The following is a 72,089-nucleotide window of genomic DNA, read 5'->3' as shown; positions in this document are numbered from 1 at the left end:
AGAAATAATTATGGAAAGATAATAAAATGTTTGTTTTACTTTATACACATTTGCATACTAATAAATGTAACTGTTGGGTACCAAAGGGGGAAAATATGTAAGTGCAACTGAGGAACACTTGGAGGCCTTAGTGCAGTTGTCCTTAATCTTGGCTGCCAAAAAGCACTTAGGCATATATAAAAAAATACAATAAAACACAACACAAACAAATAAATTCCTGGGTCCCATTCTGAAAGATTCTAATTCAATTGCAGGTCATGACCATAATCTTGGAAATGGCACTAGCCAAGGTCCTTGGGAAGCTCACAATCTAAAGTAAGCAAAAACATACTTGAAAAATCAGGTTGCACCAAGTATCCTTGCACCAAGGATTTAATGTTAACTTTAAAAATTGAGATTTTTCTGCATCTATTGAGATAATCATGTGGTTTTTGTCATTGGTTCTGTTTATGTGATGGATTACGTTTATTGATTTGTATATGTCGAACCAGCTTTGCATCCCAGGGATGAAGCCAACTTGATCATGGTGGGTAAGCTTTTTGATGTGCTACTGGATTTGGTTTGTCAGTATTTTAAAGAGGATTTTCACATAGATATTCATCAGGGATATTGGCCTGAAATTTTCTTTTTTTATTGTGTCTCTGCCAGGTTTTGGTATCAGGATGATGCTGGCCTCATAAAATGAGTTAGGGAGGAGTCCCTCTTTTTCCATTGCTTGGAATCATTTCAAAAGGAATGGTATCAGCTCCTGTTTGCACCTCTGGTAGAAGTCGGCTGTGAATCTGTCTGGTGCTGGGTTTTCTCTTGTTGGTAGGGTATTGATTACTGCCTCAATTTCAGAACTTGTTATTGGTCTATTCAAGGATTCAACTTCTTCCTGGTTCAGTCTTGTGAGGGCGTATGTGTCCAAGAATTTGTCCATTTCTTCTAGTTCTAGTTTATTTGCATAAAGGTGTTTATAGTATTCTCTGATGGTAGTTTGTATTTCTGTGGGATCAGTAGTGATATTCCCTTTATCATTTTTTATTGTGTCTATTTGATTCTTCTCTCTTTTCTTCTTTATTAGTCTGGCTAGTGGTCTATCTATTTTGTTAATCTTTCCAAAAAAACCAGCTCCTGGATTCATTGATATTTTGAAGGGGTTTTCACATCTCTATCTCTTTCAGTTCTGGTCTGATCTTAGTTATTTCTTGTCTTCTGCTAGCTTTTGAATTTGTTTGCTCTTGCATCTCTAGTTCTTTTAATTTTGATGTTAGAGTGTTGATTTTAGATCTTCCCACTTTCTCCTGTGAGCATTTAGTGCTATAAATTTCCCTCTAAACACTGCTTTAGCTGTGTCCCAGAGATTCTGGTATATTGTGTCTTTGTTCTCATTGGTTTCAAAGAACTTATTTATTTCTACCTTAATTTCATTATTTATCCAGTGGTCACTCAGGAGCAGGTTGTTCAGTTTCCACTTAGTTGTGTGATTTGAGTGAGTTTCTTAATCCTGAGTTCTAATTTGATTGCACTGTGGTCTGAGAGACTGTTTGTTATGATTTCCTTTTTTTTTTTTTTTTTGCATTTGCTAATGAGTGTTTTACTTCCTATTATGTGGTCAGTTTTAGAATAAGTGTGATGTGGTGCTGAGAAGAATGTATATTCTGTTGCTTTAGGGTGGAGAGTCCTGTAGATGTATATTAGGTCTGCTTGGTCCAAAGCTGAATTCAAGTGCTGAATATCCTTGTTAATTCTCTGTCTCATTGATCTGTCTAATATTGGCAGTGGGGTGTTAAAGTATCCCACTATTATTGTGTGGGAGTCTAAGTCTCTTTCTAGGTCTCTAACAACTTGCTTTATGAATCTGGGTGTTCCTGTATTGGGTGCATATATATTTAGGATAGTTAGCTCTTCTTGTTGCATTGATCACTTTACCATTATATAAGGCCCTTCTTTATCTTTTTTCATCTTCGTTGGTTTAAAGTCTGTTTTATCAGAGACTAGGATTGCAACACCTGCCTTTTTGCTTTCCATTTGCTTGGTAAATATTCTTCCATCCCTTTATTTTTTGTGTGTCTTTGCACATGAGATGGGTCTTCTAAATACAGGGCACCGATGGGTCTTGACTCTATCAAATTTGCCAGCATGTGGCTTTTAATTGGGGCATTTAGCCCATTTACATTTAAGGTTAATATTATTATGTATGAATTTGATCCTGTCATTATGATGCTAGCTGTTTATTTTGCCCGTTAGTTGATGCAGTTTCTTCATAGTGTCGATGGTCTTTACAATTCAATAAAATTCAACACCCCTTCATGCTAAAAACTCTTAACAAACTAGATATTGATGAAACGAATGTTAAAATAATAAGAGCTATTCATGACAAACCTACAGTCAATATCATACTGAATGGGCAGAGCTGGAAGCATTACCTTTGAAAACTGGCACAAGACAAGGATGCCCTCCTCACCACTCCTATTCAACGTAGTATTGGAAGTTCTGGCCAGGGCAATCAGGCAAGAGAAAGAAATAAAGGGCATTCAAATAGGAAGAGAGGAAGTCAAATTGTCTCTATTTGCAGATGACATGATTGTATGTTTAGAAAATCCCATAATCTCAACCCCAAATCTCCTTAAGCTGATAAGCAACTTCAGCAGAATCTCAGGATACATAATCAACGTGCAAAAATCACAAACATTCCTATACACCAATAATAGACAAAAGAGAGAGCCAAATCATGAGTGAACTCCCATTCACAATTGCTACACAGAGAATAAAATACCTAGGAATACAACTTACAAGGGATGTGAAGGACCTTTTCAAAGAGAACTATATACCACTGTTCAAGGAAATAAGAGAGGGCACAAACAAATGAAAAAACATTCCATGCTCATGGATAGAAAGAATTAATATCGTGAAAATGGCCACATTGCCCAAAGTAATTTATAGATTCAATGCTATCCCCATCAAGCTACCATTGACTTTCTTCACAGAATAAGAAGAAACTACTTTACATTTCATATGGAACCAAAAAAGAGCCTGTAGAGCCAAGACAATCCTAAGCAAAAAGAACAAACCTGGAGGTATCACACTACCTGACTTCAAACTGTATTACAAGGCTACAGAAACCAAAACAGCAAGGTACTGGTACCAAAACAGACATATAGACCAATAGAGCAGAACAGAGGCCTCAGAAATAACATCACACATCTACAACCATCTAATCTTTGACAACCCTGACAAAAACAGCAATGGGGAAAGGATTCCCTATTTAATAAATGGTGCTGGGAAAACTGGCTAGCCATATGTAGAAATCTTATGCCTTATACAAAAATTTACTCAAGATGGATTAAAGAATTAAATGTAAGACCTAAAACCATAAAAACTCTAAAAGAAAACCTAGCCAATAGCGTTCAGGATATAGGCATGGGCAAAGGCTTCATGACTAAAACACCAAATGCAATGGCAACAAAAGCCATAATTGACAAATGGGATAAAATTAAACTAAAGAGCTTCTGCACAGCAAAAGAAACTGTCATCAGAGTAAACAGGCAACCAACGGAATGGGAGAAAATTTTTGCAATCTATCTATCTGACAAAGGGCTAATATCCAGAATCTACAACTTAAACAAATTTACAAGAAAAAACAAACAACCCCATCAGAAAGGGGGTGAAGGATATGAACAGACACTTCTCAAAAGAAGACTCTGTGGCCAACAAACATATGAACAAAAGCTCATCATCACCGGTCATTAGAGAAATGCAAATCAAAACCAGAATGAGATACTATCTCATGCCAGTTAGAATGGTGATCATTAAAAAGTCAGGAAACAACAGATGCTGGAGAACATGTGGAGAAATAGGAATGATTTTACACTGTTGGTGGGAGTGTAAATTAGTTCAACCATTTGTAAGACAGTGTGGTGATTCCTCAAGGATCTAGAACCAGAAATACCATATGACCCAGCAATCCTATTACTGGGTATATACCCAAAGGATTATAAATCATTCTACCATAAAGACACATACATATGTATGTTTATTGCAACACTATTCACAATAGCAAAGACTTGGAACCAATCCAAACGCCCATCAATGATAGACTGGATTAAGAAAATGTGGCACATATACACCATGGAATACTATGCAGCCATAAAAAAGGATGAGTTCATGTTCTTTGCAAGGACATGGATGAAGCTGGAAACTATTATTCTTAGCAAACTAAAACAGGAAAGAGGAACAGAAAACCAAGCACTGCATGTTCTCACTTAAGTGGGAGCTGAACAATGAGAACACATGGACACAGGAAGGGGAACATCACATGCTGGGGTCTGTCAGGGGGTGGGGGCTAGGGAAGGAATAGCATTAGGAGAAATCCGTAATGTAGACGACGGGTTGATGGGTGCAGCAAACCACGATGGCATGTGTATACCTATGTAACAAACCTGCATGTTCTGCACATGTATCCCAGAACTTAAAGTATATTAAAAAAAATTGAGGTTTAATATAGGTAAAGTACAAAGTCACAAGTGATGAATAATCAGAAAGGAGCATACCCATGTAATATACACTTATGTCAAGAAATAGAATAATAACAAAAATCAGAGCCCCCCCACACCCCGCCCCAACCATAACCCTTTCAAAGCATTAAACACTGCCTTTTCAAGGGCAACCATTTCCTTGAATGTTAGCACTAAAGATCATTTTACCTATTTTGAATTTCATACTGATGAAGTAATAGAGTTTTAAAAATCTAAATTATTTCACTCAATATTGTATTTGCCAGATTAATTCATGCTGTTGTATGTAGCAAAGGTTTGCTTCTTGTTATTCTCTATATTTTCTCAACTGTTTAAATACATTACAATTATTTATCTGTTGATGCACATTTGGGTTATTTCCCAGTTTGGAGCAATTATAAATGATGCTGCTGTAAATGTTCCTGAATTGTAACTGTCTTTTGGTGCACGTGTGTACACATTTCTAGAATGGTGATTGCTGAGTCATAAAGCATGTATATGTTCATTTTAATAGTTACTTTCATATAGCTTTCTGAGGGTGATTATACTAAGTTTTACTTGTACAAGCAGTATGTGATAGCTCTTATTGTTCTATGTGTTTATCAACATTATGGTCAATCTTCTACAATTTTTTTAGCTATTATGGTGGCTATGTAATGATGGCTCATTGCAGTTTTATTTTTCATTTCATTCCATTTCCCTATTGATGACAATTTGGGTATCCTCTCTACTCAAGTGCCCGTTCAAGCCTTTTGCTCACTTTTCCACTGGGGTCTGAAAATTTCCTATTGATTTATGGAAATTCTTTATATAACCTGGCCTCGCGTCCTACTGGATACATCATATTTTGCAAATGTCATGTGTTAGTCTGTAGGTTGTTTTGCTCATGTTTTGTTTTGCTCATGTTTAAAGGTTTCTTTTGTTTAAAAGAAGCTTTAATTTTAATGTAGTTAAAAATGTTCTTCTGGATAGTTATTACCTCTGTGTCATGGTCTATAAGCTTTACTGTTTTGCCTTTCACTTTTAGTTTTATTAAATAACTGGAATTTTCTGTGTGTAGAGTACAAAGTAAAAATGAAGCCGTTGTTTTTCTGTAAAGATAATCCAATTAAACCAGTAGCACTGGTTGAAAAGATTAGGTAAACATTTCCAGAGATAATTTGAAGTTTTAGATAATGATACGTTACAGTAGTGGGGTCATGAATTTTCTCCTGTCAGATACCTAGGGGAAGAGCATGCTACCTTCATAAAAACAGGGATTGAGAAAATGTTAATCTTGAAAGGACTGGTATATTTCAGGTTGACTTTTATTCCTAGGGCGTAAACTTTGGACGCCCCAATTTGAGACCCCTCACTCTTGATGGTCTTTGATCTCCAATTTTATTCCCCTAGGCTCTGAAGCTGCCAAAAGTTCTTGTTTCCCTTTCTTAGCCTATCAACTTCCACTTTCAAATCAGCAAATGCTTTAAGGGAATGAGCTGTCCCAAGTATCAGGTTCATATTTCTGTGTTTCTTTCATTTTTTGGATCTTGGGCTGATAAACCTTATTTCCTTGATAGCTTGCAAACAATGCTTACACACAGACCTTACTTTATTATTTTGTCTGCAATTTTCCAGTTGTTCTAAGCAGGAGAGTTCTTTAAAAATAAACTAGTTTACGTTGTCTGAAACAAAACTTACAGAATGTAATTTAAGACCTCTAATGACTACTTAACTTCTTAAAAGAGATAGGAATCCAGGATATTCCTGTGTTTCTGACTCTTCCTACCATATAATAAAACATCTATTTAATTTAACTCATCAAAACTACTTAGTTGATTCCTAAAAGCTTTTTTAAGAGAAGTTATATGAAATCAGCTGGTGACAGGTCAGTGGAAGAAATACATTTTTGGCCAGAGAAGGGAGTCCGTTATGCACCTTTCAAATAATGACCCAGAGGGAAACTATGACTCTGTCTCTGTAAATAGCTTTCCTGGTAATACGGGTGGTAGAGGTCATCTGTGCTTGTAATACTGGTGTCTGGAAACTAATCATAACACCTGTTTCAAGAGTATAAATTGCACAAAGACAATAGTGGCTCAGAGCCTGGTTTTGATAGGATAGAAATACTGTGATATTCCTTTAGGTATTGATTTTTCCCCATTTATTACTTTGTCCCAGGACTTTGGTATTGATTAAAAAGACACTGCTAGTTAATTTTGAGGCCGTAGCTATGTGGCTAAGGAGAAGACACAGGTTAGTGGTATTGCCTATCTTACTCAAGTCAAAACAAAGATACGTTTAGTTTATGTCACTCTCTGTTCTTTAACACAGTCTTTCTATTCATATTCAAGCCTTAAGTTTGTTTAGACCCATGATATAATAGGGTATTAGAATCTGTCTTTACTTATTGGCATGCTAATGTTTTCATCGCTTGCTTCACTCTTGATAAGAATACTTATGCTGAAAACAGTGGGGAAGAAAGTAATATTCTGAATCTACATATTTCTCTTGGGGAGTTTTCTATTTGATATTTTCAAACATTAGAGAAAATAACTTAGTACATTTGCTTCTTTTATAGCCATTAGTAGTACTAAATAACTCATGTACACAATATACAAAAATTCCAAAGTTTCTCAAAGTATGGTCAGCAGGTAACCTGCATGATCATCTACAGAATGCATGATAAATATTTAAATTTGTCGGTCTCACCCCAGATCTAAGTCCAAATCTCTGGTGGAGGGCCCAGGAATTGACATTTAAATGTTTCCTGTGCAAACATGATTCATATACACATTATTTAATATGCACAGTGGAAAGTTCTGTCACATGTATTACCTCACAGAGCCTTCTGGAGTAGGTATAATTATCTCCAATTTCCCAGTGAGGAAACTGAGACACAGAGATGGAAACCATTGGAACAAATTCATATGTAAACTGATCTGGGATGCCAGTTCTCCTGATGCCAGGTTCAATGCTTATCTCATTACATCACTCTTACTCTCTGCAAAGAATCTCTGTCTTAGAAAAGAGATTTTGTCCACATATAGCTTTCTAAGCAGCATAGCCCAAATGCCTATCCTTTGCTCTGTGGAACCAATTATTGAGATCGTGTATTATGACAACTTTCAGCACACACACTGGGCTTTTCATTTTCAGAGTGCCAGATTTTGATAAAGCCCTTTGGAGCTTGCTTGGAGGTTCTGTATATAAAAGCCACGCCATGGATAAAGCAGGTTTAACACCTGTGAGTGATGGCACACTATGAGGGTCACCAGGAGCAGAGACACTGCCACTGTTAGAGCAGGCAGAGAAGACTTATAGCAGACTTTGATGAATGACTCAGCCTCAAGTCCACAGATGTAAAACTCATTAAATCCGATTCAGAATTACCTTTTATAACAAATGAGAAAATGACATTTTTTCCTATCTGAGATCTTTAGCATTGTGTGGGCCAGCAAATAAGTTACTGATAGACTGGTCTTCTAATTTACTTAGCTGGGAAGAATTTCAAGTATTCCCTCCAGCAAACACATGAAAATAACAACCATGACCACTAGTAACAGCTACTGATATTGAATGCTCTCTATATTCCACAAACTCAGCCTATAGCTTATCGCACTATCTTACTTTACAGATTTGGATCATGATCCCCAAACACACCATCTCCACTGACAATCCTGAATGTTGAAATTGCAAAAGATGAAAACCTTTATTTATACAATGTATTGTATGTTTCAAAATAGTTGTAAGATAGGACATGTTCCCATTTCCTGGACGATATATACTGGAGGTGGTGGATACCCTAAATACACTGACTGTATCATTACACTTTCTATGCATGTAACAAAATATCACATGTACTCCATAAATATGCAGACATATTATATAACAGTAAAAATAAAGGTAAAAAGGCATCATTTGCCTGCAATGGAATTCCTTCCAGCTGATAACATTCAAGGAGGTTTTAATAAATTAAAGTTGCATTTGCCTTAAGAAGCCAGTGATAGGGAGGGCCCTAAGATGGTTGACTAGAAGCAGCTAGTGTGTGCTGCTTTCACAAAAGAAAAAGTGTCAAGTAAATACTAGCTCTTCAACTGCAACATCCAGGTGGACACAGTGGGATTCATCAAGGAAACAACTCGACCCATGAAGAATGGAGAGGAGTGAGACAGGATGACCACCCACCCAGGCATGGCATGGAGCCAGGAGAGACCTCACACTGCAGGCCTGGATCCCATGGCTGCCAAGGCTGGGCCAGATGCAGAGCAGTGAGGGGTGGGTGAGCATGGGGTCCAGACACTGCACACAGTCAGGTGTGCTGGCTGCAGAGGGGTGAGCAGCAGCACACTCCAGCACAGGTGCTGGCTCCATGCAAGGCTGTGGCTGGATCAGGTGTACTGCAAGTGACTTCCACTGCAGGCACTGGGGAATGTTTTGGTACCTAGAAGCTTGGAGATACCAGGAACCATAGAACCCCAAAGAAGGTGTCACAGACCTGGTTCAGGGAGCCCCTAGGTTTGGGATCCCCAAAGGGCCACAGTTCTCTCCTTCTTATTGCCTGAAACATGGCAAGTGGGGACATGTTTCAGCCCCGTTTGTGTTACAGCTCTTTCAGTCCCACCATTCAGCAGCTCTCGAGTTCTTGTCCTGTGTTTGGGAACAATGAGGAATGCAGACAACTGGATAGTGAGCAAGGAAGAGAGGAGATTCACTGAGCGAGGGAGCAGCTCTCAAGAGACCCAAAATGGGTAGCTCCTTTCCACAGGCAGGTCATTCTACTATCTGCCTGAGTCTGGCTGAGTTCAGGGTTTTTATGGGCTTCAGAGGGGAGGGAGTGTGTGCTGATTGGTCCATGAGCAGCCATGGGCGGGGCCAGAGACAGCACCATAGGTGCTCACTCCAGTCCACGGAACTTGCAGCCCAGGCCCAGGCTTCAGGCCATCCCTGACTTGAAGGTAGAGTTTCACAGGAGACCTTCCCCTTTCTACCCAGGCTCCTGCCACTGTTCATGGCACCCAGGCTGTTGCCTCCTACCACTGTTCATGGCACTCAGGCTGTTCATGCTGAGAGGTACCTGCAGGCCTATGCTGAGCCACCCTCAGCCCCTTCTTGGCCTCCCTCTTGTGGCTGTCAGTGCGCAAGATCCAGAGGGGGCTGGGGTGGCAGGCGGCTGACATATCAGTACTGCCCTGAGCACTCACACACCCAGCTGGGTCATGACAGTGCCCAGGCTTGGCTGCAACTTTGCTCTGAAATTGAAGTGGGAGCTGGGAGCAGTGAGAGGCTAGGCAGCAGGAGCAGGTTCTTCTGAGCCTGAGGGGGCAGGGGGGCTTCCCAGGCCCATGAGAGCACAGGGATGCCCAGGTCCACAGCCATGTCAGAGCAGCTGAAGCTGCGACCCGGAGTGCAGAGCTCCTGCCCCGCCAACTCGGAAAAGGGCAGTGCTCTTTCCCATTCCTAGTTCCCACCATTTCCACGGGGCACACAGCCTTAGCCATGCCTCCCCCACTGCAGCTGGTGTCTTTGCAGCAGCCACTCCGGACAGGACACTGCTGCCATCAGTGGTGGCTCTGTGTTTCCCTGAGGAGGGGCTCCCAGAGGCAACCAACAGCCCCTCTGCCACTGCCATGGTAGTGGTTCTGCCTCTGCTGCCCTTAGTCTGGAGAAGAAACAAAATGCCTAAGGGTTTCACTCACACTTCCCAGCATGCCACAATCACCATAAAGAAAGGAGCCCAGTCTCTCTTCCTTGTGAGCCCTCAAGCCCCTGTTCTTCACCCAGCAGAGCCCTCAGCTTGAGCCAGCAGTATAGCCACCCCATCCCCTGGCTGAACATTCCCAGTAGCAGTGGCTCTGCATTTTGCTGGGATGGAGCTCCCAAAGGCAACTGCAAGTCCCCGTGCCACTGCAGCTGTGGTGGTATGGCTCTTGCTGCCCTCGGACTGAGGAGGAGCAAAGACCCTGCGTGTTTTTACCACACCTCCAGCAAGATGCAGTTGCCCTAAGGAGAAGAGGCCAGCCTGTCTCTCTGAGACTACCCCAAACCCCTGGTTGTCACCAGGCAGAACTCCCTGGCTTTGGTCCACAGTGCAGCCACCAACCCTGGATTGATCACATTGATTGATAGCAGCTCTACATCTCTCTGGGGTGAAGCCCCAAGAGACAGCTGAAGGCCCTTTGCTGTAGCCACTGCCAAGGTCCCTTTCCCATCTGTCTTCAAGCTGGTGAGAACATAAAGCCTCAGCTCACCCCAGAGCTGTGGCGTACAGCCCAGGACTGCCAATTCAAGATCTACAGCAAACAATTAAGTGGATGGGAAGGTCCTGCTTTCAGAACACTGAGTGGGAGGACAGCTGCAATAGTGAAGAAACACAGAGGAGCCATGTGGCTGAGCAAGAGCCTACCTACTGGCCATTACTCTTAAGCGCCGTCTACTGGATCATAGCCCAAACTTCAACACCAAAAATACTTGCTGCTATATCCCTCTGTGAAACCAAGGACAATAATTCAGCTATAAATAAAGATCATGCACAAACCCCTGATCCTCTGAAAACATCCAGAAAAAAAAGTCTACTGACTGTACTCAAATAACACTGCAGTTAAAGGAATATCAGTTCACAGAGATAAGGAAGAACCAGTGTAAGAACTCTGGCAACTTAAAAAGCTTTTTAAGATTAGGGGCCTATCTTTTTTCCTCCAAAGGATCACACTAGTTCCCCAGCAAGGGTTCTTAACCAGGATAAAATGGCTGAAATGACAGAAAGAGAATTCAAAATAGGAATAGGAATGGAGATCAGCAAAATTTAGCAGAGACCCAAAACCCAATCAAAGGCATCTAAGTATTACTGTAAAATGATACAGCAGTTGATAGACAAAATGACCATTATAAGAAAGAACCAGACTGATAGAGCTAAACATACACTACAAGAATTTCATTATGCAATCACAAGTATTAACAGCAGAATAGAAGAATCTCAGAGCTTGAAGACCAGTTCCCCAGACTAACTCAGTCAGACAAAAATAAATAAAAATGAATAAATAAGAACAAACGAAACCTCTGAGAAATATACCTCTGAGAAATATGGGACAATGTAAGGGGACCAAGTCTATGACTCATTGACATAACTGAAAGACAGAGAGAGAAAGCACGCAACATGTAAAACAGATTTCAGGATATTGTCTGTGAAAACTTCTCCATCCTCACTAGAGAGACTAACATTCAAATTCAGGAAATGTAGATAACCCCTGTCAGGTACTACACAAGAAGACCATCCCCAAGATACGTAATCATTAGGTTTCCAAGGTCAAAATGAAAGAAAACATGTTAAAGGTAACTGGAGAGAAGGGGCAAGTCACCTAAAAAGGGAAGCCCATCACACTAACAGCATACTTTTCAGTAGAAACCCTACAAGCCAGAAGAGATTGGGGGCCTATATTCAGCATTTTTAAAGAAAAGAATTTTCTTTTCTCTTTTTTTTTTTGAGACGGAGTCTCACTCTGTCACCCAGGCTGGAGTTTTCAATCAGGAATTTTAAATCCAGGCAAACTAAGTTTCATAACTGAAGGAGAAATAAGACCTTTTTCAGAAAACCAAATGCTAAGGGAATTCAGTACTACCAGGTCTACCTTACCAGAGGTTCTGAAAGGAGTACTAAATATGGAAAGGAAAGACCACTACCGGCTACTACAAAAAGGCATTTAAGTAAACAGACCATTGATACCTAAAGCAACCACAAAAACAAGTTTGCATAATAACCACCTAACAACATGATGACAGGATCAAATCCACACATAGCAATGCTAACCTTGAATGTACACAGGCTAAATGCCCCAATTAAAAGGCACAGAGTGGCAAGCTGGATAAAGAAGCAACACCCAATGGTATGCTGTCTTTAAGAGACCATCTCACATGCAATGACACACATAGGCTCAAACTAAAAGGATGGAAAAAAATATCTACCAAGCAAATGGAAAACAGAAAAAAGCAGGGATTGCTATCCTAATTTCAGACAAAACAGACTTTAAACCAACAAAGTTTTTTTTTTTTTTTTAAAAAAGGCAAAGAATGGCATTACATAATGGTAAAGGGTTAAATTTCATGAGAAGATCTAACTTTCTTAAATGTATATACATCCAACATAGGAGCACCCAGATTCATAAAGTAAGTTCATAGGGACCTACAAAGAGACTTAGATTTTTACACAATAATAGTGAGTGGCTTCAACACCTCACTGACAATGTTAGACTAATAATTGAAGCAGAAAATTAACAAAGATATTCAGGACCAGAACTTAACCCTTGACCAAATGGACCTGATAGACATCTACAGAACTCTCCACCCCAAAACAACAGAATATACTTTCCTTCCATCACATCATGGCACATACTCTAAAATTGACCACACAATCAGACATAAAAGAATTCTTAGTAAATTCAAAAAAACTGAAATAGTATTAACCATACTCTCAGATCATAATGCAATAAAAATAGAAATCGATAGTAAGAAGATTGCTTAAAACCACATAATTACATGGAACCTAAACAACCTGCTCCTGAATTACTTTAGGGCAAATAATGAAATTAAGTCAGAAATCAAGAAATTATTTGAAATGAATGAGAATAAAGACACAATGTACCAGAATCTCTGGGACACACCAAAGGCAGTGTTGAGGGAAGTTTATAGCACTAAATGCTCACATCAAAAAGTTAGAAAGGGCCAAGCATGGTGGCTCACGCCTGTAATCCCAGCACTTTGGGAGGCTGAGGTGGGCAGATCACAAGATGAACAGTTCGAGATAAGCCTGGCCAATATGGCAAAATCCCATCTCTACTAAAAAAATAAAAAAATTAGCCAGGTGTGGTGGCAGGTGTCTGTAATCTCAGCTACATGGGAGGCTGAGGCAGGAGAATTGCTTGAACCCAGGAGGCAAAGTTGCAGTGAGCTGAGATCATGCCACTGCACTCCAACCTGGGTGACAAGAGCCAGACTCCATCTCAAAAAAATGAAATGAAATAAAATAAAATAAAATAAAAAAGTTAGAGAGATCTCAAATTAACAACCTAACATCATAACTAGAGGAACTAGAGAAACAAGAGCAAACCAAACCCAAAGCTAGCTGAAGACAAGGAATGACCAAAATCAGAGCCGAAGTAAAGGAAATTGAGATGCAAAAAAACTATACAGAAGGTCAACAAATCCAGGAGATAGTTCTTTTTAAAAAGTAATAGATAAACTACTAGCTAGAGTAAAGAAAAAAGACAGAAGCTCTAAATAAACACAATTAGAAATAACAAAGCAGACATTACCACTAACTTCACAAAAAAACCCTCCAAGACTGCTACAAATACTTCCATGTACATAAAATAGAATACCTAGAGGAAATGAATAAATTCCTAGACGTGTACAAACTCCCAAGACTGAAACGGAAAAAATGGAATCCCTGAACAAACCAATAATGATTTCCAAAATTGAATCAGTAATAAATAGCCTACCAATCAAAAAAAACCCAGAACCAGACAGATTTACAGCTGAATTCTACCAGAAGTATAAAGGAGAGCTTATACCATTGCTACTAAAATTATCCAAAATAATTGAGGAGAAGGGAGTCCTTGCCTACTCATTCTATGAGACCAGCATCATCTTAATACCAAAACCTGGTAGAGAAATACACACACAAAAAGACTTCAGGCCAATATCCTCAATGAACATTGAGACAACAATCCTCAGGAAAATACTAGCAAACTGAATCCAGCAGCAAATCAAAGAGCTAATCAAGCAGGCTTTATATGTGGGATGCAAGGCTGGTTCATTGTATACAAATCAACATACATGATTCATGACATAAACAGAACTAAAAACAAAAACCACATGATTTCCTTTATAGATACAGAAAAGGCTTTTGATAAAATTCAACATCACTTCATATTAAAAGCCTTCAATGAAACAGGCACTGAAGGAAAGTATTTCAAAATAATAAGAGCCATCTATGACAAACCCACAGGCAACATTATACAGAATAAGAAAAAGCTTGAAGCATTCACTTTCAAAACTGTAACAAGACAAGGAGGCCCTCTGTCACCACTCCTGTTCAACATAGTACTGAAAATCCTGGCCAGAGTAATCAGAGAAGAGAAAGAAATAAAAAGCATCCAAATAGGCAGACAGGAAGACAAACTATCTCTGTTTATAGATGATATAATTCTATGCTAGAAAACCCCATAGTCTCTGCCCAAAAGCTGCTTGACCTGATATACAACTTCAGAAAAGTTTTAGGATACAAAATTAATGTACAAAAATCAGTAACATTCTTATTTTATTTTTTGAGATGGAGTCTCTGTCGCACTGGCTGGAGTGCAGTGGCGTGATCTTGGCTCACTGCAAGCTCCGCCTCCCAGGTTCAAGCGATTCTCCTGCCTCAGCCTCCTGAGTAGCTGGGATTACAGGCATGTATCACTATGCCTGGCTAATTTTTGTATGTTTTGTGGAGATGGGGTTTAACCATGCTGGTCAAGCTGGTCTCAAACTGCTGACTTCATGATCTGCCCGCCTTGGCCTCCCAAAGTGCTGGGATTACAGGTGTGAGCCACCACACCCAGCCAAAAATCAGTAACATTCTTATACATCAACAACATCCAAGCTGAGAGCCAAATCAAGAATGGAATCTCATTCACAATTGCCACACCGACAAAAATAAAACACGTAGGCATATAGCTAACCAGGGAAGAGAAAGATCTCTACAAGACTTATGAAATACTGACCAAATAAATCAGAGATGACACAAACAATTGAAAAACATTTCATGCCCATGGATAGGAAGAATCAATATTGCTAAAATGGCCATAGTGCCCAAAACAACTTACAAATTCATTGCTATTCCTGTCAAACTACCAATGACGTTCTTCACAGAACTAGAAAAAAGTATTTTAAAATTCATATGGAACTACAAAAGAGCCTGAATAGCCAAATAATCCTAAGCAAGAAGTACAAAGTTGGGGGCATCATGTTACCTGACTTCAAATTATACCACACAACTGCAGTAACCAAAACAGCATAGTACTGGTACAAACACAGACATATAAACCAATGGAACACAATAGAGAGCCCAGAAATAACACCTCACACTTACAACCATTTGACATTCAACAAAGTCAACAAAAACAAGTAATGAGGAATGGATTTCCTATACAATAAACGTTGCTGGGATAACTGGCTAGCCATATGTGGAAGACTGAAACTGAACTTTCTCCTTACACTATATACAAAAGTCAACTCAGGATGGATTAAAGACGTTAATGTAAAACCTAAAACTATAAAAACTATAAAAAGCAAGATAACCTATGAAATATCATTCTGGACATAGAACCTGGCAAAGATTTCATGACAAAGATGCCAAAAACAATCGCAGCAAAAACAAAAATTGACAAATGGGACTTAATTAAACTAAAGAGCTGGTGCACAGCAAAAGAAACAATCAACACAGTAAACAATCTACAGTGGGAGAAGATATTCGCAAGCTATGCATCCAACAAAGTTCTAATGTCCAGAAACTGTAAGTAACTTAAACAAATTTACATGCGAAAAAACAAAAGCAAACAATTCTGTTAAAAAGTGCGCAAAGGCGGATCACGAGGTCAGGAGATCGAGACCATCCTGGCTAACCCAGTGAAACCCCGTCTCTACTAAAAATACAAAAAAAAATTAGCTGGGCGTGGTGGCAGGCGCCTGTAGTCCCAGCTACTCGGGAGGCTGAGGCAGGAGAATGGCGGGAACCCGGGAGGCGGAGCTTGCAGTGAGCCGAGATCGCGCCACTGCACTCCAGCCTGGGTGACAAAGCGAGACTCCGTCTCAAAAAAAAAAAAAAAAAAAAAGTGCGCAAAGAACATGAACAGACACTTTTCAAAAAAAGACATACACATAGCCAACAAACATTTTAAAGATGTCCGTCATCCCTAGTCACTAGATAAATGCAGTCAAAACCATGAGATACTATCTTACGTCAGTAAGAATGGTTATTATTAAAAACTCAAAAAATAACAGATGCTGGTGAAGTTGTGGAGAAAAGAGAATGCTTATACACTGCTAGTGGGAAGGTAAATTAGTTCAGTCATTGTGGAGAGCAGTGTGGTGATTCCTTAAAGAATTTAAAACAGAATTACCATTTGACCCAGCAATCCCATTGTTAGGTATATACCCAAAGGAATATAAATTGTATACCATAAAGACACATGTGCACATATCTTTATTGCAGCACTATTCATAATAGCAAAGACATGAAATCTACCTAAATGCATATCAATAGTAGGACTGGATAAAGAAAATGTGGTTCATATACACCATGGAATACTATGCAGCCATAAGAAAGAGATCATGTCCTTTGCAGGAATATGGGTGGAATTGGAGGCCATAATACTAAGAAAACTAATGCAGAAACAGAAAACCAAACACTGTATGTTATCACTTATAAGTGTGAGCTAAACAATGAGAACACATGAACACAAAGAAGGTAACAGCAGGTATGGGAACTGACTTGAGGGTGAAGTGTGGGGAGAGGGAGAGAACAAAATAAACTACCTATTGAGCACTATGCTTATTACCTGGGTGATGAAATGATCTCTACACCAAAACTCAATAACACACAGTTTGCTTATATAACAAACCTGCACATGTACCCTTGAACCTAAAATAGATTTTTTTTTTAAAAAAAGCCCATGAAATTACTGACTGCTTTGAAAATAATTACATGCACTGTAGGATAAGATGATTTGCAATGGTGTTGCAGTTCACTCACCACTCCACCAAATTTGTGGTCCGTATATGAGTGTATGTGAAATTGACTTATGGTGCTGAAAACTACATAGAAGCATGGCACAGAAGATGGAAAAATTTAATAGTGCATGCTCATGTCCATGTGTATTGAATGACAAAAGAATTTCAAAAAGAGCAACACCACTTAGAAAACGAATGCGAGGCCAGGCGCCATTGCTTATGCCTGTAATTTCAGCACTTTGGGAGGCTGAGCTGTGAGGACTGCTTGAGCCCAGGATTTTGAGATCAGCCTGAGCAACAGAGTGAGATCTTGCCTCTATTAAAAAAAATTAATATGAGTGTATTCTTCAAGGAAAGCCATGCAAGAAATTCTCCAAGGAAAAAGCAGCTATTCACTGCAATGCAAGATTTTGAAATATAGTTAATGGAAAGTTGGCCAGCCCTTATGGACTATGTCTGTGCAATTGCCCCTAATCTACCCCTGTAAGATGCTTTCTCATACACCAAATTTCCTTTTTACGTTTTCTTTGTTGTTTTTTGGATTTCGCTCTCACTATTTTGAGTTGTCAGCATTATTTTGGTAAATTTGCTAGCTGTGTATTTCATCTTTGCATTATTTACAATACCAGAGTATAAATCGCGTAGACATTTATGAAGTTGTAATTTGTTTTATGTATTTTTTGCAAACTTGACTCCACAAAGGTGCGTTATCACAATATTGAATTTGTATTTAAGCATTGTGTTTGTACATAAAAACATTGAAACTTCCTCAATAAATGTAGAGATGTCTTTTTTGTACATCTGCATTTGTGAAAGATAAAATTTACTCAGATCTTGGCTTTTTGGATGACTGTACATGTACTGGTGACCTATCATGGTTTTTTATTGATCTTGTCAAAACACATAGGTTGTCAACCATGGTATTTCAAATGACTATAGTTATATGAGCTATTTATTCATGAATCCAGTTTGCCTGCTCATAACTAAAATACCCGTGTGACTCTTGTTAGTATACCTGAGTGCTTATGCTTTCAAAAATATTTATGTTATTATTGCCTACTATGTAAAGTGGTCTGTGAAGTTTTCTGTTGTATTTTTATGTTTCTCAAATAAATCCTCTTTTAAACATGTAAGTAAATATCTTTTAAATAATTTTATTATTTTTCCAGAATTATATTTCAGAATTTTGACCTTTTTGGATTTCAACATTCAAAATTATGGTGTTCAGGATTATGGCATTTGGGATTGTGATTGGCTCCCATGCTAACGACTGACTACTATCCAAACAGAAAAGATAACCCAAAGTCCCATGGCTGAGGCAAAAGTTATTTCATTCACTATGATTCCACCTTCTTATTGCTGTGTACTCTCCATTCCCATAGTTCCTCACCTGAAGGTAAAAGATTTATTGCAAGACTCATGTTGTTTGTGGGGGCTGGCTCAGCAAATCCAAAATCACTAAGGCAGGCCATCAGGAATGGCAGACTAGAGCTCTGGGACATGAAGTAGAGGTGACGTCCATGGATGGAATTTCTTCAGGGAAACTTCGGCTCTATTTGTAAGACCTTCTAATTGATTGAATCACAGGTACCCAGATTATCTGGGATAATCTCCCTTACTTCAGATCAACTGATAATGTGATTATGAACTTTAATCACATCTACAAAACACCTTCAAAGCAACAGCTAAATTGATGTTCCATTGAATAAGGTAACTATGGTCTAGCCAAGTTGACACATCCAAAGAGCAGCACAGCACTTTTCAATATTTGCTTTACCATAGCAAATTTGAAATGTCTTAGGTCTTATCCACCTGATGTCTCACCACTGTTTTTTTCCTGAAAACATTGTGTTGTTTCCTACAAGTTCTAGCCTGGCTACCTGACTCTGGCTCATGATATCTACCTAATCTTACATTTCTATAACATTTCTTTACAGATCTAGGGGAAAGCTGACAACAAATGTGATTACAATTGTGTAACTGATTCTCTACATAAAATAGACTCTGTTTAAATACTTGACATACTTGTTGTTTTCCCAACAGGACTCTGGTTAAGGGAGTAAGTAAAGCATGGTATAACACCTAATTCCTTATAGGAACTCAATAAATACTAGTTATTTAAAATATATATAAATAGCTGGGTTTAGGTGTAGCATTGGTGACATTTGTATGTTTTAATTTTTCTTCCATCTATAACTACCTTTCTATCCACTCATCCGCTCATGTTGTCATTGCTATATTCTTCCCACAGAGTAGACCTGATCTACCAAAGCCATCACCATCTCTGTTAATGGCTACTCCAGTTTTCTAGTTACATAGGTCAAAACACTGAAATTAATCTTGACTCCTCTCACATACCATATCCAATATGTCAGCAAATTCCATTGGCTCTCCCTTCAAAACATTTGTACTTCTCAACAACATCTGCTCTATTACTACCTTGGTCTAAGTCACCTTCATTTTAATTCTTGACTGGATATAGCTAATAATGTACATGATAATCTTTCATACATGTGAACAAAATAATACAAAGTTTACTTGAAAATATTGGTTTTGTCTGTGCCTCTGGCATATTCTTTTCCCTCTGCCTAGAATATTCTCTCCTGGAATCCATGTTTTGTTCTTACAATTCCTTGAGCTCATTACTCAATAGTCAACTTCTCAGTTCAGCCTTTCTTGACCACCACTTCTTATATTTCAACCTCTATCCACTCCTTGCTTTATTTTTTTTCCTTTATCCTTTATCTTGTTTATTATCTCTATTCCCCTTATTTAGTAGGTCAGCTTTATGAGGATATTTTTCTTGTCCATTTGTTAAACAGGTTTTCTTGAGAAAATATTGACCTTTCTTAGTCTGTTTCCTTACTTATAAATAGAGATATTTTGGCTATTTATTGCTGTGTAACAAATTACTGTAAAACTCAGTGTCTTAAAACAATAACCATTAACTGTTTTATTATAGCTCATGATTTCATGAGTCATTACTTTGGGCAGGGCTTAGCTGGACAATTTCTTTGCTCCATGAGGCATTGACTAAGAATCATTCAACGGTATTCATCTGAGAGAGAGTTTAGTCTAGAGCATCCTAGATGACTTCACTCCCTCCCTGAACTGGCACCTGTGTGGGGAGAATGTTTGGGCTCTACTGGGACTAGTCAGCTTTATACATGGCCTCTCTAGCAGGGTGCTTTCAGAGTAATTGGACTTCATTGTCTTCCAGACCCCTGGGGAGAGTTTTCCAAGAGAAAGGAAATGGAGGCTGTCAGTCTTTTTAGGTGTCAGCCTGGAACCTGGTACAGTATCACTTCTGCTATGTTCTTTTTATGATAGCAATCACAGAGATGACCTATATTCAAGATGAAGACACAGACTTCAGCTCTTGATGGGAAGAATGACAAAGAGTTTATAGCCATCCTTTATTTGCCTCAGATATTATTTCCTACCTCATTAGAGTTATGAGAATTAAATAAATTTAATATATAGTCATGCATTGCTTAATGACTGGGATACATTCTCAGAAATAGATCAACTGGTAATTTTATTGTTGTATAAACAACATAGTGTACTTATACAAACCTAAATGGTATCATTTACTAAAAACCTAAGCTATAAGATATAGCTTATTGCTCCTAGGCTACAAACCTGTACAATATATTATTGTACTGTAGGCATGTAACACAATTTTAGCTATTTGTATACCTAAACATATCTAAACATACAAAAAGCACAGCAAAAATACAATATTATAATCTTATGGGACCACTGTCATATATATGATCTGTTGTTGACCAAAATCTCATTATACAGTGCATGACTGTATATAAGTCAACTTTATTGAAATACTTGAAAAAGTTAGGAAGCAAGAAATTTTTATTCCCTCCTACCAACTGATCCTGCCAATTGTCATCTTTTTAGGGCTCATTTATCTCTAATCCTGCATAAAATCTCTGGCAGATATCAGAGAACATTTAGTCATTCTCAGGTACTCCAAGAATACTTTCCTTTCCCAGGTTTTAATGACAGCAGATCAGTCTGTAGACATTGAAACACAGGTTTCTCATTCAATTAAAAACTTTTATTTTCCCTTATCCTCTAGTGTGAATGGGATTCTACTATGATTTCATATGACACCTCCATCACCAGATAGTTGTTTTTTAACACAATGGGAGATAGGAAAGTTATGAGACAAAGGAGATCTTACTTGTAATCTTGCAGTGATGCTTTCTAGATGTGGTGGATATCTGAAACAATTTACATATTCCCTGCATCAATTCTATGAATCTTTGACTTTAGTTCCTTGGTGCAGGTGATAATTTCAAGCTGGTAACATTCAACCCCCTTTAGTTCTTCCTTCTAATCCTAGCTTCTTTATGCCAAGGTCTTCTTAATCTTTGAAGAAAAGAGATTGGCGTAATCTATCTTCTCTCTCTCTCTCTTTTTTTATTTATTTTTATTTTTATTTTTGAGACATGGTCTCATTCTGTCACCTAGACTGGAGTTCAGTGGCCTGATCGTGGTTTACTTGCAGCTTTGACACCCTGGGCTCAAGCTATCCTTCCACCTCAGCCTCCTGACTAGCTGGGACTACAAACATGCACCACCACACCCAGCTAATTTTTATATTTTTGGAGAGACGGGGTGTCATCCTGTTGCCCAGGCTGATCTCAAATGCCTAAGCTCAAGCAATTCACTCACCTCAGCTTCCCAAAGTGCTGGGATTACAGGCATAAGCCACTGTGCCCAGCTGAGTCATTTTCAAGACAATTCACAGTGATCTCTTTTCTGACACGTGGAAATCACACAGGTGTCCTTAGCCAGACAGACTCTGAAAAGGTGGCTTGCTTCAGTGAAGACTATTTTATTCTGCTGCTGTAGACTATTTCAGCTAGTCAAAACTGCTAATGTTAGACATTTTAGGCATGAGTCAGATACCAGTCACTGCATCCCTCAAATTTCAGGAGATGCATATCATATCAGGCTCCCCAAACTCTGAAAGTGTCTATTCCTCTCGGGCGAGAGCAAAGTTATCTCCTCTCATTATGTTTTTCATAGCGGTTGACATGGAGCAGTGGAATACAGGAAATACTGACACTTTCTCCAAAGCGGTTCTCATGTCTGCTTTCTCTAATCCTTAGCATCTTTTTTTAATCTTTGAAGTAGATGGCGAGTTAAGAATTTCAGTACCATTTTTACAATATTTTTTCTAGACAGGGTCTTTCTTTGTTGCCTGAGCTGGAGTAGAGTGGCGTAGTCATAGTTCACTACAGTCATCCTTCCACCTCAGCCTCCCAAGTAGTTGGGATTATAGGTGTGAGCCACTGCTCCTGGCTGCAATACCATTTTTATAATTTTTAAACCATTATAAGTGTTATGATCTACATTTTTGTACCCTTTCCCCACCAAAGTGATATGGTGAAATCCTTACCTCCAATGTGATGGTATTAGGAGACAAGGCCTTTGGGCAGTAATTAGATTGGGAGGTAAGTCGATTGGGAGGTAATGCCAATCTCATAGTGGGAATAGTGTCCATATAAAAGAAACCCCATACAGCTCTTTCTGCTTTCTACCACGTAAAGTGCAACAAGAACTTGGCATTCTATAACTTGGAAGTGTCCTCACTAGACTCTGAATCTATGGGCATCTTGATCTCGAACTTCTCAGGCTCTTGAACTGTGAGAAATAAATGTTCGTCGTTTAAGTTACCCAGTCTATGGTATTCTCTTATAGCAGCCTAAACTGACAATGCCACTTTGCCTTTGTGGTCTGATACTTTGGCTTTTTGAAAACATGGCACCAAAATTTTGGTGTCCATTAATAGGAAGATCTATGTTATTGTGAATATGGGTGGGGTTTGATCAATACAATATATTAAAAGTAACACCATGTGACTTTTGATGCTGGGTCATGAAAAGTGATGAGGCTTCTGCTTTGTTTGCTGAAACACTTGCACCGGATTCCCTGAGCTTCATGTAAGTGGCCAGGTACCCTGACGTGGCCATACTATGAGGAAGCCAAGACACCTGGAGAAGGCACAGGCAGGAACTCCAGCTGTCAATTCCAGTCCTTGAATCCTCCAGCCCAAGTGTCAGGAGTGTGCATGAATGAGCCTTCAGGTGAGTTTGGTCCCTAGGTTTTGAATAATCCCCTTCCTTGGAATCAGCTGAGGCCTCAGATACTGTATTGAAATTCCTGACCCACAGAATTTGTCAGCACAATCAAAGGGCTGTCTTCAGCTTCTAAATGTTGGTTTCATTTGTCACTCAGTAATAACCAGAAGAGGTACCTGTTGTGCCCCCTGTCATCCCAGCTTTAAATCGCTACCAAAGCCAAGTAAGAAAGATTCCCATATGAGTGTACTATTATTACTCAAAGTACCTGCAATATGACATGTACCTAATAAAAGATTGTTGTTATTCTTCTTACTTGTGACAGCACAAGAAACAAAAATGTTCTTTTCTTCTCAATATCACAGGATCCAGGGCTTCTTAAAACTATTTTTCAAAACGGTGTCAGTAGGAATAAGAAAGGTCCACTCAGCCTGTTTGTTCTATTCCATGCTTTTTCAAGGGATTTGATTATTGGTGTGTAGCATACTGCACCATTCATATGTCATATTATCTGCCCCATGACCAAGGATCAGCACTTCTGCTGTACACAGTCTGTCAAGTGCAGATAATAGTGCCCAGGAGAAAATTGCAGGACTACATCCAAAATAAATGTAGGAAAATGTTATCAGATCAGAAACTAAAATGCCAAAAGTGATGGAAATGCTTGGATAGCATCTGCTCCCACCCACCACTTCTAGCTCACATGGAGTCTGAAGGATCAAATAATCATAACGAGCTCTGTGGAGGCCAGTGTGGTATTTGATGAGAATGGCTCACATCTGCAGACCTGATGTCAGAAATTCATATGCACCAAGGGGATTCAACCACACAAAAATTCACTTTGTTTTAGCAGTGAATTTGCTCCTAATAAGTTGCAAGCAAATGAAAATTTAGCAAATGTTAAATATAAAAGAAAAGCACACTAGTTCAAATAATTTTTATTTTAATAAAGCAAAAAAGGCCAGGTGTAGTGGCTCGCACCTGTAATCCTAGCACTTTGGGAGGCCAAGGCAGGCGGATTACAAGGTCAGGAGTTTGAGACCAGCCTGGCCAACATGGTGAAACACTGTCTCTAGTAAAAAAAAAAAAAAAAAAAAATTAGCCAGGTATGGTGACATGCACCTGTAATCCCAGCTACTCAAGAGGCTGAGGTGGAAGAATTGCTTGAACCTGGGAGGCAGAGGTTGCAGTGAGCCAAGATCACCCCACTGCACTCCAGCCTGGGTGACAGAACAAGACTCCGTCTCAAAAAGCAAAAAATTTCAGCAGTTTGATGAACTCGTTTTTAATCATTCTAGTCCAAATTTCTCAATCCCATTTATTATATTGTAGTAAATACCTGCAGAGGTGTTTGTTTAGCTCCTTGTCTAATTCTAAATAGCTCCTCATATGAGCCTCATGGTGATATGTTGGTCCCGTATAAACCAAGCTTAAAGTATCTCCATTAAAGGGACTAGCCAGGGGAAATATTCTTATTATATCTTCCTGGGCCTAATGCCCATTTCTGTATCAATCAGTTAGGTACAAAATTGCCACTGGAATCCACAAGGATGGCTTAGGTAGTATAAGGAGGTCTTTCAGTATAAGACAAGGCACTAAACAAATAATTTCCTGGGTATCCACTATAAGAAATAAGGAGGATGAAAGTCTCTATACTGAGTAGAGAGAGTCTGTCAGCAGTGAGCATGGAGAATGGGGCCAACCCAGACAGTGGAGCAGAGAGGAATGATGCTGAAGCAATCTCGATACCATTTAAGTGCTCAATTCCTTTCTTTATTGAAGCCAAAGAGATTCCTGACAGTTGAATTTACAAGATATCTATCACATTAGCCTTGTAATATATTCTTCCTTTACTTAAGCTGGGAATTATCTGGTTTCGTGTCTTGCTCCAAAAGAATTCTAATACACTTAACTGCCGTATCTTTCAACATTCCCTCTTTATCCTCTGAACTTTAGAGGAGCAAATGTTTCCTAGATCGCTGAATTGGGTATTCTCTTTTCTCTTGCTGGATATTTGCACATGTTGCCCTCTCTACCTTCTCACTTCTTACCTCTCCTGGCCTTCCTGGCATGTTTGTGCCCATACTGCATATCTCATCTCAGAAATCCCTAATTTTGTAAGCCATCCTTAACCTTTCATATCAGACATAAATTCCTCTCAATGCTCCGATATTTGTGGTATATCTCCTATCATAGAGCATATTTCACTAAATGTGCCCATGTCTTCCAGTATACTGTAAGCTCTTTAAGATGTAGAAATCTGGGTTCTTACTGACTATCACATCTCCAATTCCCACAATATTCTGGCAAATGTAGGTGTTCAATAGCACTCCCTTACATAAACGTGTAGGTTACTTAAAATAGGACACACACACGCATACACAAACACACATTGTACTAAAGATATATCATTGGTTACAAGGATAACATACAATATAAAGTGCAAAGCAACATATTTTGTTGTTGTTGTTGTTGTTTTGAGACAGAGTTTTGCTTTTTTTGTCCAGGCTAGAGTGCAATGGCGTGATCTCGGCTCACTGCAACCTTCGCCTCCCAGGTTCAAGTGATTCTCCTGCCTCAGCCTCCTGAGTAGCTGGGATTACAAGTATGCGCCACTACGCCCGGCTAATTTTGTATTTTTAGTAGAGATGGGGTTTCTCCATGTTGGAATGGTTTGTGCTTCTCTGTATTTTCTGAGCTTGATTTCCTTTTTTTCATCCAACTGCAGTAGTAGTAGTAGTTGTTGTTGTTTTCTGGATCTGTCTTTTTAAAAAGTCTTCTCATCCTCAAGATGTTTTTAGTTTCCCTGTGTTCCTGCAAGACTGAACAATTTTGTATCCTATCTCCTCAGATCATTCTTAGGACAGGACACTAATTGACACATTAGCACATTAGTCATTGCCAGAATTCCAATGAGACTTCCTTTTCCAGTAAATTTATATGCACAGTATAAGTGACTTTCTAAAGGAAATAACTTAAACAAAAAATATGGGTTTCATCAAAAGAAATGTATTCAAAGCCAGCCCAGTGGGAAGGTAATATTCTTAACCCATTTATGGGTTAAATACACTGCAGTGTAGCCTTGGTGACAGAGGAAGACCTTGTCCTTTTTTTAAAAAAAACCTTTTTTTTAATTAAAAGGAAAAACATAAAATGCAAATTTGAAAAAAACAAATAAATACACTTTGGTGTTAAAAACTTTTAGGAATGTTTTCAGTCACAAGTAGCAAATTCACTACCAAATCAAAATTTAATATGTTTAACCCCTTTTGCAGGTAAGAGCCTGTATTTCTCAAATCAAATAAAGAGCTGCCCATCCTCATCTTTCCTAAGGTCACTCCTACCTATGCATCATTATTAAACATGTCTCATATATGTATGAAGGTAATTCATTAATTTATCCTTGGTTTTTAAGCTCATAAGAATTAGCACCTTGTAGATGATCAAGCACAAGAATATGCAACATAAATATTTGTGATGGTAATAAATAATTGGACCCAAATCATTCTCCCATTTGATTCTATTCTATTTAGTGAATTGCCCTTTCTCCCTAGAACCCTTTAGTAAATATGACACTCAATGAAATATGAGGAAGGGGGGAAGAGACAGCCAATAAAACTTGCTACAGTTAGCTAAAAAGATGCGAATAGTTGTTAAAATTCTCACTTTCAGAACAGATCATATCCTTCAATCTCTTTACTAAGATATTTGAGAATTTTGTTTGGTGAATTTTAAGTCTACCTCTGCTGTGCTTTATTCATACCCTTTTATAGCACTTTATCATTCTGTCTTATAATTTCTTTTTTGGTTGATGTCCTCTATAGCATTGTAATGCATTCTAGGATATGGTCTTTGTTGTACTGATTTTGTATAACAAATGCCTGGTACTCCTTACGCACTCAATAAAACTCTGTGGTAAAATAAAGAAAATGCACTCTCCACATCATTGTTTATATGAATGCTTTAATGACATTTAAAGAAAGTCTAGAGGTCAAATGATCTTTATTATTTCATCCTACATTGAAGATGACATGAGATATTAATCAGGTTCTGTTATATATTATCCATGGAAGAATGAATACACAAGCCTCATTTATTTATGTTAAAAAGCAAAGGCCAATATTGTGACTTTCACTCTTATCTGCTCATCTGTGAAAATGCTTACTTGTGCAATTTTGGTTCATTCTTTTTGGGGTTCCTGGAAATCACTATTAGCAATTGTATATACAGTTGGTCTCTACTGGCCCTTTGTATCCATGAGTTCCACATATGTGGATTCAGCCAACTCTGATAGAAAATATTCAGGGAAAAAAATTCTACAAAGTTTCAAAAAGCAAAATATGAATTTGCTGTGCCCTGAGTGCTACATTAATTCCACATGAATGAAGTGATGTGTAGACATTGTGTTAAGTATTACATACAATCTAGAGATAATTTAGGTATATGGGGAAGATGTATTTAGGTTATATGCAAATACTGCATCATTTTATTAATATATGAGGGTCTTGAACATCAATCAAATGTTGATATCCACAGAAGGGTCCTAGAACCAATTCTCCATGGATACCGAGGGAAGACTATGTATAAAAAAAGTCTATTAAAGAAGGTACCCTACAAGATTTAAAATTACCAGATCCTTATGGCAGTCTGAAATTTCAAGTTACTTAACCTTGTTCTCTGACTTAATCCTTCTATATCCACTTGGATTTATGCCTTTATTCTATCATATTGTTATGTTAAATTCCATCAGTTTTTCTATATATTTTATGTATAATTGCCTTTAATTTTAATTACTAAATAAATTCACTGCTATAAGTTCTCAATTATTATGTTCTATAGGCATATTTGGTTCACTCACCGATTTTTCCATTCACTCCTTGAGTATGTATTAAATATCCATTTTTGTAGAAGGCATTAGGCTAGGTGTTAGACATATGAAGACCAAGAAGGCTGTCACGATAAAATGCAAATCTGGAGCCAGGTGTGCTGTCTCATGTCTGTAATCTCAACATTTTAGGAGGTTGAGGTGAGAGGATTATTTGAGGCCAGGAGTTTCAAGACCAGCCTGGGCAATGTAGTACAACCCCATCTCTACAAAAATTGTTTAAAAATAAGCCATGCATGGTGGAATATGCCTGTAGTCCCATCCACTTCGGAGACTGAGGCAAGAGGATAACTTGAACCTAGGCATTTGAGACTACATATGATCACACCACTGCATTGTAGCCTGGGTGACAGAGGAAGGCCCTGTCTTTTGTTAAAAAAAAAAAAAATTGTAATTAAAAAGAGAAAGATGGGAGATCATTCCAAGATGGCCAAATAGGAACAGCTCCAGTCTATAGCTCCCAGTATGAGTGACACAGAAGACAGGTGATTTCTGCATTTCCAACTGAGGTATAGGGTTCATCTCACTGAGACTTGTTGGACAGTGGGTGCAGCCCATGGAGTGTGAGCAGAAGCAGGGTGGGGCATCCCCCACCTGGGAAGTACAAGGGGTCGGGAAATTCCCTTTCCTAGCCAAGGGAAGCCCTGACAGGTGGTACCTGGAAAATCGGGACACTCCCGCCCTAATTCTGAGTTTTTTCAACAGTCTTAGCAAGCGGCACACCAGGAGATTATAGCCCGTGCCTGGCTTGGTGGATCCCACGCCCACGGAGCCTTGCTTACTGCTAGCACAGCAGTCTAAGATCAAACTCTGAGGTGATGTGAGGCTGGGAGAAGGGCGTCCACCATTGCTGAGGCTTGACTAGGTAAATAAAGCAGCTGGGAAGCTCAAACTGGGTGGAGCCCACCGCAGCTCAAGGAGGCCTGCCTGACTCTGTAGAATCCACCTCTGGGGACAGGGCATAGCTGAACAAAAGGCAGTAGAAATTTCTGCAGACTTAAATATCCCTGTCTGACAGCTTTGAAGAGAGCAGTGGTTCTCCCAGCACGGAGTTTGAGATCTGAGACTGCCTGCTCAAGTGGGTCCCTGACCCCCAAGTAGCCTAACCAGGAGACACCTCCCAGTAGGGGCTGACCGACACCTCATACAGCTGGGTGCCCCTCTGAGATGAAGCTTCCAGAGGAAGGATTAGGCAGCAACATTTGCTGTTCTGCGATATTTGCTATTCTGCAGCCTCCGCTGGTAATATCCAGGCAAACAGGGTCTGGAGTGGACCTCCAGCATACTCCAACAGTCCTGCAGCTGAGGGTCCTGTCTGTTAGAAGGAAAACTAACAAATGGAAAGGAATAGCATCAACACCAACAAAAAGGACATCCACACCAAAACCCCATCTGTACGTCACCATCATCAAAGACCAAAGGTAGATAAAACCACAAAGATGGGGAGAAAGCAGAGCAGAAAAGCTGAAAATTCTAAAAATCACAGCATCTCTTCTCCTCCAAAGGATTGCAGCTCCTTGCCAGCAGTGGAACAAAGCTGGATGGAGAATAACTTTGACAAGTTGGCCGAAGTAGGCTTCAGAAGATCAGTAATAACAAACTTCTCTGAGCTAAAGGAGGATGTTTGAACCCATTGCAAAGAAGCTAAAAACCTTGAAAAAAGATTAGACGAATGGCTAACTAGAATAAACTGTGTAGAGAACATGTTAAATGACCTGATGGAGCTGAAAACCATGGCACGAGAACTATGTGATGCATGCATGAGCTTCAGTAGCCAATTTGATCAAGTGGAAGAAAGGGTATCAGTGATTGAAAATCAAATGAATGAAATGAAGCAAGAAGAGAAGTTCAGAGAAAAAGGTGTAAAAAGAAACAAACAAAGCCTCCAAGAAATATGAGACTATGTGAAAAGACCAAATCTATGTTTGATTGGTGGACCTGAAAGTGACAGGGAGAATGGAACCAAGTTGGAAAACATGCTTCAGGATATTATCCAGGAGGACTTCCCCAACCTAGCAAGGCAGGCCAATATTCAAATTCAGGAAATACAGAGAATGCCACAAAGATATCCTCGAGAAGAGCAACTCCAAGACACATAAGTGTCAGATTCACCAAAGTTGAAATGAAGGAAAAAATGTTAAGGGCAGCCAGAGAGAAAGGTCAGGTTACCCACAAAGCGAAGCCCATCAGACTAACAGCAGATCTCTCGGCAGAAACTCTACAAGCCAGAAGAGAGTGGGGGCCAGTATTCAACATTGTTAAAGAAAAGAATTTTCAACCCAGAATTTCGTATCCAGACAAACTAAACTTCATAAGTGAAGAAGAAATAAAATCCTTTACAGACAAGCAAATGCTGAGAGATTTTGTCACCACCAGGCCTGCCTTACAAGAGCTCCTGAAGGAAGCAGTAAACATGTAAAGGAACAACCAGTACTAGCCACTGGAAAAACATGCCAAATTGTGAAGACCATTGATGCTAGGAAGAAACTGCAGCAACTAACAAGCAAAATAACCAGCTAACATCATAATGACAGGATCAAATTAATACATAACAATATTAACCTTAAATGTAAATGGGCTAAATGCCCCAGTTAAAAGTCACAGACTGGCAAATTGGATAAAGAGTCAAGACCCATCAGTGTGCTGTATTCAGGAGACCCATCTCACATGCAAAGACACACATAGGCTCAAAATAAAGGGATGGAGGAAGATTTACCAAGTAAATGGAAAACAAACAAACAAAAAAAGGAGAGGTTGCAATCCTAGTCTCTGATAAAACAGACTTTAAACCAGCAAAGATCAAAAGAGACAAAGAAGGCCATTACATAATGGTAAAGGGATCAATTCAACGAGAAGAGCTAACTATCCTAAATATGTATGCACCCAATACAGGAGCACCCAGATTCATAAAGCAAGTCCTTAGAGACATACAAAGAGACTTAGACTCCCATACAATAATAATGGGAGACTTTAACACCATACTGTCAACATTAGACAGATCAAGGAGACTGATCAAGGAGAAAGATAACAAAGATATCCAGGACTTGAGCTGAGTTCTGCACCAAGTGGACCTAATAGACAGCTACAGAACTCTCCACCCCAAACTGACAGAATATACATTCTTCTCAGCACCACATCACACTTATTCCAAAACTGACAACGTAGTTGGAAGTAAAGCACTCCTCAGCAAATGTACAAGAACAAAAATTATAACAAAGTGTCTTTCAGACCATAGTGCAATCAAATTAGAACTCAGGATTAAGAAACTCCCTCAAAACCACTCAACTATGTGAAAACTGAGCAACCTGCTCCTGAATGACTACTGGGTAAATAATGAAATCAAGGCAGAAATAAAGATTTTCTTTGAAACAAATGAGAACAAAGACACAACATACCAGAATCTCTGGGACACATTTAAAGCAGTGTGTAGAGGGAAATTTATAGCCCTAAATGCCCACAGGAAAGATCTGAAATCGCCACCCTAATATCACTATTAAAATTAGTAGAGAAGCAAGAGCAAACACATTCAAAAACTAGCAGAAGGCAAGAAATAACTAAGTTCAGAGCAGAACTGAAGGACATAGAGACACAAAAAAAACCTTCAAAAAAATCAATGAATCCAGGAGTTGGTTTTTGAAACGATCAAGAAAATTGATAGACTGCTAGCAAAACTAATACAGAAGAAAAGAGAGAAGAATGAGATAGATGCAATAATAATGATAAAGAGAATATCACCACTGATCCCACGGAAATACAAACTACCTTCAGAGAATACTATAAACACCTTTATGTGAATAAACTAGAATATCTAGAAGAAATGGATAAATTCCTGGACACATACACCCTTCCAAGACTAAACCAGGAAGAAGTTGAATCCCTAAATAGACCAATAACAGGCTGTGAAATTGAGGCAATAATTAATAGCCCACCAACCAAAAAAAGTCCAGGACCAGACAGATTCACAGCCGAATTCTACCACAGGTACAAAGAGGAGCTGGTACCATTCCTTCTGAAATTATTCCAATAAATAGAAAAAGACGAAATCCTCCTTAACTCATTTTTTGAGGCCAACATCATCTTAATACCAAAGCCTGGCAGAGACACAACAAAAAAAGAGAATTTTAGACCAATATCCCTGATGAACATTGATGCAAAAATCCTCATTAAAATACTGGCAAACCAAATCCAGCAGCACATCAAAAAGCTTATCCACCATGATCAAGTGGGCTTCATCCCTGGGATGCAAGGCTGGTTCGACATACACAAATCAATAAACATAATCCAGCATATAAACAGAACCAAAGGCAAAAACCACATGATTATCTCAATAGATGAAGAAAAGGCCTTCGACAAAATTCAACAGTTCTTCATGCTGAAAACTCTCAATAAACTATTGATAGGACATATCTCAAAATAATGAGAGCTATTTATGACAAACCCACAGCCAATATCATACCAAATGGGCAAAAACTGGAAGTATTCCCTTTGAAAACTGGCACAAGACAGGGATGCTCTCTCTCACCACTCCTATTCAACATAATGTTGGAAGTTCTGGTCATGGCAATCAGGCAGGAGAAAGAAATAAATGGTATTCAATTAGGAAAAGAGGAAGTCAAATTGTCCCTGTTTGCAGATGACATGTTTGTGTATTTAGAAAACCCCATCATCTCAGCCCCAAATCTCCTTAAACTGATAAGCAACTTCAGCAAAATATCAGGATACAAAATCAATGTGCAAAAACCACAAGCATTCTTATACACCAATAACAGACAGATAGCCAAGTCATGAGTGAACTCCCATTCACAATTGCTTCAAAGAGAATAAAATACCTAGGAATCCAACTTACAAGGGATGTGAAGTTCCTCTTCAAGGAGAACTACAAACCACTGCTCAATGAAATAAAAGAGGACACAAACAAATGGAAGAACATTCCATGCTCATGGATAGGAAGAATCATTATCGTGAAAATGGCCATGTTGCCCAAGGTAATTTATAGATTTCATGCCATCCCCATCAAGCTACCAATGACTTTCTTTACAGAATTGGAAAACAACTATCTTAAATTTCACATGGCACCAAAAAAGAGCCCGTATTGCCAAGACAATCCTAAACCAAAAGAACAAAGCTGGAGGGATCATGCTACCTGACTTGAAACTATACTACAATACTACAGTAACCAAAACAGCATGGTACTGGTACCAAAAGAGAGATATAGACCAATAGAACAGAACAGAACCTTCAGAAATTATACCACACATCTACAACCATCTAATCTTTGACAAACCTGACAAAAACAAGAAATGGGGAAAGGATTTCCTATTTAATAAATTGTGCTGGGAAAACTGTCTAGCCATATGTAGAAAGGTGAAACTGGATCCCTTCCTTATATCTTATACAAAAATTAATTCAAGATGGATTAAAGACTTAAATGTTTAGACCTAAAACCATAAAAACTGTAGAAGAAAACCTAAACAATACCATTCAGGACATAAGCATGGGCAAGGGCTTCATGATTAAAACACCAAAAGCAATGCCAACAAAAGCCAAAATAGACAAATGGGATCTAATTAAACTAAAGAGCTTCTGCACAGCAAAAGAAACTACCATCAGAGTGAACACGCAACCTACAAAATGGGAGAAAACTTTTGAAATCTACAAACCTGACAAAGGGCTAATATCCAGAATCTACAAGGAACTTAAACAAATTTACAAGAAAAAATCAAATAACCCCATCAAAAAGTGGGCAAAGGATATGAACAGACCCTTCTCAAAAGAACGCATTTATGCAGCCAACAGACACATGAAAAAAAGCTCATCATCACTGGTTATTAGAGAAATGCATATCAAAACCACAATGAGATACCATCTCACACCAGTTAGAGTGGCAATCATTAAAAAGTCAGGAAACAACAGGTGATGGAGAGGATGTGGAGAAACAGGAACATTTTACACTGTTGGTGGAACTGTAAACTAATTTAATTGTTGTGGAAGACAGTGTGGTGATTCCTCAAGGATCTAGAACTAGAAATGCCATTTGACCCAGCCATCCCATTACTGGGTATATACCTAAAGTATTATAAATCATGCTACTATAAAGACATATGCACACGTATGTTTACTGAGGCACTATTCACAATGGCAAAGACTTGGAACCAACCCAAATGTCCATCAATGATAGGCTGGATTAAGAAAATATGCCACATATACACCATGGAATACTATGCAGCCATAAAAAAGGATGAGTTCATGTCCTTTGTAGGAACATGGATGAAGCTGGAAACCATCATTGTGAGCAAACTGTCACGAGGACAGAAAACCAAACACCACATGTTCTCACTCACAGGTGGCAATTGAACAATGAGAACACTTGGACACAGGGTGGGGAACATCACACACCAGGGCCTGTCGTGGGGTGGGCAGAGCGGGGAGGGATAGCGTTAGGAGGAATACCTAATGTAAATGATGAGTCAATGGGTGCAGTACACCAGCATGGCACATGTATACAATGTAACAAACCTGCACATTGTGCACATGTACCCTACAACTTAAAGTGTAATTTAAAAAAAGAGAGAGAAAGATAATATACAAATTAGAAAATACAAATAAATGCACTTTGGTGTTAAAAAACTTTTAGGAGTGTTTTCAGTCACAAGTAAGAAAAGTTTAACTGGATTTAGCCTAAACAAAAAATGAAAACTTACGACCTCTGAGTGACCTATTCTGTATCACGTGCCCATCCTGAACCAATGGATGTGTCTAGGTGGCGGCATGTGGGGAGAGTCTCTCACTGGCCTGGGTTGAGTTATGAATTATTCCATATAAATTAACTGTGGCCATTGGTTAGTCAGTGTTGTGTACAGTGGTTACTTTCAAGATAATCGTATAAGTGTATATAATTACTAAAAAACAGGCATGGATATAAAAAAGTATTTTCCTAGTACAGTGTTAATATGTTTAGGAAACTGTATGATTACAAGTAAGAAGCTATTATTTCTACATATTAGGGGATGAAGTTGGGAAGCTTCATAAATAAGATGTACCTGTAGCTTAAAGTCTTAAGCCATGAGTATGTGTTTGCTAGGTAAGTAAAGGTGGGGAGTAGAAAATTACTCCAGGAAAATGGAGCAGTTGGAGCAAAGGACTTGCCAGTGAAAGAGCCTGGGGATTTAAGGGTGTGGTGCATAGCTATGTGGGATTCATATCTGTGATGGTAGAAAAATGACTGAAGAGGGGGTTCAGTGTGAAACACAAATTGGAGGGGCAGGCAGTCGCCAGAGAGTAGATGTGTTCCATAGATTAGCTACCTTCAAATGTTTAAAGGAAATATATTTTTCTAAAATTAAAAATCTTCATGGAAGTATGATATATAACTGGATAAGACATTGGCTTGCTCTGATTGAAGACAGAAAGGTGGATCCAGAAGCAGAGCTTATCCATCCTGCTCTTGCCACCTCATTACACTCTGTGGAGCGCTTGGAGAACTACTGCTTTTGGAGAAGTGATGTTACGCAATGGGCTGACAAAGCTGTATATTTGAAACAGCACTCTTTAACAGTACGATAGATAGGATTGAGACTCAAAATAAGCATATTAGTTAAGAGACTTTTAATAGTCCAGTGGAATGAAAATGTAGGGCTATTTAAAGCTGGAATGGAAAGAAGGGAACATTATTAGAACACTGTCCCTTAGAAATAACCATTTGTAGGATTCAAAGGTCTCAGTCCATAATGACACACACAGCAACCTGAGTGATTCTCAAATACGTGTTTAGCAAAATAAGCCAGACACCAAAATGCACATACTGCACTATTTCATTTATATAACATTTTAGAAGAGGTAAAACCAATCTTTATGGAGAGAAACCTGTCAATGATTGCCGAGGGCCATGTGTAGTGGTGATGAGGGATTTGTTACAAAATGGCACAAGAGAATTGGTTTAGTTGATGTAGGTGTTGTAAATCTTTATTGTGATAGTGGTTTCATGGGTATATAAAATTTTCAAACACCAAATTGTATATTTTTAAATGAGTGAATTGCATTGTTTGCAAATTATACCTCAATACAGTTGATTCAAGGAAGGAAAAAAACACTTCAATTCAGACTTGGATCTACTACTAAGTAACCAGGTGAGTAGGAACCCAGTACAACAATCTCTAAGCCCCATTTTCTACAACTACATGCTAGGAATAGTAAATTACACTTGTCCAGCCTACATAACAAGTTTGCTTACAAGCTAAAGTCAATAGATGATAGCTACAAAAGTGCTTTTAAAAATGCAAAGCACTGGAAATGAGTTATGAAATATTATTATTGTATCAAAAATTTGGGGATAATATTTTGTGGCTTATAAATAGTCTGGGATTAGATATATTTTGGAGGGCTGGTAAGGTGTCCACAAAGCCCAAGTCATAATCCCCTTCTCTTGGTACAAAATTGAATCTAAATTATCGTGACTACTTTTTAAAAGAGATAAAGAGATTAAGTGGCAAATATATTACTCATTTCCTCAAATTTGGCTATAGAAGAAAATTATGAAAGGTACAATTCATTTCTTAGCATAGTCTAGTTAAAATAAACTTGTTTCATCATTATCAAGAAATATTTGTAAATCATTTACTATTCACTGAAGCGGGCATGATGAAAAAGAAGTATAAGGCATTTTGAAGTTTAGATTACATTTTATTTTTAAGTATTCATAATTTAACATTAAAGCCACCATATGGAAGCACTCAGGAGCCTAAAGAGATGGTGAACATGTTAGATACTCTAGGTTTGTATAGTTGAAAATTACTTTAGAGATCATCTAGAATAATAAATCATATAGAAAACATTTGCTGCCATTTAAAATTATATGGCATGGATATTCTATTTTAGTATAGTATGCATTATTTGGATTAGACTTCAAATACCTGTACAGGAAAAGAAAATTTGGGCATAGCTTTAGAAACTTTAGAAGTTCAGATGAAATGGGTCAATAAGTAGGATAGGACCTATAGGATTCATTCTCTTATGCTTCTAGGAAAGTACATTTTACTTGCTGTCTTACAGTGTCTGGTTTGTGCCTGTTTCCTGTGGAAGGATGCATTCATTTTCAGAGAAGAGGCATCATGGGTTAGTACTGGTAAATTTTCCAGAGTCTAGGCCTTCAGTTTTTAGTCTTCAAACTTGATTTTATAAAGATATCAGGAAGGAATATATTTTGTAGCCACAGATACCCATAAAGTGAATTGAAGAGTGACGAATGAAGAAAGAATAGCAATATCACAGTTTATGAGACGTATAAGTACTGCAACAAAACGGAAAGTGGATGAACATGATCAGTATACTTCCTCCAAAACATAATTAAACTATAACTTGGGGCAGAAAAATAGAATAAAGGGTATTGGAGAAATCGGAAGTGCAGTGGTATAAAGCTAAAATAATTTGTCATGTTTGTATAATGGAAATGTTCTTTCCAGTGTGGTAGAAACTGAAGCTACTCAAGACCCATGACTATGGATCCTCTATTCTGGCCAGTACCTCACTGGAGACAACAATCTTGCCTCTGTGACTCTTCTTTTATCATTATTCTGTGGCAGACCAGTCCCTCACCCCTTTCATTGATAGACTCTTTCTTTGTAATCACTCATATATTCGGTTAAATAACTTTGAATATGAATGTCCTGAATCATTATATATTGTCTCTTACAGAAACTTCTTGCCTTCTTGGAGCGCGATCTTATTTTCATAACTTAAAGTTCTTTATTATCATTAAAATGATAATAGTTACATGTTTGTTTTGTTTTATTTTGTTTTTTTGAGATGGAGTCTCGCTCTGTCGCCCAGGCTGGAGTGCAGTGGTGCGATCTCGGCTCACTGCAAGCTCTGCCTCCTGGGTTCACACCATTCTCTGGCCTCAGTCTCCCAAGTAGCTGGGACTACAGGCTCCCGCCACCACGCCTGGCTAATTTTTTGTATTTTTAGTAGAGATGGGGTTTCACCGTGTTAGCCAGGATGGTCTCGATCTCCTGACCTGGTAATCCTCCTGCCTCAGCCTCCCAAAGTGCTGGGATTACAGCCATGAGCCACTGCACCCGACCAGTTACATGCTTTTTAAAGAACTTTTTATCGTATAGTTTTTGTGTCTCTCATCTCCCAGACTCTAGAGCAGAGTCTAATCACAATCACAGAATTGTTGATTGATTTATTTGCATGGCACAAAGTGAATTTTCTCTTTATCAGTCTAAACTAGCATCCGTATGTTTCATATGGTGAATATTAAAAATAAAATATGTACATAAACATATGTATATATGTAAAAATAAATATGTACATAAACACATATTTCCTGGGGATTCATTTGTTTCTAGTCAATCCTGATGATATACCAGAAAACTCCTTATTTCAGTCTTTAGAGAAATAGAGAAAACCATTCATTCTGTTTGTATCAGTCAAGGCTCATGTTGCAGGTATCAGAAAGGCAAAAAGGAATAATGTGCTAAGAAAACTGTTGGTACGTCAAAAGGGCAGGTGGAGGTTAAGCATCTAAGATTACTTCCAGAACACCAATATAGAAAGGCCACTAAGGGAGTTGCTGCCTGTCTGATCAGGATGCTTCTGGAGTCAGAAGCTGCTTTTCTAGTTCATGGTTCCAGGATCATCCCAGCTCTGCTGAATTCTGAAGATCAAGATGTTGCCATCAAACTCTTAGCTCTAATACGCCACTACTCAACACATCTTTGTTTCATGCCAGCAAAATGAATGTCCTTCCTTGAATTCTCCTTTCAATGCCTACATGTGTGGGAACCAATTCTGAAACCTCTGATGAAGCTAATAAAACCCAAACACCAAACTTCTCATCCTTGCTTTCCAGTAGGAACAAAAGAAGTCCCAGGAGCAGGGATCCTGCATCACTTCTTACTTCTAAATCTCCAAAGGTGCGCTGTCTTAGCAGAAGCTGGGTCACATATGGAGATAAGCTGACAGGGAACCTGAGAAGCAAGATTTGGACTAGTGTAAGGCAAGAAAGATATCCAGAGCACAAAATTTAAGGAGGCACTAATTCTCACATGCCAGTCCCATACTTGTATAAGCTTGAAATTGAATGCCTCCTTAAATTTGGGGGCCTAGACACCTCACTTGTCTCATCCTAGTCCCCCCACCCTGTGCTGAGAAGCTTTAAGTTTTTCAGCTTCCCCATTAGAGTGGCTTGGAAGGGACTTGAAAAGTTAATCTGCAGTATTGGTCACAGTCTGCCTGATATGGTTTATCTGTGTCCCCACCCAAATCTCATCTTGAATTGTAACTCTCAGAATTCCCATGTGTCATGGGAGGAACCTTGTGGGAGGTAATTGAATCATGGGGGTGGGTTTTTCCCATGCTGTTCTTGTGATAGTGAATGAGTCTCACAAGATCTGATAGTTTTAAAAATGGGAGTTTCCCTGCACAAGCTCTCTTCTCTTGTCTGCAACCATATGAAGCACGTCTTTCACCTTCCACCACAACTGTGAGGCCTTCCCAACCATGTGAAAAACTTTAAGTCTATTAAACCTTTTCCTTTTGTGAATTGCCCAGTCTTGGGTATGTCTTTATCACTAGCATGAGAACAAACTAATACAGTAAATTGGTGCCAGTAGAGTGGGGCACTGTTGAAAAGATACCTGAAAATGTGGAAGCAACTTTGGAACTGGGTAACAGGCAGAGGTTGGAACAATTTGGCAAGCTCAGAATAATACAGAGAAATAAGGGAAAGTTTGGAACTTCCTAGAGACTTGTTGAATGGCTTTGACCAAAATGCTGATAGTGATACAGACAATGAAATCCAGGCAGTTTGCACTGTGTGCCTGAAAAAGCCACAGACACTCTATATCAGCCTGTGAAAGCAGCCAGGAGGGAGTCAGTACCCTGAAGAGGCATAAGGGCAGAGCTGCCCAAAACCATGGCAACCCATCTTTTGCATGAGCATGACCCAGATGCAAGACATGGAGTCAAAGGAGATCATTTCTGAGTTTTAAGATTTGACTGCCCTACTGGATTTCAGACTTATTTGGGGCCTACAGCCCCTTTGTTTTGGCCAATTTCTCCCATTTGGAATGGATGTATTTACCCAATGCTTGTACCCCCACTGTATCTAGGAAGTAACTAACTTCTTTTGATTGTACTGGCTCATAGGCAGAAGGGACTTTCCTTGTATCAGATGAGACTTTGAAGTGAAATGAGTCATGACTTTGGGGGACTGTGAGGAAGGCAAGATTGATTTTGAAGTGTGAGGACATAAGATTTGGGAGGCGCCAGGGGCAGAATGATGTGACTTGGCTGTGTCCCTACCCAAATCTCATTTTTAATTGTAACTCCCAGAATTCCCACATGTTGTGGGAGGAACCTGGTGGGAAGTAATTGAATCATGGGGGTGGTCTTTCCCATGCTGTTCTCATGATAGCGAATAAGTCTCACAAGATCTGATGGTTTTAAAAATGGGAGTTTCCCTGCACAAGCTCTCTTCTCTTGTCTGCCACCACGTGAGACGTGTCTCTCACCTGCCACCATGATCATGGGGCCTTTCCAGCCACATGGAACTGTAAGTCCATTAAACGTTTTCCTGTTGTGAATTGCCCAGTCTTGGGTATGTCTTCATCAGTAGTATGAAAACAAACTAATACAATGCCCTTTTTCCATTTATTGTCTACCTAATCCCTCCTCCTGTTGTAAAACTACCAACAAGAGTTCAATGCCAGATAAAGTCAACAAGCATGCTTTTGTCTATCACAATGCAATGATTCTATAAATAAGTGAAAATTTACTCACTTTTTCTCTGGTTTAAATAAAAGACAATTGTTGTTACTTGTAAAATGCCCATAGAAAACAAAATATACTGAGACCATAATATTCAGTAATCTGCCTGTTATTTTATCTCTTGTTGTTGGATAATTTTAGTAGCCATAGAAACATAGTTCTAGTCAATCTGCTTCTATATGTCACTTTTTTAACTAGGAAAGGAACTGTATTCCTCTATAATCGAGACAATCATTATCTGATAGATAAAATTTAAAAAACAAATGAACAACAACCATAACCATAATTTAGCCCTTGTGCCTAGTCAGAGAAGACATGATCAATGGAATAAATTGCAGCAAATATATCTATATATTACTGAAAACTTTTTGAAGTATTTTTACCTTTTGACAAAGAACATTCAGCTTACCTAGAATGATAGTAAGCATTTAATGGAGGAGACAGAACCAAGTCTATTTGTCTCTAACACAGTTTCTCAGTTGATTTGTTTTTGAAAGCAGAGATTAATACTTAAAGAGAAAATGTTCCTTAGTAAAACACTAAGAAGATAAAAAACGCATATAGCATATTACAAATAAGTTCCAATGTCAAGATAAAGTGAGCAAGGAAAACAGGAAGCATCATGGTGAGACCGAGAATTGCAATTTTAGGTGGGGCATCCCTGGAATACATTTTTAAGAAGGAGACTTTCCAGTAATAACCCAAAGACTGTGAAGGAGGAAGGCAGAACCCATGCACATATTTTGGGGAAAGAGTAGAGGATACATCAAACAAAAACATGAGGCAGAAGCATGACTGGAGTGTTAGAGGAGTAAAAGGGGGTCCAGTGTGACTGGGACTGTGGTAGAGTAGGAGTGGGATGGAAAAGGAGATGGAGAAGATCATTGGGAGCCAGAGAGTGTAAGACTTTTTTGTTTTGACCATTTGTAAGGGCTAGGCATTCTAAAAACATCCATTCGAGACATAAAAACAAACAGAGATCAAAAAAGGATAGGGACTTCCTTAAGCTGGTATAGGACACATTAAAAAATATCTAGAGCACATGCTATATATAAAAGTGAAATGTTGAAATTATTCTCTTTAATATCAGAGACAAGATCTGATATTAAAGGTCCTGAAGGTCCTTTAGAGATACTGAAGGTATCTTTAAAGAAGACCTTTAGAGATACTGAAGGTATCTTTAAAGAAGACCTTTAAAGACACTGAAGGTCCTGGCAGCCCAGTTACAACAGTAACAGCAACAACAAATAATCTATAGTGAGTAAATTGCAAACAAAACCTGTCATGATGGCAGATAATAAAATTGAAGTTAAAAATCCACAGATAGCACATTAGAATTAATAAAAGACCTTAACAAGGATAATGGATACCAAATCAATATGTAAACTAAAAGTAATGATTGACTAAACAATGGAATTCAAGATAAACTATTTATTCTTTATAGGAAGGGGAAAAAGCAAATGCTATCTATAAATAAAGCTAAGAAAATAGTTCAAGAGCCTTGTGAAAAATATTTTGACATTGATTTGATGTTATACGAGACCTGAATATGAAAAGGTGTCTACATATTTAGTTAGGAACGTTCACTGTAATAAAAATGCCACTTTTCTAAGGATCAGTTCTAATCAATATGCTCTCAGGATCTTTGTAAAATTTTACAAACTAGTTTTTAAAATTATTTAAATAATTTTAAAGAGTCTTTAAATAAATTTAAAGAGAGAATAAAGAGTCAAAACTAACCCTGAAGAAGAATATTTTCTTAACTATAATAAAAATTACTGTGAAGCTATAGTAATTTTAATAATACCACATTGGTTCAAGAATAGAATTCTAGACAAATGCAACAGAATAGACAGTTCAGAAATGATCACATGCATATATGAAAATTTACCTGAATTTGTGACAGTTGGCAATGTATAGCAATGGAGAGTAGTATGGTTTTTCATAAATGATCCTGGGATCATTGTTTATCACTTGAGAAAAAATGTCAGATTAACTCTACATCATTCAAAGAATCAGCTGTAGATGAATAAAAATGTGAGCAGGAATGGAGACTTTTATAATTATTACAAGACAATTTATGACCTCAGGGAAGGAGACAGTTTATTAACCAAGAAACAGAAAATGCCCATCATAGATTATATTTTACATAAAATATAGTATTGATTAAAATTATGAACTTTTGGTCATCAAAAGACATCATAGAGACTACAACATAGAAACTAGGAACTGAGAAAAAATTTCACAACATATATAACCAACAAAGGACTAGTATCCTGCCAATCAATCAACAAGAAACAAAGGAAACAACCAATTAAAATTGAACAACAACAACAAAAAGCAAACAGACATTTCATAGAGGAGGTAGATGAATGACCTTTGAATACACGAATAGACACTCAAATTTATTAGCAACTCCAGAAGTGTATATTGATGTTTCAATAACATATCATTTTACAACACCATGTGTTGACAACCAGCAGCACAATGGCAACATTCATCCACTGCTCATGAGGTGAGAATTGTTGCAGACACCTTGGAAGATAACTTGCCAGTGTGTAGTAAAGTCGAATAGGCAAATTTCATTTCTAGGTGTACACATTGAGGAAAATTTTGCACATGTGCAGAAGGCAACTTACAAGGCAATAACATTTGCAATAGAAAAAAGAAAAGTTTACATATTAAATGCTGATCAGTTGTAGAATTAACAATTGTGCTCAGCAGTCAGAATAAATTAACTACAGTTATGAATTAGATTAATTTAATTCCCAAAACATAATATTGGGAGGAATACATCATGTAACCAAATAAAATATAACCTCATAATTTAAAAATGTGAAAATAGAAAACCTTAATTACATATTCCTTAGAGTCACCAGTATACATAACAAAAACTGTACAGAAATGTAATGGGCTTATTAGCACACAAATCAGAATGGTAGTTTCCTTTTGAAGGTGAATAAGGCTGGTATAATTGAGGAGGTACGCCCAGGAACATGATAAAACTTTGAAAATGCTTGCCATGTCATTTCTTAACTTTGGTTATGGATTTCTAGTTATTTCTTTAGTTAATATTATATATATTTGAATATATGTTTTCAAACTCCCTAAACCTAAGGTAAATATATTAGTCAGGGAGATGTATTAGTCTGTTTCTTCACATAAACAGAACCAATAATGAATACATATATATATTCCTTATTTATTTATAAGATATATATTCTTTAGTTCTTAATTTATATATATTTCATATATTGTAATGTATATTCCATATATATAGAATTTATCTTTGTTGATACATATATGTTTTAATAATAATGTTTAACCAGCCATCTGGGCATCCTTTAGTCCAGTCAAGTTAACATATAAAATTAACCATCATGAATATTATTCCATATGTATATAATGTATATAAATAAAAAACAAGGAATATATATGACATATATATAAATTCCTCATTGGTTCTGTTTCTATGAAGACATAGATTAATACATGTACCTTATTTCCCAAAAATAAGGAATATACATATGTATATTCTTTATGTATAAGTTTTATATATATATATATGTATATTCCTACTTTTTGGCAAATGGTTCAAAAGATTATGGTAGCTGAGCAGTTGACAATCTGCAGTCTGCAAGCTAGAGGACTAAGAAAGCCAGTGGTATAATTTAGTTTGAGTCTGAACACCTGAGAACCAGGGGGGCTAACAATGTGAGTCCCAGGGTCTAAAGGCAGAGAAATAGGAGCTCCAACATCTAAGGGCATGAGAAGATGGATGTCCCAGCACAAGAAGAGAGAAAATTGGCCCTTCTTCCCTTCAGTTTTTGTTCTCTTGGGGCCCTCAATAGATTAGATGATGCCTACTCACATTAGTGAGGGCAGACTTTTTTATTTTTTCACTTGTTCTACTGATTCAAATGTTAATCTCTTATGGGAGCATCTTCAATAATGCACTCAGAAATAATGTTTAACCAGCTATCTGGGCGTCCCTTAGCCCAGTTGAGTTGACATATAAAATCAACCATCATCAATATCTAATAATTATTTTAAAACTAAAATAAATGTCATTATTATTTATTTATCATTATAAAATATTTTATCATTCCTAAGTGATTTCAGCACTTTTTTTTTTTTTTTTTTTTTGAGACGGACTCTCACTCTGTCCTCCAGGCTGGAGTGCAGTGGTGCGATCTCGGCTCACTGCAAGCTCCGCCTCCTGGGTTCTCGCCATTCTCCTGCCTCAGCCTCCCGTGTAGCTGGGACTACAGGCGCCCGCCACCGCACCCGGCTAATTTTTTGTATTTTTAGTAGAGACGGGGTTTCACCGTGTTAGCCAGGATGGTCTTGATCTCTTGACCTCGTGATCCACCCATCTCGGCCTCCCAAAGTGCTGGGATTACAGGTGTGAGCCACCGCGCCTGGCCTCAGCACATACTTTTATATAAAGTTATTTTTTCATTATGAAAGAGATTTTATTGACATGTAAATATCTTCGGTTTTACCTATTTCACCGCAAAAATCCCCAGAACTACTGAATTCTAAATCAGATGCTCTCCCACTTGATTTATAGACAGAATCTCAATTAACGCTCATGAACTCATGATACATCTGTTGTACTTCTATTTTGCAGATAAGAAACAATCTCAGGATAATGCAGTACTACTCCACTAACAAGGGATGGATTCAAAAATTAATCCCTGGTCTACATATAACAAAGTCAAAACTCTTCTCATAACACATGGTCACCCACATGAGAAGATGGACTGCTACATACCAGGGAAACAAACACAGTGCCCTCAATGGAATAACAGCTTATTAAATATTTGCTGAGTAAAAGAATAAAGAAGTTTCCTAAAAATATAGTCCCTACATGAACATTGTTTTATATTTTGTTTATTGTTGGTGATCTTTGTTCCACCTTTAGTTATATCTCTATATGGCCGTGGAACATAGAAATGTATTCAATAATTGGAAATCACACTTTCTCATACATCGGAAAATTTAGATAACATGCTAAATAAACAATTTTACCATAATCAAATTATTCTATCTCTGTTTCTCTTTCTCTTTTTTTTTTTTTTTCCCCATGATACTATAATATATTGTCCGTAAGAGCAGGGCTTTAGCAATACACTTTACAAGTAGTGCTACTGAGTAATGATAAGCTCTGCTATGAAAATTTCACAGGATAAAAGTTTTGAGTTATTAAAAATTAAGTAGTCCTCTGTGCTATCAATTGTATAATTTCAAAAGGCTGTAAAGTAATTGTTTATATAAAATTCATATTATGCTGCATGTTAAAAACTTTTACTTATTAACATTAGGTTTCCTCAAATTCAAACTATACTCAGTTTAGAGTCCACAAACCATCTCTCCCTTTCTATTGAAGTAGATATGCATGTTAAACAATTGCTGTTTGAATCACTTCTTAATTTATAAGCAAGATTAATTTGATAAGCAAGCATTTGTACTATTTTCCAAGGCCTCTATCTGCCAGCTCAGGAATGTTTGGCTAATAGAATCAAAAGGCTTTTATTGTGGAATTAGTGAACAGAAAAATTTGTATGTCATACATGTAGTATATTTTAAACCTATAAATAATGAAATAAAGTACTTAGATTTCATCTGAAAATAATTTCTAGGTGATACAAGAGAATTGATGCTGAGAGAGCCTGCTTATGAGCTAGCTTATTGTTTTTGTGGAAAAACAGCTACACATTAGGTGCCTTCTGTCTTAAATAGTGAAGAAAAGATAGATTTACCATCTTCTGGATTATTTACATTTAATATAGCTAAAGCAATTAATCTGAATAATTTCACAATATCATTCATTCCTTTCTTCCCACCTTTGCTTTCCCTCCCTCCCCTTCCTCCCCCCCCTTCCTTCCTTCTTTCCCTCTTTCCTTCCTTCCTTCCTTCCTTCCTTCCTTCCTTCCTTCCTTCCTTCCTTCCTTCCTTCCTTCCTCCCTCCCTNTTCCTTCCTTCCTTCCTTCCTTCCTTCCTTCCTTCCTTCCTTCCTTCCTCCCTCCCTCCCTCCCTTCCTTTCTCCTCCTCCTCCTTTCTTCTTCTTCCTCTTCTTCTTCTTCCTCTTCCTCTTCTTCTTCTTTCTCTTCTTCTTCTTCCTTTCTTTTTATTTCTCTCTTCTGTCTTCACTCAGTCTTATTTTTGTCTTCCATTCTCTTTTCTTCCAATTATCAGAAGAGAAAGGCAACAAAAGCAGAACTTTTAAATTTTATTATTGCAATAAGAGAAATAGCCTCTTGGTTTTGAATAATGAAGTAGCTTTCATGAAAGTTTAGTCCCTACAATGAAAGATTGCCTTAATTTTCCACAAAATTTATAATTTGCAAATAACATACTCTGGAAATACTAGAGGAAGTTTGTGCCAGAGACTTCTAGAGACTAGAAAGTAGACCAGACATCTAATGTTAGCCGTAGGCCCACCTCATCCTACTTGTGTAATTTTAGGTAACTGATCCAGTTTCCTTATTTATAAAATAGAGTATTTATTAAAGGAAACAAAAATGTGATTGTTTGTGTTAAAGCAAGTTAAAAATGACAAAGCGTCATATTCATGTAAGGCATTATTCTTTCAGAGCAAGAGACTGTTTCTTGTCTACCCTCTAATGTTTGGAATTACATTGGCTGTAATTTTTTTATTCATTGTAATTCTATTTGACTAGATAAGAGAGTAATTGAAAATGGAAGTCTTCCAAACTGGCCTTTTGATAACAAGTTGGTGTATTTGGTGTTAGGGGCATGCAGATGAGAATATCATTTCACCTAAGGAAAACCAAGAGAAGACTCTGACTTACAGCAGTAATCCTATTCAGTATTCAGCTTGTTAGCTATGTTGCAATTGGGAATATTTTAAACTGATTTTATATTAAATTCAAATGCATAATGCAGTACATAAATATTTGTCCAAGTTATCAAATAAATCAAATTCTCAAAGTGACAGTAAATATATATGTATATATTTTAAAAGATTAAACCTACTCTGGTTTCATTTTTACTGTGTTTTCATAATCCTTCTTGTTTAACTTGGTTTGTCAGTCTACATTTGGAGATAAATTCAGTCTTTGGTCCGGTCACTCTCTCTAGCCTGAGTGTGATCAACACACACACACACACACACACACACACACCCCTGCATTGATTCTGTTTATTTTTCCCTCTTGGAAAGAAAGTGAAGCTCTTAGGCTTGGAGTGGATGGGCTCATGGGTATCAGCATCTTCACTTGCAAATTGTACTTGCTAAATGAAGCAGATTGGGAAACAAAAAGGTCAGAGAAGAGTCTCATAAAGGATTATGGAGACTCTGAAGACTTTATTGAGTGTGTCAAAATTCAGTAAGCATTTGTAGAACATTATCTAGGATTTCTTTCCTTATTGCGCTTGTCATGATTAATGTGTTGAGATCTCATTTTCTCTCCTAGCTGCTCATGAACCTTTCTGGGAAGTCTTATGTTGGGCTTTAGTTGTGCTACTTATTCCCATAAGATTAGATGAATCTATATACTCTCTGGACTTCATCTATAAAATTGTAATAACACTAAGCATAGGAATGCTGAGAAGATTTTTATTATTGTTTATGAAAGCATACATTGAAATTTAAATGGATGAATAATTCGTACCTTCCATATGTTTACTTTCTTCATATGAACAAACTTTATTCCCTGGAAACCACCAGAAACAGCATGCTCCATTTACATGTGCAGCTATGGGACTTTTTGTGCTCTTTGTCACTTGAACGGCATATGTAGTTACTGTTTTACTTTCCCGAGAAACAAAATAGGATGGCAAAGCAATAATCTTGCCAGCACTCAAGGGAAATACAGGTCAAGATTACTACATTTCTGGGCTATTTTAAATAGAATATTCAGGAGCTGCTCCAAGATGGCCAACTAGACATAGCCAAGAGGAACATCTTCCACCAAGGGAATGGGACATTGGAAAGACTGGTGCACTTCCAGCTCATCTTCAGAGGAAAGGCATTGAGATTGAATGGAGGGAAAACACAGATGCTGGGCTGAAGTGGGAGGAAGCTGGGAATGTTTCATGGGGCTTCTGCACACCAGGACTCATTCCTGGACCCCAGTGACTCCTGGAGAAGGGGTGAGTTGAACAAATAAGTAGCAACCTGCTCTCACGACAGGTCTCTGGAATCTTGCCAGGAGGATGGGGTCCCGTAACCACCACAGACACTTGAGCTGACAGGGAGAGCTATTTAGAGAACTAGTAGGGGCAGAACTCCAGCCCCTACAAAGCCCAGAGGGCTCGGAACAGAGCATCTGTAGGGAAACATGGCCAGGGACCCTCAACCCCCAGACTCAACTTCCTCCAATATGAGACTTTAGCCCTAGGGGAAAGGTTGAACCTACACTCTGCAGGACAACCTTGCCCATGAGATGGAGTCAGTCTGACTTGAGCACTACTTGGTCTGATGGCCTCTCCCGGGGTCCAGCATGGCTGTGCATGCTTGCACTGCAGTCCCTAGATACCTTCTGAGGGCCCACATCATAGCTCCTGTGCTAGTGGACTGTGCCTGACTGATAGAATGCTCCAACAGAGCAGCCCCAATGGACACACCAGCCCACCCCTACTATCCCCTTCACTGCAGCCTCACCCATGCTGCTTTGCTGGCATGCAACCACCCATGACAGCCCCTCACGAAGCTCTGGGATGTTCTTGCCTTCCCTTCCCCACCAGCGTGTATGTTGTCACTGTTGCCAACAGGAGTGCACTGTTGCTACTGCTAGTGCCACTGTTGCCAAAGGAGTGCACCCCTTCTCCACCACGTCACCATTGTTGTCAGATCATTGGAGGGCACCCTGTCTGCCAGTCCCACACCTGCCAGCATCCTGCCCCTGTGCTGACACTTCCACTAGCATGAAACTAGACATGGAATACAAAGGACCTGCTCCTGGCCTGAGTGGCCACCACCACCAGTATGAATGTGCACAGAGAGCACAAACTGTCCTGCAGCCACAGGTGCCCTGCCCCCATGCTAACACCACCACGACACCAGCTAGGATGCATACAGTTACTGATGGGGTCCCCCAAGCCCCTGAGTCACACTGCCACTGCTGCTGCTGCAAACGTCTGCATGGAGGCCTAAACCCAGCACCCACTAGTACCCTGTCTCAGCTAACAAGGAGTACCCCTGCTGTGCTGGTGCTGCTGCTGCTTCAGACAGATGTGAAGGACAGATCCTGCTGCCACCTATGTGGCAGAACTATGAAGTTCTTTGGCTGACACCACCCATCAGAATGTTGTGACCTGTGGTTGGGGAGCACCTCAGTTTCTTCAGCACAGCACGTCCTAACCTTGAGGGACTAGATAACAAAGGCAAGGCCTGATACCAGTCTCCCAGAGTTAGAGCACACAGTCCAGGAGTTATGAGCTGACACTTGGCCCCCTAAAATTTTCCAGAAATGAAGCCAGTCAACTAAACACTTCTTATGCCACAATCAAACCCCCAAGGTCATCAAATAGTATGAAAGCAAAAATAAGACAGCAACCTCAAAGATTGAACATCAACCCACAAAGATGAGAAAGAAGCAGTGCAAAAACTGACAACTCAGAAAGTTAGAGTATCTACTTTCCTCCAAACAACTGCACTAGCTCTCCAGCAAGTGTCCTTGACCGGGCTCAGATGGGTAAAATGACACAAATATAATTCAGAATATTGATACGAATGAAGATCATTGAGATTCAGGAGAACATCAAAACCCAATCTAAGGAAGGTAAGAATCACAATGAAATGATACAGGAGCTGACAGACAAAATAGCCAATAGAGAAAATAATGTAACCATCCTGACAGAGCTGGAAAACACACTACAAGAATTTCATAATGCAACTGCAAGTATTAATAGCAGAATAGACCCAGTGGAGGAAAAAAATCTCAGAGCTTGAATTGAGACTGACTTTCTGAAATAAGAGAGTCAGATAAGAATAAAGAAAAAAAGGAATAAAAGGAGTGAGCAAAATCTCTGAGAAGTATGTGATTATGTAAAGAGACCAAATCTATGACTCATTGGCATCCTTGAAAGAGATGGGGAGAATGGAAGCAACATGGAAAACATATTTAAGGATATCATACATGAGAACTTTCCCAAACTAACTATAGAGGCCAAGATTCACATTCAGGTAATGCAAAGGGTACCTACAAAGTACTTCACAAGATCATCTCCAAGACACATAATCATTAGATTCTTTAAGATTGAAATGAAAGAAAATATGTTAAAGGCAGCTAGAGAAAGGACAGGTCTCCTACGGAGGGAAACCCTTTACACTAACAGCAGACTCTCAGCAGAAACCCTAGAAGCACAAGGTATCAGAGGACTATATTTAACATCCTTAAAGAAAATAAATTCAAATCAGGAATTTCATATGCAGCCAAGCTAAGCTTCATAAGCAAAGGAGAAATAAGATCCTTTTCAGACAAAGAAATGCCGAGAGAATTTGTTACCACCAGACCTGCCTTAAAACAGTCCTGAAAAAAGCACTAAATAAGGAAGGGAAAGACCATTACCAGTCACTACAAAAAAACACTAAGTACACAGAACACTAACACTATAAAACAACCATAAAAACAAGGTGGCATAATAAACCAGTAACAGCGTGGTGAAAGTATCAAATCTACACATATCCATACTATCCTTGAATTTAAACGGGCTGAACACCCCAGTGAAGAGTCACAGAGCAACAAACTGAATAAAGATGCAAAAACCAGTGGTATGCTGTCTTCAGAGACCCATCTCACCTGCAGTGACAAATACAGGCTCAAAAAAAGGAATGTAGAAAAATCTACCAAGCAAGTGAAAAATAGAAAAAAGGAGCGGTTACAATCCTAATTTCAGACAAAAGAATTTAAATATAAAAAGACAAAGAATGGCATTACATAATGGTAAGGGGTTCAATTTCACAGGAATACCTAATTATTCTAAGCATATATGTACCCAACACAGGAGCACCCAGATTCATACAGCAAATTCTTAGAGACCTTCCAAGAGACTTAGATTCCCACACAATAATATTGGAAGACTTCAACACCCCACTGATAGTATTAGATAGATAATCGAGGCAGAAAATTAACAAAGAACTCAACACAGTACCAAATAGACCCAACACATATCTACATAACCCTCCACCCCCAAGCTAAAGAATATACATTCTTCTCATTGCCACATGGTGCATACTCTAAAATCAACAACATGATCAGACATAAGATAATTCACAGCAAATGCAAAAAAAAACCCCAAAACAAACAAACAAACAAAAAAAAACTGAAATCATACCAACCACCCTCTAAGATCACAGTGCAAAAAAATAAAAAGTAAATAAAACTCAAGACTAAGAAAATCATTCAAAACCATACAGTTTTTGAAAAGTAAACAAGCTTATCCTGAATAACTTTTGGGTAAAGATGAAATTAAGCCAGAAATCAAGAAGTTCTTTGAAACTAATGAGAAAAAAGACAAACATAACCAGAATCTCTGAGACATACATAAAGCAGTGATAAGAGGGAAATTTACAGTGCTAAATGCCCACATCCAAAAGTTAGAAAGATTGCAAATTAACAACCTGACCACAACTAAAAATACTAGAGAAGCAAGAGCAAACCAACCCCAAAACTAGCAGAAGACAAGAAATAACCACAATTAGAGCTGAGCTGAAGGAGCTTGAGGCACAACAAACATTCAAATGATCAATGAATCCAGGAGCGGGTGTTTTGGGGAAAAAAAAAATTAACAAAATAGATAGACTGCTAGCTAGACTAATAAAGATGAAAAGAAAGAATATCCAAATAAACACAATTAGAAACAACAAAAAGAATGTTACCACTGACCCCAGGGAAATACAAATAACCATCAGAGACAACTTGAACACCTCTATGCACATAAACTAAAAAGTCTAGAAGAAATGGATAAATTCCTGGACAGGTACACCCTCCCAAGACTGAACCAAAAAGAAATTGATTCTCTGAATAGACCAATAATTAGCTCCAATATTGAATCAGTAATAAATAGCCTACCAATCAACAAAAGCCCAGAACGAGTCGAATTCACAGCTGGATTCTCCCAGATGCACAAAGAAGAACTGGTTTCATTCCTACTGAAACTATTCCAAAAAATTGAGCAGGAAGGACTCCTCCTCAACTCATTCTATGAAGCCAGCATCATTCTGATACCAAAACCTGGTGGAGACACAACAAAAACAGAAAACTTCAGGCCAATAACCTTGATGAACACTGAACAAAAAATCCTCACCTAAATACTGGCAAAGTAAATACAGCAGCACATCATAAAACTAATCCAGCACGATCAAGTAGGCTTTATCCCTAGGATACAAGGTTAGTTCAACATATGCAAATCAATAAATGTGATTCATCACATAAACAGAGCTAAAGACAAGAACCACATGATCATCTCAAAAATGTAGAAAGGCTTTCAGTAATATTCAACATCCCTTCATGTCAAAAATTCTCAATAAACTAGGTATTGAAGAAACATACCTCAAAATAGTAAAGGCCATCTATGACAACCTGAGAGTTAACAACATAATGAATAGAAAAAAAAAGCCTGAAGCATTACCCTTGAAAACTGGCACAAGACAAGAATGCCCTCTCTCACCCCTCCTATTCAACATAGTATTGAAAGTCCTGGTGAAAGCATCAGGAAGAGAAATAAATAATGGGCATCCAAATAAGAAGTGAGGAAGTCAAACTATCTGTTTGTGGAAGGCATGATTCTATACCAAGAACACTCCATAGTCTCAGTCCAAAATCTCCTTAAACTGATAACTTCAGTAGTTTTAGAATAAACGCATTAATGTGCAAAAATCATTAGCATTCTTATACACCAAAAATACACAAGCTGATAGTGAAATCAAGAACGTAATCTTATTCACAATAGCCACAGAAAGAATAAAATATCTAGGAATACGGGTAGCCAGGGAGGTGAAACATCTCTACAACTAGAATTACTAAACATTGCTCAAAGAAATCAGAGATGACACAAACAAATGAAAAAGCATTCCACACTCATGGGTAGAAAGAATCAATATTGTTAAAATGGCAGTATTGCCCAAAGCAATTTATAGATTCAATACTATTCCTATCAAACTACCAAAGAAATTCTTCATACAACCAGAAAAATCTAATTTAAAATTCATATGGAACTAAAAAGAGCCCAGATAGCCAAGGCAATCCTAAGCAAAAAGAACAAAGCTGGAGTCATCACACAACCTAACTTCAAACTATACTATAGGGCTACAGTAACCAAAACAGCATGGTACTGGTACAAAATAGACACATAGACCAATGGAACAGAATAGAGAGCCCAGAAATAAGGCCACACACCTACAACCATCTGATCTTCGACACAACTTACAAAAACAAGCAATGGGGAAAGATGTCCCTATTCAACAAAAGGTGCTGGGATAACTGACTAGCCATATGTGGAAGATTGAAACTGGACTACTTCCTTACATCATATACAAAAATCAACTCAAGATGGATTAAAGACTTAAATGTAAAACCCAAAACTATAAAAACCTTGGAAGACAACCTAGGCAATACTATGCTGGACAAAGGAGCTGGCAAAGATTTTGTAACAAAGATGCCAAAAGCAATTGCACAAAAGCAAAAATTGACAAATGGAAGCTATTTAAACGAAAGAGCTTCTGCACAGCCAAAGAAACTATCAAGAGTAAACAGACAATCTACAGACTGGGAAAAATACTTGCAGCCTAAACGTCTATTCATCTGATAGAGGTGTCATACCCAGCATCTATAAGTAACTTAAACAAATTTACAAGAAAAAACCAACCCCATTAAAAAGTGGGCAAAGGATATGAACAGACACTTTTCAAAAGAAGACATACAAGCAGCTAATAAGCCTATGAGGAAAACCTCAATATTACTGATCATTAGAGAAATGCAAATCAAACCATGATGAGATACCATCTCACACCAATCAGAATGGCTATTATTAAAAAGTAAAATATAGCAGATGCTGGTGAGGCTGCAGATAAAAAGGAATGTTTATACACGGCTGGTGGGAGTGTAAATAAGTTCAAGCATTGTGGAAAGCATTGTGGTGATTCCTCAAAAGTTAAAAACAAAACTACCATTCAATCAAGCAATCTAATTACTGGTGTACACTCAAAGGATTATAAATTGTTCTATTATAAAGACACATGCACATGTATGTTCATTGGAGCCCTATTCACAATGGCAAAGTCATGGAATCAAGTTAAATGCCCATCATTGGTAGACTGGATAAATAAAATGTGGTACATATACACCACAGAATACTATGCAGCCATAAGAAAGAATGAGGTTATGTTCTTTGCAGGAACATGGATGGAGCTGGAGGCCGTTATCATTTGCAAACTAACACAGGAGCAAAATACCAAATACTGCATGTTCTCATTTATAAGTGGGAGCTAAATGATGAGAACTTGTGAAGACAAAGAGGGGAACAACAGACACTAGGGCCTATCCAAGGGTGGAGGGTGGGAGGAAGAAGAGGACTGAAAAGTACCTATTGGATACTATGCTCATTACCTGAGTGATGAAATAATATGTACAATGAACTCCATGAAACGAGTTTATTATATAACAAACTTGCACATGTACCCTTGAACCTAAAATAAAAATTAAAAATAAAGTGAATATCTGTTGTTACGACTTCACTTTCTGGCTTTGTGTGATAATAACAAGAACACACATTGTCTTCACCCCTCCCCTGGAAGAGTTTTTAGTCATGGTGTGAACCATGTACCATTCACAAGTTGATCAATAAGAAATACTATATTTGCTTCAGTCTAATTGGTTAGTTGAGGCTTGTAAGTAGGATATAAGCTAAATAACACAGATCTCCTCAAGATAGGCAATTAAAATGTGACTGATCAGAATGCATTCTTTTATCCCATATTCATGTTTTCAGAAATTGTTCATCAGCCTCCATATCGTAAAAAAAAAAAGAAGATTTAGAAAGAGATAAATGCCTGACAATATTGGCATCAACAATGAAAAACAGTGGTTACAGAAGGATACTCTGCTGGTAATTTTAATACTCCATTTGTCACATTTCAAAGTTTTATTTACATATCAGATATGGTTCATTGTGCTAATTTCTTTTAATTAACAAAATTAAATTCATTAAACAGATATGGTCTAAGCTGTTTGCATCATGGTTGTCCAGGTTAGGGAAATAGTCCTTAGCTTCACAGTCACATGGGAAAAAGAAAGGTGATCTACCAAAGAGAAGAGACAGAAGGATCATTCTTGTCCTAAAATAATAGGTCCTTCTACAACATAGGTGGAAGAGGAAGAAGAGCAGTCCATGTTAAAGTTAGCTAGCATTTTATCTGCTTTGTAATCTCTATCCACAATGAGTATTCTCAAACTTAAGTAACGCCTTCATTTTTTGCAGAGAGAATTTCTTGTTTATGCTCCAGGTACAGTCTTGGATTGCACTTGGTAATGGAAGGGAAGGAATGAGGTTTGATTTTCTCTAATAGCAGTTATTTTCTTCAAATAATAATCTCTCCCTTACGTATTCTCAGCCAAGGTACTGAAAGATATCTCTACACTTTTTCTCTAGGTGAACTTATTAGTACCCTTGTTTCAAGTCTTACCTTTACGCTGATGTTGCTAAAATTTATAATTTCAGCCTACAAATCTTCCCTACATTACATATTTGTGTATCCAAATTCCTATATTTCTACTTGGATAGTTAATATTTTATGTAATGGAGAACCCTTGTTCTCCCAAATTTCCCTTTTCAAAGTAACTACTTTTCTGTTAATACATACAACTTGAGAAAAATTTTTATTCATCCTTTCCAATCCATTACCTGTATTGATTCTATATCCAAAATGTTCTATTTCATTATATCTCTCCCTCACTTGGTGATCAACCCAATACAAGAAACACTATCCTCATTTAGACTTCTGCAAGCTTTCCACATGATTTCATTCAAGCCAATTTTCTTCACTTAGCCATCAGAGAGAACTTTCTCACATCCATATGCGTAATCCAGACGTAACAAAGAGTATCCATTACCCATAAAGTGACATGCTTTTTCCATATTTTGAAATTTGTTCCTGGAGTTACCATATCCTCACCCATTTTTTTAACTTGGAGGATTCCCATCCATCTTTTAGGGTTCCACTCAAGCCCCACCTCCTCTCTGAATCAGTCCTGAGAAGGACCTGCCTTTAGAGGTGTATTATCTTGAACTTCAACAATATAAAGCTGTTTCCTCTCTTCCCCGGTAGACTATGAAGTCTTTGAAGCCAAGGATTTTCTTTTTCTTTTTATCTTACTTATCTTTAAATCCAACAGAGCCTAGCAGAAAACCTGACAAAAGTTGTTGCTCAATCAATATTTTATGGAAGCATAAATGTTACCACATAAAAGGAATGATTTTACCCACTTAAGATACATCATTTGAGAATTATTGAACATTATTGTGTTAACTAATCTATCAGGTATTTTGTAGTTATATTTCATTGCCAAATTTTGTAGTTACATTTTATTACCAACATCTTCTTCACCGTTAAATAACTGACAAACATGTTTGCAACCTAAAATACATTCTTATCTTTTATTATACCGTGGATATATAAAATAATTTGTATGAAAACTGCCTTTAAAGAGAGAATGATCAAATCTCTGATATAGTTTCAATGCCTGATACTTTTATCTGTGATTTGATGTTTAAGGCATTTTCATCAGAGGAGATTTGAAGTCTGCATTTACAATGATGTTACAAGGGGCAGTCCTACAATTAGTGAGATATTTTAATCATCTATATGTAGGTAAGGAAGAAAGTTGCAGGACTTAAAGAAAATAAGCAGCTCTGGCTTCAGATATATAGAGATCACAATCCCTGTGCAAAATTAATGTTGATTAATATAAATCTGGAAGAGGTCTACATGTTTAAAAAATTTTAAATGTCAGTGAGAGAAAGGAAAAAGCATTTTTTTAAAGAAAAACATAAGGCTGGAAGTCAGGAGGCCTTGACTCTGCATTTTGCTTATTGGGGGACCTTATGCAAATCCCTTGTTGCCTTAACAGAATAGATACAATGAGATATGTCTGCCTTCACTTTCTACCTCATAATTAGCAAAGGATAAGATGGGAAAATAAATGATGAAACAGTTTTAAGAAATGAAGATGCTCTATTAATTTAAGCAACCATTATTATTGTTATTAATACTGTTATTGATAATAATAAAGAGATTAAAAACACAAGCAACATGAATTAAACAAGATGACTAGTGGTGATTGCTCAGGTTTAGGAAGAGTCTGCCAATAGATAGCTTTGAAGGCTCAAGTTGTTCTCCAGATAACTGAAACTATCTTTCTCATCTTCTTCACCAATTTACATTGTCATGCCTTCAAAACTCAAATCAAATAAGATAATTTTAGAGGTACTGGGCATTTCAGAAATCATTAAGCTAATTCTTTCTCTATTTCCTACCAGAGGAGCATATGAGGCCCAGATGGTTTGCATAATTTGCCTCAAGACACACTACCAGAGCATTTATTTGTTAATTACCAATTTGATATCCTTGCTGCCCTATCTCCTGTCCACCTCCAGCAGGAAGCCTGACCACTTGAGTTCACAGAGCAGAAGACTGCAAATAAGAATTAAATCCCATCTCTGCCATTAACTATTTGATATGGGCATTAAAATGTTGTTTTTATTTGCTGTTGTATTTTTTAAAAATCTGTGATCTTGGTTCTGAAGATAGAGATTCGATTGAAGCACAGACAATACCCCTAAAGACCTCAAAAACTTTCAGTGTAAACACTTTCTAAGCTGTGCTCTGTGGAATTTTGGACCCATGGAAGGTTAATAATGCTTGAAGGGAAATGAATGAGAAATGATTAATTTTATGACACTTCTTAGAGAGTTGTAATGCACATTAGCATACTGAAGCCTTTTCAGAAATTCTGCTGAACTACTAAATTAGTTTATATTAAATAAAGGGTCTGAGATAATATTTAGGAAAGTGCCTTAAATGTAAAATAGAAGGCAGATGTCACATTCATCATACACATTTCCAAATCTTTATTAATTAGAGTTTGTACTACTTGCCTTTTTACTTCACTATTTTTTTATAGGCTTAGCTCATGTCTCCTAAGAAGTTTGTCTAGTTTTGAGACATTCATTTGTCTAGAGATAAATTCAGATTTGACTAACATCAGTGGCCAGCCACTGAGGAAAACATATTCTCTATGCTTTCTGGACCAGCACATACTAATCAGTTTAAAAACATTGACTGTGGCTATGAGGATCATGTCACACTGCAGATTTCTCTGGTCACCTGTGAGCTATAGGCCAGTACCTGTGATATGCTGGATGAATCAGAGCAGTGTTGTCAACACCTCTCAGAAGTACACTACCTCTCCATCATCTCATCAGCTCCTATGAGGATTTATCCTTGATTTAATCTCTATGATTTTGCTGTGAAAGTCGTATTAAAATAAGAACAATAAGAAATTGGCTTCAAAATAGTAACATTAGTAAATATTATTAGTAAATGCTAACACTAACCTAGCACCTCCATGTGCCATGTTGTGTATTGCATGCTTCATGTATGTATTATGACATTTGCTCCTCTCCACAATCCTATCAAACAAGTTTTTGTTGTTGTTTTGCCCATTCTACAGATGAAAGAATTGGATCTTAGGTCAGTTATGTAAGTGGTTCAAGACAATATATGAAATAAACATCATAGTTAGTAATCAGTTTCAATCCTATTGAGTTCCATGCTGACTTTCTTAAACTCTGGAAATATTATTCTGTTAGTTATGGCTCCATTCCAGTGAAAATAATAATAACAATAAATAAACAAGCAAAAATAAAGAAATAAGAATAATTGTGAGCCAGCAGAATAGGCCCTGGAGGCAGGGGACCTAAGGACTTCCTAGAACTAAATCAAATGGAAACACTCCAGCAATGACAGGTAATATCCTCTTCATTTACATAAGGTGTGCATCAAATAACCAATGTAAACCTCTAGAAGATATTTAAACCCCAGAAAATTCTGTAATTGATCTCTTGAACCCCTATGCTTGGGCCCGCTCCCACACTGTGGAGTATACTTTTATTTCTAATAAATCTCTGCTTCTGTTGCTTCATCCTTTCCTTGCTTTGTTTGTGTGTTTTGTCCAATTCTTTTTTCCAAGACACCAAGAACCTGGACACCCTCCACCAGTGACATATTTTGGCAAGCTAGTCAGGAGTTAAGCCCAAAGTTTGAGATTTATTTTTCTCCTTTTTCTTTCTGCCTCATACAAAGGAATCTCTCCCTCTCTCTTTTCCTTTCCAACTTGGGACCCTTGGTGGGTAGTACCTAAACATGGCGGCAACTGCAGATTTCTGGCCGGGCCCTTCTGAAGGACTCTTCTATCTTTTCCAGTTGTGATCCCTGATCTGTAGTGTGGTGCAGCTCAGAGCAAACTCCTACGTGTTTCAGGAAACGTAAACCTTCTTTTTGTATTCTAAATTCTTTCCTTCCCCTACTCAACTGGCCAAGGACAAAAGAAGCCTACTCAACCTCCAATTCCTATCACTATAGTTCATGATTATCACTCTAGTGGAACGGGAAGCATAGGAAAGTGTAACCTTACCAAATTATAAAGATGCTGAAAGTCGGGGATTATACCCAGGAACCAAAGGAAGCTCACGGTAAGCCATTGCCCCCTGGAGGAAAGCATGCAAAGCAGCACTAGTGCCCACCTAAGGTCAGAGGAGTCTGGCGCTCCAAGATTGGCCCTCACAGGGGGAAGCCCCAGGAAATCCTGTGGACCTCAGCCTCTCCAAAAGGGACATCCTTGGCAATGGTTCTGAGGTTTAACACTGAATCCTCCTTAGAACTTTCTCTCACAGTTTCAATACTGTTTGGCCCCAATGTTTTTGGAATCTGGAGTTTACCGGTGAATGGGAAAGTGGGAGGGCATTGGATATATCCAGGCTTTTGTGCTGCTGTTCTAAGCCGTGGGGTTGGTTAACGCGTGATGCTCTCCTGTGGTGCTATTTGGCCTCGGTGTTCTTTGAAGTCTGGGGAGGTCTGGTCTTTGAAAATCAAACTGCCATGGAAACTGATTTCCCCCAAATTTTGATTCCTGGCCTTCATTGGATTATCTATTAAGGAAAACAAAGTAAAACTGGTGAGCTTGTATTGCTATCTCATGGCTAGGGTTCAAAGCTATCAGGTCTTTGTGTGTGTACATGTCTAAATGTGTTTATTTGTATGTACACTTATTGTTGTATGTTGTGGCTACTAAATTGGTTTATAAGTAAAAGAGTGCCCATAAATTAAGCAAATAAGTCTAAGCAATTTTCAAGTTCACACTACTTAAGTATAACTTTACTAAACAAGCTGGCTTTAAAATTATTGGTAAAATAAAAATAGAAATGCCTTCAGAATTGACAGCATACATTTTTTTTCTAGATTTTAAGTTTGTCTTTGCTAGTTATTTTGAGATGTCAGCATTTGGCATAGAAGGTTATAAAACTGTAAACTCGGCCAAAACAAAACAATCTTGGTTTGCATAACGATAATAAATATGTTACTGGTTTATGCCTTTGCTATACTATACTTTTATCATTTTAGAGTGTACTCCTTCTACTTGTAGAAACAAAGCAAAAAAAAATGTAGTCACAGCCTCAGGTAGGTCCTTCACGAGGTATTCCACAAGAAGGTATTGCTATTAGGAGATGACAGCTCCGTGTGTGTTATTGCTACTGAACATCTTCCAGTGGGACAAGATGTGGAGGTGAAAGACAGTGTTATTGATGGCCTAGGTTAATGTGTGTGTGTGTTTTAGTTTTTAGCAAAGTTTTAAAAAGTAAAAAAAAAGGAAATTAAAAAATAGAAAAAGTTTATAGAATGATATACATGTTTTGTACAGCTGTACAATATGTTTGTGTTTCGAGATGTGTTCATACAAAAGAGTCAAGACTATTTTGAAAATTAAAAGTTTATAAAGCAAAAAGTTATAGTAAGTTGAGGTCAATTTATTACTGAAGAAAATTTTTTTAAAATAAATTTACTGTACCATAAGTGGAAGATGTTCATAAAGTCTATAGCAGTGAATAGAAAAGTCCTAGATTTTCACATTCACTGAACAGTCACTCACCAACTCATCCAGAGTAATTTTCAGTCCTGCTAGCTCCATTCATGGCAAGTGCCCTATATAAGTATATTTTGTATCTTTTATACTGTATTTTACTGTCGCAGTTTTTATTCTTGGATAGCAACCATTCTATTATAATTGCCTACAGTATTCAGTACAGTAATATTCCATACAGGTTTATAGTCTAGGAGCAATAGGCTATATATATCATATAGCCCAGGTGGGTCATAGGGTATACCATCTAGGTTTGTGTAAGTACACACTATGATGTTCACACAAGGAGGAAATCACCTAATGATGCATTTTTCAGATGTATCGCTGTTGTTAAGTGGCATATTAACAACAATTAACAGTTAAGTAGCTTAGAAGAGAAAAGCAAATGTCCAGATTAATTTAAATGAGTATCTATGTAAGATAAATGTCCTACAACTAGTATAAGTCTAATGTTGATTTCAAGTGAGAAGGAGTTTGCATTTAGTTAGTAAATTAAAAATGCTTCGTACAGTAGATTACATTTTAGAAGAGCCTAAAAGCATAGGTAAGATTTCTAGGAATATGAGTGTGTGTGTGTGCATGCATGTGTGCGTGTGTGTGTGTGTTTGTGTGTGTGTGTTTGTGTGTGTGTGTGTAAAATTAGTGAATAACAAGAAAATGATGGTACTTTTAGGGAAGACTTAATAGTCCAGACTGGCTGGTGTGTATGAAAATGGACCTCCTAGTTGTATACATGATTTAGGATTCATGCATGCATGCTTGCATGCAACAAATGTTTGTTGAGTGCTTACTATGGCCAGGTACTATTTGAGACAGTAATGAATATACAACAAAGTTGCTGTTTTATATGGAATGTGTGGTATAGGAAACACAGCAGAACTAAACAAAAAATAAATAAGTGAAATAATACTAGAGACTCATGCTATAAAAAGTAAAATATGGGCCACATGCAGTGGCTCATGCCTCTAATCTCAGCTCTTTGGGAGGCTGAGGTGGGTGGATTATCTGAGGTCAGGAGTTCGAGACCAGCCTGACCAAAATGGAGAAACCCCATCTCTAGTAAGAAGACAAAATTAGTCAGGCGTGGTGGCACATGCCTGTAATCCCAGCTACTGGGGAGGCTGAGGCAGGAGAATTGCTTGAACCTGGGAGGCAGAGGTTGCGGTGAGCCGAGATCACGCCACTGTGCTCCAGCCTGGGCAACAAGAGTGAAAGTCCACCTCAAAAAAAAAAAAAAAAAAAAAAAAAGTAAAATAGGATAACGTGATTGTGACAGAGGCTTGGAGGGCTATATTAGAATGATACTTTGAGGAAGTGGCATTTCTGCTAAGTCGTGAATGATAAAAAGAAGTGGCTTGTGATGATTAGAGAAAAGTAATCCTGGCAGAAGGACAGGAAACAAAATGTCCCCTTAAAAAGAAGCTTAGTGTGAATTATTGATTCACAAAGACAATGTGGGCAAATCATAGCGAAGAAAACATAGAGTGATAGAAGATAAGCTTGAAGTGGTAGCAAGGACCAAGATAGGAAGTCCTTTAAATGTCATACTAAAGATTAGGTGTCTTATTTTATGAGCCGTGGGAAGTCACTGAAAGATTTTGAGCCACAGAATAATATGATCTGGTTTATGTTTTTGACCATTACTTTGGATGATGTCTGGAGAATAAATTTTAATGGCATTAGTGGCAGCTTGGGTTTACCGAAGTAACTAAAGGTCAAAAGATTTTTCAAAATTGTTAACCCCAATGAGAATCTAAATGAAGTGTTGGGAAACTTTGGTCCACTGGCCAAATCCAGCCTATGACCAGTTTTGGTAAATGAAGTCTAATGGAACACAGCCATGCTCACTTATTTGTAGATTGTCTATATCAGATGTCTTTTGTGCTACAGAGGCAGAGTTGAGTCTTTGCAACAGGAACAGTATGGCTTGAAAAGCATGAACTATTGACTATTTGATCCTTTGCAGAAAAAGCATAATCGCCTTTGGTCTAAATTAAAATGTTGACAGGAGGTAAAAAGTAACTTTGAAAAGGAGGTTGAATTTGGCTACAACAGGCTTGAAAGAAAGAGATTTAGAGAAGATAAATCAAGTGTTCCCAGCTCTTACTGACTGGGAGAAGAATGCTGCCATTGTCAGAAATGACATGAAAAACAAGAAGAACTGGTTTATAAGAGCAGAGAGAAGGAGGTTGAAGATAATTGACTTTTCATTAGGTGAGGCAGAGGGATTCTATAGACATTTGAAAAATGAGCACTTGAACTTTAACAATAGTTTTGAGATGGTTTATCATGATCATTATTTTGAGTTAAAATGTACGTATGGTAAAATGTAAAAATTGTAAGGGTACAATTTGACATATTTTAGCAAAATTATGTAACACACACTCAAATCAACATATAAAATTTTGTTATTATCTCAGAAAATTCCCTTGTGCCTTCTTCCAACCACTCACTTCATCCAGACTCCAGCCATAGGTTCTCATTTCTATCAACATACCTTAATTTTATATTATTCCTTTACTTCATATAACATAATCCTATGATATGTACTCCATGGTGCCTGGCTTCTTCTGTTCAACATACTATTTTTGAGATTCGTCCATTTTGTTGTGTCTATCAGTAGTTCAGTTGCTTTTCTATTGCTGAATTTCTGAGCATGTTTATTGATTATCTCATTAATGGACACTTGTTTTGTTTCCAGGTTTTTATTACTGTAAGTAACACTGCTATAAACATTCTCATATTATGGATAAATATATATGTTCAAACATATAAACATTCATATAAACTTTCTCTTTTGTGGATGTTTTCATTTCTCTTGGGGAAACACCTAGGAGTGTATGGAAGTTTTCATTTTCCCTGGGTGAACAAGTAAGGGTATTACTGAATCACAATGTAGGTTGTCTTAACATTATAAGAAACTGCCACTGGGCACGGTGGCTCACGTTTGTAATCCCAGCACTTTGGGAGGCCAAGGCGGGCAGATCACCTGAGGTCAGGAGTTCGAGACCAGCCTGGCCAACATGGTGAAACCCCGTCTCTACTAAAAATACAAAAAATTTGCCGGGCATGCTGGTCCATGCCTGTGATCCCAGCTACTTGGGAGGCTGAGGCAGGGGAATTGCTTGAGCCCAGGAGATGGGGGTTGCAGTGAGCCGAGATCACGCCATTGCACTCCAGCCTGGCCGACAGAGCGAGACTCTGTCTCAAAAAACAAAAAGAGAGTTTTCCAAAGTGGTTATACTATTTTACACTTTCTTCCTAATAGACAACAAAGAATAAGATTTCCATTTGCTTCACCTGCTCATCAACATTTAACACTGCCACACTTTTTAATTTTTTCCTCTCTAGTGTAAATTGGTATCGCATTGTGATTTTAATTTTCATTTTCTTTATGACTAAATGATTTGAGTATTTCTACATCTCTTTTTCTGAAATGTTTAAGAATTGTAGGGTTGTTTCCTTTTTACTACTAGTCTTCAAAATTTTTTAATACTAGATGCAAGTCTTTAGTTATATATGTGTATTGCAAAATATTATTCCATCTGCAGCTCCTGATCTTACTTAATTGTCTTTTGATGAGCAGTTTTTAATATTGATGATGTATGGGTTATTAATTATCTTTCTCATGTTAGTAATTTCTGTAACCTGTCTGAAAGTTTGTACTTACCCTAAGGTGACAAATATAGTCTTCTGTGTTTTCTCTTATAAGCAGTATACATTCACCTTTTACATTTAATTCTATAATCTGTCAAAAATTAAATTTTGGACTGGGCACAGTGGCTCATATCTGTAATCTCAGCACTTTGGGAGCCAATGCAGGAAGATTGCTTGAGCCTAGGAGTCTGAGACCAGCCTGAGCAACATAATATGGTGAGACTCTGTCTACAAAAAAATACAAAAAGTAGCCAGGCATGGTGGTATGCACCTGTAGTCCCAGCTATCCCGAAGGCTGAGGTGGGAGGATCACTTGTGCCCAGCAGGTTGAGGCTGAAGTGAGCCAAGGTTATGCCACTACACTTCGGCCTGGGCAACAAAGCGAGATTCCTTCTCTAAAAAAATAATTGATTAAATTAAATTTTGGATATTATGTGAGTTAGGAGGTCAAGGTTTATTTTTGTCTATACATTTATTGAGATGCACAATCTGTGAAAAGACTTTCTTTTCCCTGTTCAGTTACCTTGGTGCCTTTGATTAAAATCTATTCCTGAACTACAAATTCTGTTCAATTGGTCTGTTCATGTTTTAACAATGTATCTTCCAATCATTGAATATCACCACTCAATTAAACCTTCTCTAATTTACCTCAGCAAAGTGTTGTGGTTTAAATGTAGAAGCCCTACATTGTTTTTGTTGAATTTATTTCTATTAGTTTAGGTTTTGGTGTTGGAGATATGCTGACCTTATAAAATAAATGGGGACGTGTTCTTGGGTACTCTACTTTCTAAAATAATTTGTGAAGATTATTATTGTTTTCATCCTTCAATGTTTCATAGAATTCACAAGAACATCTTGTGGGCGTGGGTGTTACTTTGGGAGGATTTTGATAATGAATTCTTTTAATATATAATTGCTATTTATATTTTCTATTTTAACATCTCTTTTCAGTTTTTTGAGTCAGGTAGTTCAAGGAATTTGTTCAGTTCACATAAGTCATCAAATTTATTGGCTTTATATTGTCCATAATATTTCCTTTTGATCATTTCAGTATATAGTAAGATCTATAGATTTATCTCATATTTTATTTTAGATACTGGTATTTATATTTTCTTCCCTTTTGCTCCTTATCATTTTATTTACAGTATTAAAAATTGTATTGATTTTTTATCAATGGAACAACTTTGCCTTTGTTATTTTCCTCTATTATATGTTTTCCATTTTATTGATTTCTGTTCTTAGTCCTATTTTTCATGCTTCTACTTGACTTAAATTTTCCTTGCTTTCCTACTCTCTCATGCTGAAAAATTAAAACATTGAATTTAAATTTTTCTTCTTTTCTAACATAAGAAATTAGAACTATAAATCTCCCTTTAAGCACTGCTTTAGCTGTTTCCCACAATGTTTGCTATGTTGTTTTTCCATTATCATTGCTTGCTATCAATTCTAATTCCCCTTGTCATTTCTTTATTGAGCCTTGGCTCATGTAGAAGTGTCTTGTTTACTTTTCAAATAACTGGATTTTTCTAGATATCTCAGCTATCTTAACTTATTGATTACCAATTTTATTTTATTCTGTTGTGAACAAAGGACATACTCTAGAAGAATCAATGTTTTGAAACTAATAAGAAGTATTTTGTGATCCAGTAGGTGGTCTACCTTGGTAAATGTTCCTTGTGCACTTCAGAAAAGATTGTGGTTTTTGTAGTTCTTGGGTACAGTATTCTACATCAGTTGGATTGAGTTGGTTGATTGTAATCTAGTTGTTCTATCAATTGCTGACAGTGCAGTGTTAAACTCTCCAACTATGATCAAATATTTGTTCTATTTCTCTATTTCTGCCATTTTTGCCTCCTGTATTTTGAAGTCTGACACATATATAATATGTGTAATTATATACAATATATACACACATATAAACACACATATGCAGTACACACACATGTGTGTATATGTGTACACACTGAGGTACACTGCCACACACACATATGTAATCACTCTGACTTCCTGATGAATTGACACTTTTGTCATTTTGAAGCAATGTTCATCTCTGATACTACTTGTCTTGAGGTATATTTTGTCTAATATTAATATAGCCATACTTACCTTTTAAAAGTTACTATCTGCATGATATATATTTTCTATATATTTACTTATCTTTGAAGTCATAAAGAATTGACTTTATGTTTGAAGGACATCTGTTGTAGACAGTATGTAGTTGGGATATGCATTTCTGTTCAGCTTGAGAGTCTCTGGCTTTTAATTAAAGTGCCAGAATCTCTGACTTTTAATTAGAGTGTCTAATTCAGCTACATTTAATTTTATTTTTAATTTTATTCAAATTTTAGTTTTAATTCTATTCAAAATGTTGTTTCATTTTATTCAAAAATGTTGATAGTTGTATAGTTTTTGTTCTATATGGATCTGCCCCCACTTTCTTTTCTTCTTTTTTGTTTTCTGTTCAATTAGATATTTTTGAGTATTCCAGTTTTATTATTCTAGTTAGTTTTTTCATTTTAATGTCTATTTTTGTATTCCAATATGCTTCTGTGACTTACGAAGTCTTCCTAGAGTCAGCATTGTGTATTTCACATTAAATTTGAACAAAAATACACCTTAGAATTAAATAACTCCATTTCCCTCTCCTTTCACTGTTATATTGTCATATATTTTACTTCTATAAACATTATAAAGTTTATGAGACAATGCTGTTATTTTTTAACTTAAACCATCAATTATCTCTTAAAAAAAGAAAAGGAAAAAACGCACAGTAGTCTATTTTACTTATCCAGCTATTTATACCTTCTGGTATTCCTTATCCTTGTTTATTAAGGGTTACAGTATGTCCCCTTTAAATTTATATGTTGAAGTTCTAATTCCCAGAACCTCAAAATTTAACATTACTTGACATAGTCTTTGTGGATTAAATTAATTAAGATGAGGTAAACAGAATGGGCCTTAATCCAGTATGACTAGTGTCCTATATAAAGAGGACATTTGGACACAGAGACACCCACAGGGAAAATGACACACGAAGATGAAGGCAGAGATCAGCTGATGTTTCAACAAGTCAAGAAATACTAAGGATTGCCAATAAAACCCCAGAAACTATGAAAGAGGCATGGAACATACTTTCCTTCACAGCCTCGAGAATTAGAAGGAACCAATCCTGCCAACACCTGGAACTCAGATTCCTAGCTTCCAGAATGGTGAGACAATATATTTTTGTTGTTTAAATCATGGAGTGTGCGGTCCTTTGCTATAGTACCTATAGCAAACTAATACGTTATTTATAAATCCATGTTTTTATCTAGTATAATTTCCTTTTAGCCTTAAAAAATTCTTTAGCATTTATTGTAGTGTTGGTTTACTAAAAATGAAGTCATTTAGCTTTTATTTACCTGAAAATGCCCTTATTTTCACTACATGTAGAATTCTTGTGGATGACTTGGTGAATGATGTGTTGTAGAGAGTCTAGATTATGATGTCTTCTTTTAATTGACACTGAATTTTGTTCTAGCAGATAATTAAGTTGCTAGCAAGTACTTTTGATCCCGTCAACTTCGAGTTTATTCTTTACTGGAAAATAATCTATTTTAGTGTTTTACTTCAGTTCTGGGATATGACTTTTACTCTAGGCTGTTACTTTGGTCCTTACTCTTTCTAACTTACTGAATGTCAGAGGTTCTTCATTCAGTGAGGTCTCTACCCCACAGCTAGATTAGGACCCCAGTGTCTCTCAGCACCATATGACTATTGGCATATCATTCAACTCTCAGACCCACAACACTTGCTTTCTGCAAGGTATTGCAGAATCTTGCCCTGTGATGTGCAGTACTGTCCTTGGCAATACATTTCATAGAACCCTCTCCTGACTTCTGGTAGTTTCTTCCACAGCTACCCTTTCTCTGCCCTGCAAATTACAAGTGTTTCTGCAGCTTTGATCTCCAGTCTCTGCCTCTCACTGTACTCTACTGGGGGTCCACCTTCTGTTGCCATGGTCAGGGGAATGCCTCCATCTAGATGGAAAGGGTTGAACAGGGAGTTCACCACCCCTTGTATTAACTTCTCTCAAGTATCCGGTCCTGCACTGCAGGTTTTTCAATGCCTAAATCAGTTGCCTCGTATATTTTGTATAGTGTTATAGCTGTTTAAAGCAGGATGGTAGTTTCAGACAACTTACTCTATAACTTCTTGTGGTGGCTGGAAGCAGAATTTCCAATGATCATTTGTATTTTATGTCCCTAAACGTTGACATTTTAAATTAATTCTCAGAAAGTCTGGGTTAACAATATAGCCAGAATTTTCTAGCTTCCAAAATGCTAACTAATTAGAAAATCTAGGTGATTTCAAATTTGATTAATTTTTGTCATTAACAGTAAAAGAAAGCTATTGATTTAATTGCTGGACACCTGACAATGAACTTATGTTTTAAAAAATACATGCTGCAAATGTAAAGTCATGCATAAAACTCTAGGTTTTGTTTGATTTAACTAAAGGAGCCATCTAGTTTTCTTATATTAAGCATATTCATCCTGGATTTTGACTGTATGTTTTGTTTGACAATGTTTTTTATCAACACACATACAATTTGATACCTACATTTTGTGTTAAATCCAACCTTCCTCCTTTCTTCTCTTTTCAAAATCTTTCAAAATCTCTCTCTCTTTCAATCTAATGTGATCTATTTTACATCTCCCTGTTCCCTAATCCTCTTCATATTTTCTTACTCTGTAATCCTCCCAATACTTTTGTATTTATTTCTCAGAACTGTGCGTAGTCTGCATCTTTGGAATGACATTCTCCTCTCTGCCTGCAAATCTTGTCTCATCAACAACCTCACACATTTTCCTTGCTGACTCAAAATACTCTGAGCTCCCTCTCTGTATTTCTGTGGGTATACCAAGCCCTTTAGAATCAGTTAAAGGCAAGTTTTTTTTACTGTCCTTAATGTCCCAGACTTGACTCATTCCTTCTTTTCTACAGTTGTCTCTGATCTCCTTTTGGGAATATTCCTGACATAAATGAACTAATCCGTGAAAGTTTAAAAAAGTCATCTATGGAAACTGGCCAGTATTGCAGATTCAAACTAGCTTTCTGACAAGTTATTTTACAAATGAATATTTAAAATACGAAAGTCCAAACTGGAGGAAATAAACAATCTTCTGAAATGGACTTTACAAATAATAATAATAATGATAATATTTAAATAAGAGAGTCCAAACTGGAGGAAATAAACAATCTTCTGAAATGGGCTTTACAAATAATAATAATAATGATAATAATAAAAGACTTATGTTTCCAGTTCCTTTATGTAGCATCCATGCAGGCATTCAAATTACTGCTATTAACTTAAGGTACCACATTAATTTTCAAGAATGTTGCATTTATAACAAGGCAGAAAAAGTCCTGCTTTCTGATAAGTACTTCATATTTTTATTTCAGGTGAACAGAAATTGAATGGAAAAGAGTTTATAAAAAATGTAAGCTGAAAATAAGTAAGCTGCTGACATTCAGTAGAAATGGCAGTTTGCAAGGGAGAAGAAAATTTGGTTCATGCCCAGCATCAAATTTAGCTGCAAGATTATTGGAGAAGTAATGAAAATTTATCTCCTGAGGTCACGTAACGCCTGTTACTAAAGGAGTTCTCAATTATTTGTGAGGTGGATACAAACACATTTGAGGCTTCAGTACATACACCAAAAGATACATTGTGATTATGTTCACCTTATTTTCTAAGCCTACCATCGTGTCACATGGTTTGGCAAGCTGTATATGACACTACAATCAAGATTCTTTTAGAAAATCCAGAATGTTATGATTACCTTATACATAACAGAGAACTGAAAGAGACATCTAACATTAAATGAATATTTACTATTATACATTGGGCATATCACATTGCCTATTTATTTCTAACAACATTGTTATTGGTAGATAAGAAATATTAGTTTCTTCTTTATTATTATCATTATACGTTAAGTTCTGGGATACATGTGCAGAACGTGCACGTTTGTTACACAGGTATACATGTGCCATGGTGGTTTGCTGCACCTATAAACCCGTCATCTACATTAGGTATTTATCATAATGCTATCCTTCCCCTAGTCCCCCACACCCTGGCAGGCCCCAGTGTTTGATGTTCCCCTCCCTGTGTCCATGTGTTCTCATTGTTCACCTCCCACTTATGAGTGAGAACATGCAGTGTTTGGTTTTCTCTTCTTGTGTTAGTTGGCTGAGAATGATGGTCTCCAGC

This window comes from Theropithecus gelada, chromosome 1, assembly GCF_003255815.1.
Source record: "Theropithecus gelada isolate Dixy chromosome 1, Tgel_1.0, whole genome shotgun sequence".
Lineage (NCBI taxonomy): Eukaryota > Metazoa > Chordata > Mammalia > Primates > Cercopithecidae > Theropithecus > Theropithecus gelada.
Note: the sequence above shows the minus strand (reverse complement) of the source record.